Raw genomic sequence first — 59,998 nt, 5'->3', positions numbered from 1 at the left:
ATGAAGAACATAACCAAATGCTTTCATCTAAAGTTAATAAAAAAAAAATTATCTTTCAATCAGACTATTTCTCCTAGACTTTTGATATCTTATCTATTTTTCAATAGGTCTTTCTATTATCAAAAAACTCTTTTATTTAATCGAACCCTTCTATACTAAATTATAACTCACCCTTTTTTTTTTTTAATCATTTTTTTTCCAAATCAGGCTAAAGTGGTTTAAGGAGGAAGGAGGGGTTGATATATAGAGTTGTTAAGAAAAGTTATTGAATGTTGTGTTTTTGAAGTATAAGTGTGGACTTGCATTTTTCACATGTATTTTCACTCGATAATGAGAATTATTTTTATATGAAAAACTAATTTTTGAAAAAGTTGAAGTTACCATTTTTTTTTAATTTTTAAAAAGGAAAATAAAATAAAAAATAAAACTCTAAGTGACTCATTTGAAAGAAAAAGTGTATTTATAAAAACCAAGTCTAAGTTTAAGGGTTAAGTCACTTATTAGGAAGGAAGGTACCATAGGATGACATCCCTCTAAGTCCTAAGAAAGTCTTTATTAAAAAAAGTGAAGAGAACTAAAACAATTGATTAATAAACCAATGCACGCCAAGAGACAAAAACAAGAATATACAATAAGAAAACCTTTATTTATTTTTATGAGACAAAAAATTGGGCAACTTTTTACTATGCAATCAATATAGGTGTCTTCTAAACTTGAACCTATATATAGTATTGACAGTTTCCATTTGAGGATCCATAGCGACCTATGTCTTGAACTAGATCCCTAAACTAAACTTCTACATGTCACACACATAGTACTAATATAAGACTTAGCTTTAAGTGGGTTAGTACTATTAATAGTCACACATTAGTATCTTGATTTCTGAGAGTTAATAGGTAATAACCCTATCCCATAGTCATGACCTTACGACAACACTCGCTTAGGTGAGTTCTCCAAGGGTACATGTAACTTGTACCTCGCAACATTTTTTGTTTTGGGATCATTTAGGGTTAAACCTTTTTAACATCACATTGGTAGCACTTTCACATAGGGATGAGGAAGAGACTTTTTCCTCAAAGTTAATGCTATTATGAGTCATGCAGTGCAAATAGTTTTTATCAATTGAATCTTTTTCATGAGATCTCCAATCACAAAAGTTGGGTTACATTTGGAGGTGACTCCCTTATTATGGGCATTAGCCCATTAGCTTACTTACAAATCTCGAGATAACTATTCCTTAATAAACAACTATTTATTCAATACAAAATTATCTTCGTAAATCAATGTAAGGATGATCATAGTACACTCCTATTAAGTTAAGTTCAATAAATAAGTATACATGAGGAACCAAAAATGAAACATATTTTTCCCATTACTTTCTTAGAAAATGGGGAACTTTTAATTTTTTTTTTCCTTTCTTTTGTCTTTTATGCTTATTGTCAATCAATCACTAAAATATCTTTTTCTTACAAGAAAAGATATCTTTCTCTTACAAGAAAAGTCTTTTCCCTTCTAGGTTCTTCGGGGATGTACGCTAATGTTTTGACCGTTAATAATTCTTTTCCTTCTCTCATCATATCACAATCCCAAAAATATTTCTTTTATAATTATTTACTTATATGTATATATATTAATTGAAATTAATAACTTATATTTTATAAATTAAATTTGTAATAAAATATTAAAACTATAAAAATTTTATATAACTCTTCAAAATTTGAATTACATATTTTAATTCAATGGTTTTGTCCAATATTTATTATTATATATCATAATAATTATAAATGCAATAGAAAGATTTCTTAAATTTCCTTCTTTTTCATTTTTTTCTTAATTTATGGGTCAAGAAATAAAAATTTATGTAGAGTTTTCAATATAAAAAATTCATTTTCTTTTCTCTTATCAAATAAGATTATCACATCTTTACCTTTCAAATAACCTATCAAAATTTTATGACTATATATATATATATATATATATATAGAAGATAAGATAGATTGTGTATATGATACATATAATTTTCATCACAAAAATTCAATATGTTATTCTTTTATACCTTTATAATAGATTTTTTTTTTCAACAAAACAAATATAAAAGTAACATCATACATTTACTTTCTAATAATTTTAGAATAATCTTAGCAAAACAAATAAATAAACTATCTTGCATAATTTTAAAATTTCCAACAAGTATGTAACATAGGATTAATTTCTAGATTTTAGGAAAGTTTTCATTTTATTTTTCACACTTTGAGAAAACTTAAATCTAACAAAAAGTTGATTTGACTTAATGAGACATTGGAAAACACATTGTCCTAAAATCACTATTGCCTTCCAATATGTGGGTACCAATTGTTAATAATAATTTCAAGATATAACCTCAATTAACTCGTAACGGTATTTCTTTTATGGGTACATCCATAGGAATATGATAAAGAACTTGTGCACGACCAAGTTATTTAAGAAAATAATGAAGATTTAAGATAAAAAGATATAAAAGAAAAATTATGAGTTACAAAGAAGTGAAGAATAATATGCAAATATTTTAGTATAATTTGGACGATAAAAAAGAAGTTACCTTTATGTGTATAATGGATTAAAATAATATTATTCTGACTCTTCATTTCTCAACAACCCGGAAAATTTAAGGTTATTGAATTACACATGGAGATATGATATTCTAACATAAAAAATAATTATTGATTTTCAAATCAAGTAAAATATATTATAATTGTCACATTTTTAAATAATCAAACTTTGAAACTTTTTGCCCCGCTTTTTCCCCTAGCTGAATTGGGTCTATGTTTTCTACTTTGTCAGTGAAGTCATGCGTCGAATTTCTGACTGCATCGATCCCTGTCCTTTCACTAGTTCCTGTACTTTGTTGACTTACCATTCTGCTATATTTGCTGTCATGGCTTTCCCCTTGTTTTAATTCTTGCAAGTTCTTTAAGAAGGAACCATATTGATTAATGTGTAATATAATATGACTTTGTGCTATTCTGTTTGTGAAAGGGCCAGGGCCATCCCAGGTGGACTTGAGTCAAAGGTGACTGAGCCCAGCCCACTTTGCAGGGGCAGCGTGTTGGTGTTACAGACAAGACAAAACATAGCTGCTGATGCATCCCTCTCACATCACATGTCAATGTCCGAAAACGATCCCGAATAACGACGTCGTTTTTGGTTCCTCTAATATGCCAAAACCCCAAAAAGAAGCCAACCCCAATTCCCACGGGACTCATTCACCAATCACCCTCTACTAAACTCCAAAAGGACAAACCGCTCCTTCAACATCCCAGATGTTTTCTGCTGACGTGGCTTTCACCCGAATTAATTCATTAATATCTAAACAGTTGAACCAGAAGAGAAAGATGCAAAGAAAGAAAGGAAGAGACAGAAATAGAGAAAAATCCTCGCTGGCCTGCGTTTTCCTCCTTGATTTTCCAAGGTATCCATCGCAAACGCGCCGCACTCTCTCTTTGAATAGATTCTTTCTGTTCTTCAATCGACTGGTTTCTTCATTTTGAGCTTAACGACCTCTTATCCCTAAAAAATGGTCCACATTTGCCCAATTTCTTCCAAGTTTTCTCAATGCAGGTAATCTCAATCGCCATTGCTCTAATCTCTGCAAGTTCGGGTCTAAAGACGTTGAATTAATGTTTGTACATGCGAGAATCGAATAGTTTTGGGACATTCAAGCGGGTATCGATTCTAGGGTTTCTTTCAATTCTGGAGAAGTGGTCGGAGCTGTTTCAGAGCTGAATATTGATTAGCTGTGCTCGTGGTTATCACATTCTGAGCTCTCGTTTTGTGGCATTGTGAATTTTCTAGGGTTTCCAGCAGGGTTGCGCGAGCTGGAATTTGGCTTCTAGGGTTCATTTGTCATTATGGGTAAATGAAGAAACTGGATTTTGGTATTTCACTTCAGAAGTTGCAACGAGGTTTTATATGGGGGGAAGTTTGGTTTTGCTTTGTTCTGGTTTTCCATATCTTTCCAGTTGTTGCTCAAATGGGTTTTGGTTCTACACGTGGGCTGAACCTGATATTGCAACTTAAATGGCTGATCCGCAGAGAAACGGTCTAGCTGAAAGAGATGTAGAGCAGGTAATTCGCTTTCATTGCTTTTGGTATATGGCTGAAATGTTGTGTAACTTGTGTTAATATGATAGTTTAGCAGTGTCCAGAGGAATATAAGAGATGCCTTTATTTTGCTGGTTATGCTTTCTCGCTTGGGAACACTAAGTTCTAGATATTTTCTTCTGTTTAAAATCCTGAATTAAACGTTTACAATTGCTTTATTTCTACTAGGCAGCTTGATGTTAAGGCTGTTTTTGTTGGCAGACTGCTTATACACCTTATCAACTATATTGAAGCTCATTTATATATCAGACCACTATGGTTTTAGATATTGAAGCTTGTGATATTTGATATTTGGTGCTTTGGAGATAAGTAAGTCAGTAAGTGGTTTCTTGGATTCTTGTTCTAAATTTTTAGTAATTAACACGTGTAACTGTTCCCTTCTCATTGCACCTGTTTTCTTCCTTCAATTGTGATATTTGCATCTCCTTTTACTTTTGTAATTACACTGTACATCTTTACCCTGTTAAATTATGCATATTAAAGTAATCATGAAGCAATATTTTAGTATTGATAGTGGTGAATAAAAACCATTGGGTTCTTTGATGGATCATTTAATTTTTTATTTTATTTTATTTTTACTTTGATCTGCTTGTGCTCTTGCATAATCACCTTTAGCTCATGCAGTGGAACTCCTTTTATTTATTTTTAATTTGTAGGCCATTGTAGCTCTTAAGAAAGGTGCATATTTGCTGAAATATGGGCGCAGAGGGAAGCCAAAATTCTGTCCATTCCGACTTTCTAATGTAAGTTGTTAGTCCATATATATAGAATTTTATCCCACTTTTACTTCAAATTCCAAAATGCTCCAAATGGAATTACTGCAATTGTATGCTTATTCATACTGCAAAGCATCTTTAAATGAAAATGAAGCAACTTTTATTAGTGATATACTTCTTTCCAAGCTTTTGTTAAAACCGATCCTTCAATTTTCAAGTAAAAATAGGGCAATCTTTTTCGTGTTTCCATAAATTAAAAAAAAAATCCCCAACCATGAGTATATTCTAATTTAGCATTAAAAAAAAACCAAGTCTTTCTTTGTTTTGTTCTATGAAAATATAAAAGGAAAAAAAATAATAAAACTTTCCTGATTTTCATTTGAAGGTGCTTAGCAAGACGAAGAATCATCTTATGGTATAATTCATTTTTGGGGCATTTGGCTCATTTAAGCAAGAAAATGGTACTCTTGAAAAGGAAGGCATGCTAACTAGATCCTAATAGATTTTTCCTATCTGGATTAAATAAGATATTCTTTGTTCCCATATGTTTGTGTTCCTGGGTTTTCAGGACGAATCTATGTTGATATGGTACTCTGGCAAAGAAGAGAAACAGCTTAAACTAAACAATGTTTCAAGAATTATTCCTGGACAGCGTACTGTAAGTTTCTATAAATCAGAACCTGAGACAACTTTTAGACCATTCTTGAATTCAGACTTACATCCTGTTCTTATGTTTTCCATTCTGTTGTTTTAGTTCATCCAAATCTCACAGACATTTTGTTCGCTGTCTGACTAGAGAGATGATCTTCTAAATTGAGGATCCAGTTATCTTTAATGGAGACGAGGAATTTATCATATGAAGTATGTCAGCATCAATCCAGTCGTTTTAAAGGAGGGCTTAATCTTCAATTGATAAATGACGTGAAGATTTCTAATGGAGTCTAACATGACATTTTATAACTGTCACACCTTGAAATTTTGAAACCATGTCCCACCGCAAAACCAAACTCCAGCTTATAATTCCAAACTTCAATGAGTGAATAAGGAAAAGAGATAAGTATTCCTTTCTAATTAGGCTCCATGTCACCTTATAAGTTCATGTTAGACAGCCAACTATGTGTTGGCCATTAGTGTCATAGGTGAATCTAGAGCCATGTGCACTCTAAAAGTTAGATCTCAACTCACCAAGTTTCACATAATTTGGGTCCTAGTCCCTGGATAACAAACATATTTATACACCATAAATTTATTAAATTAGCATTATAATAGGCTTTAGTCAATAAAAGTTAGGCTCATAAATCAGCTGCAATGCTGGAAATTCTGTAGCCGAACTAGAGCAGTCTCTAATGTATGATTTTTCAAAATTTCAGTTTAGTTTGGATTTTTTACATAGGAGACGTTCCCAAAAACTAGGTTCAGATGGCTTTGGAAATAAAAATATAAATTAGAAATCTGGTAAGGGCAGGAGGTTAGAAAGAGTCTCAAAAAACAATGCATCCTCACGTTGAGATCTCCCCTTAAGGGCTACCCTGCCTCACGTTGAATCAAGATGGGGCCTGCTTTGTTTGAGAGTTAACCAAAATACATAATTTGTGTGCTTTCCACAAAACTCAAAAAACTCCACAAAATAATAGTATAATAGTGAAATAGTATAAGGTGTTACAATCCTTCAGCTTTATGTACAACACCATGTTCCACTCCTCGCACTCAAAATGCATCAAAAGAAAATTTGAATAAAGTTTTGTTTAATACAAGTAGTAAAAAAGTTGTACATTGGTGTGGAGTCGAACTCCCTTATAGGCTTCTTGGAGTGGTTAGCCTCCAATTAGGGGTTGGGGTGTTTTGTTCTTTTGGTTGGAAGGCCATAGTCGCCTCGTATACTCCCTGTATGCTTTGCGGCTTTTTTGCCTTCTGTTAATATATGTGCTTACTTATCAAAAAAAAAAGGGTAGGAAAAAAGTTCTGTCAAGCGTCATATCAAGCTCCTTACCCTTCTTCATCAGCAACCAAATCAGCTGAATCTAAAAAATTGGTTACTAGGGTTTGCTAACAAAGGTCAGTGGAGAACAATGTTATTATAAAGATCAAGTGAAAAAAAAAACATAGAGGTATTATTTTTGAAAACATATTAAACAATTCTACATGCTCTTCTCATAAACAGTTGAAATAAAGTTACATAGAGAGGGATTTGCATATTTCTAAAGCATCAATCAATCTCATCATGTACCAAAATTATCCAAGAGTGAACCATGAGTCATAAGTGTATATTTTGGGACTTCTATTCGCCGATGATATGTTGGTGTTTTGCGAGGCTTCCTAGGATCAGATGACTTTTTTGAGCTGGTTGCTTATGTGGTTTAAAGCCATCTCTGGATTGAGAATCAATTTGGATAAAAGTAAAATCTTGCTGGCGGGGGTGCTTCCTTCTACCTATTTGGGGCTGCCCTTGGGTGCACCGCACAAATCTGTGGCGGTTTGGGATGGTGTGGAGGAGAGATTGCGAAAGAGGCTAGCAATGTGGAAGAGGCAATTTATTTCTAAAGGAGGGAGAATTACCTTGATTCGAAGTACTTTGTCTAGCATGCCCATCTCCTTCATGTCTTTGTTGTGTATTCCAAGAGTGGTCAGATTGAGATTTGAGCAAATTCAAAGGGATTTTCTTTGGGGTGGGGGAGCTTTGGAGAGGAAGCCTCATCCAATAAAGTGGACAACAGTTTGTTCGGATAAAAGGGTGGGTGGTTTGGGTGTTAGAAGTCTTTCTACATTCAATAGGGCCCTCTTGTGCAAGTGGATTGGCGCTTTGCGGTAGAAAGGGAGTCTCTTTGGAAGCAAGTTATTAGAGGGAAGTTTGGGGAAGAAGGGGGTTGGAGTACTTGTGAAGTGAGGGAGGGGTTTGGTGTGGGGTTTTGGAAGGAAATAAAAAAGGAAGGGTTGTTATTTCAAAATAAAACAGTATTCTTTGTGGGGGATGGTAAAAGAGTGAAATTTTTGAAAGACAAATGGTGTGGGAACGATGCTCTTTGTGATTCTTTCCCCTTGTATGCTTTAGTGATTTCAAAGGAGGCTTGGGTAATGGAGTTGTGGAACTCAATGGGTGTGGAGCCCTAGGTTCTCTAGGCCTTTTAATGATTGGAAGGTGGAGGAGGGGTGAGGTTTCTTTTGACAATTCAGGGGAAGAGGATAGCTACTAACGTGGAGGATACAGTGCTTTGGAAAGAGACTAAGGACGGGATTTTTTTCTATTAAGTCCTTTTATAGTGCTCTTGAACCTAGAAGTGCAGTATTGTTCTTGAAGAGCATTATTTGGAGCCCTTGTGTTCCCATAAAAGTGGTTTTTTTTTTGGTTGGGAAGCTTGGTCGGGCAAGGTGCTTACCTTGGATCAACTGAAAAGGAGGGAATGGCACTTAGCCAATAGATGTTTCTTTTGTGGTGTTGAAGAGGAGTCTATTGACCATATTCTAATCCATTGCACTAAGGCAAGGGTTTTGTGGGAGTTATTATTTGTTCTTTTTAGAGTGTTGTGGTTCCTCCCGGTCTCGGTTAGAGATACTCTTCTTGGTTGGCATGGTTTTTTCGTGGGTAAGAAATGTAGAAAGGCTTGGATGACCACTCCTTTATGTCTCTTTTGGTCAGTATGGAAGGAAAGGAACATAATTTTTTTTGATAGGCCCAATCAAAATTATCTGGAAGGAAAGGAACATAATTGCTTTTCCAAATGCAGAGTTTTTGGTTCAAAGGATGAAAAATTCTTTTGTATGTAATTTTTGGTCTTGGACTAGGTCGATTATAGATGAAGGACCTTTACCTTTAATCTGTTTTTTTTATTGGGTTGGGTTCTAGTTGATGGCTGGTGTGTATTTTTTGTCCCCCCTCTTCTTTTTGTTCTTGTTTTTTGGCACCTCTTGTATACTCACTGTATGCTTGGGGTTGGCCTTCAGGCACCCTTTTCTTCTTTTCATATATATATATATAGATAGATAGATAGATAGATAGATATGTTTTTCTGTGTGTTTACCTATAAAAAAAAAGTGTATATTTTGGGATTTGCATCCAGGGACACAATGCCTTCTTCTTTTTAGGCTCTCACTCAAGGGTCATTGCCTATCATTGGTGAACAAGAGCATATACCAAAATAGATTGTGCGAAGGCTTTATGATTTGTACTATCATTATTATTATTACTATTGTTATTGTTATTATGATTCTCATTCTATTCTTATTTTTATTTTTGTTCTTTTTGTTCTTTTTCCAAATTTACAAGAAAGATATCATACTATTCGCTTTTTTCTGAGACCTCAGACTTGTGATAAATATGTTTATGGATCTATCTTTCAGCCAATATTTCAGCGGTATCCTAGGCCAGAAAAAGAATATCAATCATTTTCTTTGATATATGGTGATAGATCATTGGATTTGGTAAGTTTGTTTCGTTTTGGTCTTCTGTTTGGCACAAAAATTTTATTATGGAAGAATGCATGAATTAGTCACCAAAATTTTTTCTTCTTAAATGATTTATGGACAGATTTGTAAAGACAAGGATGAAGCTGAAGTGTGGTTCGTCGGTCTTAAGGGATTAATTTCACGTGGTAACTACCGAAAATGGAGAAGTGAAATAAGAGATGATAGTATATCATCAGAGAGTCCACATAGTCGTGCTCGAAGAATTTCTCCATCTCTTTCATCATCTGTCAGTAGCACTGTCTATTCCTTCTTTTGCCTTACGAAGTTCCAGTGATCCATTGAGAATTTTTAGTTTATTTTCTTTTTCTCTTTTCTTGCTTTTCCAAGCAGGATCCAGGAGATACTCAACAAACTCAGGTTACTTTTGAGAATATTCCACAGAGTGGGTTGGGAAAGGCATTCTCTGACGTAATATCATATACTGCATCAACCAAGAGCTTTACTCAAGCTGAATCAGTAGCCAGTTCTCTCAGCTCACTGTCATCTGGTGGTGTGGATAACTCAAATGGTCGAACTTCGGCATCTGAGAACTTTCGAGTTAGTTTATCTAGTGCCGTGAGCTCATCAAGTCAGGGTTCTGGTCATGATGATTTTGATGCCCTGGGTGATGTTTTCATGTGGGGGGAAGGCATTGGAGATGGGATTATGGGTGCTGGTGTGCATAGAGTTGGGAGTTCATCTAGTACCAAGATAGATGCCCTTCTGCCCAAGGCATTAGAGTCAACAGTGGTGCTTGATGTTCATAGTATTGCTTGCGGTGGTAAGCATGCTGTGTTAGTCACCAAAAAAGGCGAAGTTTTTAGTTGGGGGGAAGAGTGTGGAAGCAGGCTTGGGCATGGAGTAGAAGTGGATGTTTCCCACCCAAAGCTCATTGATGCCCTTTGTGGCATGAACATTGAACTAGTTGCATGTGGAGAGTATCACAGTTGTGCCGTTACACTTTCTGGGGATCTTTATACATGGGGAGATGGTACTCACAATTCTGGTCTTCTTGGGCATGGAAGTGAGGCTAGTCACTGGATCCCTAAAAAAGTAAGTGGGCCCATGGAGGGTATGCACGTATCATATGTTGCTTGTGGACCTTGGCATACTGCTGTTGTGACATCTGCAGGTCAGTTATTTACATTTGGCGATGGAACTTTTGGTGCCCTGGGCCATGGAGATCATAGTAGCATGAGTATTCCAAGAGAAGTGGAAGCTTTGAGAGGACAGCGTACGATGAGGGTTGCTTGTGGTGTTTGGCACACTGCTGCAGTTGTTGAATTAATGATTGCATCCTCTAGTTCTGAGTCTTCTGGTAGCTCTTCATCTGGAAAACTGTTCACCTGGGGTGATGGAGATAAAGGGCGACTTGGACATGGTGATAAAGAACCCAGACTAGTTCCCCAGTCTGTAACTGCGTTGATTAATGAAAGTTTTTGTCAAGTAGCATGTGGGCATAACCTCACAGTTGCTCTCACAACCTCAGGACGAGTATATACAATGGGGAGTGCTGTGTATGGACAGCTGGGAAGTCCTGTAGCTGATGGAAAGATTCCAACACTTGTTGAAGGTAAAATCGCAAACAGTTTCGTGGAAGAGGTTGCTTGTGGTTCTTATCATGTTGCAGTTTTGACTTCAAAAACAGAGGTTTATACTTGGGGAAAGGGTACAAATGGGCAATTAGGCCATGGAGACAATGATCACAGAAATACACCCACACTTGTTGATTTTCTAAAGGATAAGCAAGTGAAGAATGTAGTATGTGGTTTAAACTTTACTGCAGCCATTTCTCTTCATAAATGGGTGTCTTGTGCTGACCATTCTATATGCTCTGGTTGTCATAATCAATTTGGTTTCAGAAGAAAACGTCACAACTGTTATAACTGTGGGCTAGTTTTTTGCAACACATGCAGCAGTAGGAAATCTCTGAAAGCTTCTTTGGCTCCAAACATGAACAAGCCATATCGCGTGTGTGATGATTGCTTCACCAAGTTGAAGAAGGCCATGGAATCTGGATCTGTTCTGCGCATTCCTAAAGCAAGGAGTAGTAATATACTTCAGAAGTCCAACGAGATAGCAGAAAGAGACACAATGGGTCCTAGAGTACAGGGACAACTGTCCAGACTCTCATCAGTTGACTCATTCAGTCGAGCTGAAAGCAAACATTACAAGTGCGACACAAAGCTAGAATTTAATGATGGTCGTGTCTCTCCCCATCTGAATGGAAATGTTCAGCGGGGAAGCTTCCATTCATCGAAGTTGTCGAATTCTCTATTTGGAGGTTCAAGGAAGATTTTTTCAGCTTCTCGTCCTGGCTCCAGAATTGTTTCTCGGGCAACATCTCCTGTTTCAGGGAAGTCAAGTCCACCTCAGTCTGCAATGCTAGCAGCATCTCTTGCTGTTGTTAGATCTCCTGAAGCAATGGATGATGATCCAAAGCATACAAATGACAGTCTAAGTCGAGAAATCATAAATTTAAGGGCACAGGTAACTTGATTAAAAGTGCTAGACTAAGGGTGCTCTTTTTCCTTTTACTGAACATGCATACATCCTCCTCTTTATTTATTTGTTTTTTATTGTGTGTGTGTTAAATGTTGACACTGGCATTGTATATGGTGAATATTATGTCCTTTCCAGTGCTTCAATAATTAGGATGGTGTCTTCATGCCTTTATGCTGTTGCTTCTAGGAGCATGCCCATCTATTCTACAAGGAAAAATGCTCTGATAATAATGGGAAATATGGAAACATCTTAATGACTGGGCTCTCAAGCATTGTTTGGAGGGGTATATTCCCTATATAAAAAACATTTGCCTTACCCCATGAAGTAAAAGATGAAGCAATTTTCAGATGCGGTTTAAATTGACAGGTGCATAGATACCCTTGTGTTAGCCCGACATACATTGTGGGTCCAACTTCCTCATCTAGCATAGGGGCACACACAAGGGAGTGTGTTAGCTTCGTATTCATTTCCTCAAGTTTTTAGGTGTTGGTAGCTTAACACCTTTCTGGTAACAGCATAAGTGGCTTTTAGGTGTTAGTAGCTTAACACCTTTCAAGTAAACTTCCTATACCATCCTCTTTGTTTAGTCCCAAGAATTCTGGTCCTGTCACCCAGAAAATTCCATAGTTGTCCTATGGTGCTCCTTCTAGTTCTCCATCTGGTGCTATTGTTGGCAGTCCAAAATCTGTTAGAGATTTTCTTAAAGGACTAGCCCCCCATAAAATGGGAAGTGTGAATGCCCTCGTCTTATAGATATTAGCATTGTCAATTACACAATAAGGTTTCAATTCTTTTTGGCAGTAAAGTAAATAGACCTAGGACAAAGGACAAGGTATACCATGGGAGAAGAGGTAAATCGCCAAAGGAATGCAGTAGGCTTTTAGAGGGTGCTGCTTGAGGGTTTTGGGTGTTAGGTTTCTGGGCTATTAAGGTTTTAATGAAGATCATTCACTGGAATGTATGAGGCTTGAGGTCTCAAAAGAAAAGAGGGTGAAAGATCTTTTATGCAAAGTAGAACCAGATGTCGTTATGTTTCAAGAAACAAAAAGGGAAAGGTGGTGTAGGAACTTGAGAAGAAGCATTTGGTTGGCTAGGAATAGAGACTGGGTAGAACTACCGGCCTATGGGGCATCAAGTGGAATGGTGATAAGTTGGATACTGGGTCAGCTGTAAGGGGGTGAGTGTATCTTTCTTGTATTTCACGGCCGCTATTTTAGCGCCTCTTTTTAATACAATTACTCTTCTTTACTTGTAAAAAATAATTTGGATTTGGGATCTTTTCTTGTAGTGAAGTGGTGATGGGCTTTTTCAATTTCGATCATTTTTTTTTGTTAGTAATGGGTTGTTTTGGTTACCTCTGGGTTATGGCTCAAATAAAATTTCGCTTAGAAAGGATTTTTGGGATGAAATTTCAAATTGAATGGTCTAGCTTTCCCAAAATGGTGTGTTGGAGGCGATTTTAATGTGATGAGAAGAGTCTTAGAAAAGTTGGGTAGATACACCTTAAGTATGAGAGCATAGCAGACTTAGGGATTGTGAGCTAATTGGTCCTCTTAGAAATGCTACCTCCACTTGGTCAAACTTGCAATGGTCCTCTATATGCAAGGAGTTAGATAGGTTTCTATACTCTTTGGATTGGGATGTTGGTTTCTCTAACAGTCTTCAAAAGAGCTTACCTCGCCCCACCTCCAATCACTGCCAAATGGGTTTAGATACCAACCCTTCCAAGTGGGGACCAACCCCATTTAGGTTTGAAAGTAAGTAGTTACTTCACCCTGATTTCAAGGAATGTATTGGTAAATGGCGAAGAGAACTCCAAGTTGTAGGATGGGAAGGTTACAAAATTATGCAAAAATTGCAAGGCATGAAAGCAAAATTGAAATTGTGGAATAAGGACAACTTTGGGAACATTAAAGAACAGAAAGAAGCTATCATCAAGGACATTACTATGGTAGACTTTTATGAAGCAGAGGATGCACTTTGAAACGAACTAATAACCTTGAGGGCTATCAAGAAAGTGGAGTTGGAAGCACTTTTCTTTATAGGTAGAAAATTATTAAAGGCAAAAGTCTATAGTTAAATGGTCTAAGGAGGGGGATCGCAACTCTTGGTACTTCCACAAGATAGCTAATGGAAGAAGGAAAAAGATGCTTGTCAAATCATTAGTGAATAAGGAAAGAGTGACATTAGACAATCAAGAAAGTGTCTTAAAGGAGGTTTTAGGCTTCTTTCATAAATTATATAGTAGAGTGGGAGAGAATTTGTGGTGATTACAAGGCTTAGATTAGTCCCTTATTTTAGAGAAAAGTGCTAGGCTTTTGGATTGGACCCTTCTCAGGGAAATATGAGGAGTGGTCCTCACATGAACAAGGAAAAGGCACCAGGCCTAGATGGCTTCATAGTTACATTTTAGTAGGATTGTTAGGATATCATTTAAGTGGATTTGTTGAGGGTTTTCTATGAGTTTGATGAAATGGAGTCATCAATAAGAGTACAAATGCCATTTTCATTGCCTTAGTGCCTAAGAGGAGCTAAACAATAGAATATTTAACTTTAAACCAATTAGCTTGGTGATTAACCTTTACAAAATCATAAGGTGTTGTTTTGATGACTATGAGGGGTTTTGTATGAGACTGTTTTTTTTTTAATTTTATTTTTGATAGGTAAAATTGAATTAAATTGAAAATCCAAAAAAGGCAACGCTAAGTACACAAGAAGTATACACAAGTGAGCACCAAGTAGAAACAAGAAAACCCTCCCCTTATAGGCAGCTTAACCAATCGATGAAATCAATCATAGACAAGGAATCTACCTTGAGACCTCCTTTGGTCCAATTTAAAAAATTACACAAAAAAGAGAACTTTAACTCTTGATCTAAAAGCTCAATATTTTCGAAAGCCCTTTGTTAGGATTCACACTACACACTCACAACAAAATTCTATTAGCAATGGAGGAAAGAACCAACAATCAAGAAAATTGCATTGATAAAAAAAATTACAAAGATTGGGTAGCAGACATTTGGGAGGTCTACAAACTCTCCCCACAGTCCCACTTAGCAACTTTTTTCCTACCTCTTCTATTTTTCCTTTTTCTTTCTTTTTATTCTCAATCCTCACTAACTTAGCCCCAAAGATCCCAATGCAGTCTAACGGAACACAGCTCAACACAACTAACAAAAAGCAACCAAATTACACTAAAAAAGATAAAGGTTGTTCATTGATTATTTTTGGCTCGCCTAGCATATGTGAAACGCACTAGAGGTCTATCATTACCCCCCCCTCCCAAACAGCCACCTTGTTCGCAAGGTGGAACTCAGGAAATTGAGTCTAAATAGTAGCAAAACTTTCCCAAGTAGCCTCAAAATCTGGAAGATATTTCCATTGCACCAGAACTTCAGTAACAGAGGTTGATCCTGTATGGCACTGACACACTCCCAAAATAGCTATTGGTTCAACTAGTAACTCCATTTCTGCAGTTAATTGTGGTGGAAATGACGGAGACATAGGAACAGTGCCTACTGCCTTGCGAAGTTGTGAGATATGAAATACAAGATGGATGGTGGAGGATGGCGGAAGAATCAACCGATATGCCACTGTACCCACTCGAGCGTCAATTGGAAAAGGTCCATAATAATGTGGGCTCAATTTCTCATTACGACGCTTGGCAAGAGATTTCTGACAATAGGGTTGGAGCTTCAAATATACCAAGTCACCCACATCATAATGTTCCTCATGACATTTTCTATTGGCAGTAGCCGTCATTCGATCTTGGGCTTTGTGCAGATTGATTTTCAATTCCTCAAGTATAGCATCACGCTCCTCCAACATGTGTTCAACTGATGACACAGTAGTAGAACCATGTCCATAATGGACTAATGGCGGGGGATCTTGCCCATATAACAACCACAAAGGAGTGGACTGAGTGACTGTATGGTACGAGGTGTTATACCAATACTCAACCTAAGGAAGCCACTTAACCCATTGTTTTGGTTTGTCTGAAACAAAACAGCGCAGGTAGGTTTCAAGGCGCCTGTTAACGATCTTTGATTGCCCATCTGTTTGTGGGTGATAAGAAGAGCTCCTTTTTAGTATTGTGCCCTACAATTTAAACAGCTCTGACAAAAATTGGCTAAGGAACACCTTGTCATGGTAAAAAATAATAGAACACGGAACACCATGTAAGCGCACAATTTCTTTAATGAAAAGAACATCAATAGATTGCGCAATAAAGGGGTGTTTGAGTGGAATGAAATGCCCATACTTAACCTGTCAACAATCACGAAAATAGTGTCGAACCCCTCAGACCATGGTAGTCCTTCGATAAAATTCATGGTGATGTCATCCCACACCTTATTAGGGATCGGGAGAGGCTGGAATAAACCTGCTGGTGACATAGCCATGTATTTGTTTTGCTGACAAATTGTACACGAAGCCACAAGATCCTTAATATCGTGTTTCATCTTAGGCCAGTAAAATTCGGCTACTAGTCGTTGCATTGTTTTAAACAATCCTGAATGGCCACCCATTGACTGTTGTGAAATTCTTGTAGTAAGGAAGGAATTAGCTTGGAATGTCGCGGTAGAACAATCCTACCTTTGTATAAGAGTCGTCCTGGTACTACAACATAGCCAGAGTATTTGGGATTGCCCTCTAACACCTCCATTCTAATGTGATTCAATGCTTCGTCTATTTCTACCTCTTTCTGTATCTCCTCAAAATTCAGAATAAGGGATAAGGTGAGTGCAGTAAATTCAGGATATCGTGATAAAGTGTCTGCTACACTATTTTCCAGCCCAAGCGATATTGAATTTCGAAGGTATAGCCCAGAAGTTTTGTGAACCACTTCTGGTGCTCCTCGCTGAGTAACCTTTGTTCAAGAAGGTACTTGAGACTCCTTTGATCAATGTCGACAACAAATCGCCTTCCTAACAAATAAGGTTGCCACCTTTGAATAACAAAAACAATGGCCATCAACTCTCTTTCATACACCGACTTCAATCTGTTTCACTGAGGCAAAATATGGTTGTAGTATGCGATAGGGCATTGGTCCTGCATTAAGACAACTCCCACGCCGACCCTTGAAGCATCGGTCTCAATAACAAATGGTTTATTAAAAGTGTACTATGGCCAGCCTTCCTATTTACAATATGTCCCTTTTTCGAATGCCGAAGAGTGTTGTAAAGAGACTTGAAAAATTACAAAGAGACTTTCTTTGGGGAGGGGGTAGCTTGGAGAGGAAGGTCCATTTAATTAATTGGGAGGTGGTGTGCACTCGAAGGGAGAAGGGTGGCCTTGGCATTCGGAAGATTGACTCCCTGAACAAAGCTTTGTTGGGTAAATGGGTCTGGAGATTTGCCGTTGAAAAGGATAATCTCTGGAGGTTAATGATTGGGGTGAAATATGGTCAGGAAGAGTTTGGGTGGAGAACTAAAGAAGCCCGTGGTACTTATGGAGTGGGGGTTTGGAAGGAGATTATGAAGGAAGCTAAGTGGTGTTAGGAGAATACAAAGTTTAAGGTAGGGAAAGGGACTAGAGTAAAATTCTGGTCTGACCAGTGGTGTGGGAATGAGAGGCTGTCCCATTCTTTTCCCCAGCTTTATGAGATGGCGGTCAACAGGAATGCAACGGTTAATGAGATGTGGGATCATAGCAGTGGTCCAGGAGGTTGGAATCTTAGATTTCATAGAGACTCTAATGATTGGGAGCTGGACTTGATTAGAGGATTGCTTATTATGCTCAGGGACTTCAAGCTATCTTCAAAGGAGGACGTGGTGCTTTGGAAAGGGGGGGCCATGGGAAGTATGGGGTGAAGGATGCCTACAACGGGCTGGTTGTTATCAATGCTTGCGACTTTCCGTATAAAGGCATTTGGGTGGACAAGGTCCCAACCAAGCGGCTTTTTTTGCTTGGGAAGCCGCGTGGGGGAAGATTCTCACCCTGAATAGGCTTAAAAAATGGGGCTGGCAATTTCCTAACCGATGTTTTTTGTGTGGTTGTGAAGAGGAGAGTGTAAATCACATTCTTTTACATTGTATAGTGGTAAGGGCCTTATGGGAAATCGTTTTTGCCCTTGTGGGGGTTCAGTGGGTGTTCCTAGAGTTGGTGAAGGAGGCGTTATTCAGTTGGAGGGGCCCCTTTGTGGGGAAAAAGAGGAAAAAAATTTGGAATTCTATCCCGTTGTGTATTTTTTGGACGGTATGGAAGGAAAGGAATAGGTTAGCTTTCAAGGGAGGGGTGTTAAATATACAGAAACTCAAAAATTCTTTTGTTTGTACCTTGTGGAGTTAGGCTAGGGTGTATATTGGAGAGGAGTCCTCTTCACTCTTAGGTTTTTTGGAGGGGCTAGTGGCCACTTAAGGGAGGGTAAGGGTGCTTGTTTTTGTGCTCTCGTTTTGAGGCAGATTTGTATACGTCCTGTATGCTTGGTGGCCTTTGCCCTTTAATATATTTGTGATATTTATCAAAAAAATAAAAATAAAAAATGGTTTATTAAAATCTGGGAGAGCTAAAACTAGTATTGTTGTCATTGCATGTTTAAGCTGATTGAATGCATGTTCGACTTCATAAGTCCACCCAAAATTATCCTTTTTGAGTTGTTCTGTCAATGGGTATGCGATCTTACCATAACCTGCCACAAATTTCCGATAATAAGCGGTAAGACCAAGAAAACCCCTTAACTCTTTCAAATTTTGTGGTATGGGCCAGCATTGCATTGCTTCGATTTTGGAAGGATCTGCTACTACCCCGTCTGCTGAAATAATGTGACAAAGGTATTCCAATTTCAGCTGAGCAAAATGACATTTGCTCATGTTGGCATAAAGTTGTTGGTCGCAAAGAATGCTTAATACAACTTCCAAATGATGAACATGGGATTGTAAGTCCCTGCTATAAACGAGAATGTTGTCGAAGAAGACTAAAACAAATTTCCGAAGATGCTTGCAGAAAATGTCATTCATGAGCGCTTGAAATGTGGATGGTGCATTCATGAGTCTAAACGGCATTATGAGAAACTCATAATGTCCATCGTGGGTTCTGAAAGCTGTTTTGTGAACATCTTACTGCTTCACTCTTATTTGATGATAACCAAATTTAAGGTCCAGTTTGGAGAATATTCGTTCACCGTTCAGTTCATCAAGTAACTCATCCATGGTTGGGATGGGAAATTTATCTGGCACCATGACCCTATTCAAAGCACGATAATCTACATAAAAACGCCAACTGTCGTCCTTTTTCTTAACTAGCAATATAGGACTGGAGAATGGGCTAGAACTCGATTGAATCACACCAACCACCAACATTTCGTTCACCAACCGTTCAATCTCAACCTTTTGGATTTGTGAATAACAGTAGGGTCGGACACTCACAGGTGCTGCCCCTTCCTTCAAGACAATTACGTGTTCAAACCCCAAACTAGGTGGTAACCCACTTGGCATATCAAACACGGAATGAAATTGTTGTAAGACACCTTGTACTACCTCTTGAATTGAAACAAATTTTGTCTTTGGTGATAACTATGTGTTAATGAACTCAACTAGAACCCCTTGCTCCCTTCTTTTCACTACTCGCATCAAAGCTTTCATATTAACTTGAGTCTTGTGCAACCCTGGGTCTCCTTACAAAGTCACGGTTGATTCACCCATCTTGGACCACATTGTCTAGGTTTTGCAATTGAACTTAATTATTCCTAAAGTTTCCAACCATTGCATCCCCAAAATAAAATCGGAACCACTCAAATCGAGAGGCAAAAAATCCTCTACAATTGTAACTCCTTGCAGTAACAATTGGACTCCTCGACACACTCCTTCTTTAATTGGCACTCCGGTTCCAAGCAACACTCCATGACCTCCTGTTTCATCTAATCGTATCTCAAGTTGCTTCACTAATGCCCAAGAGATAAAATTATGGGTTGCGCCGAGATTAATGAATACCGCTACTTCCTTCTCACGAACCTTCCCTTTCAATTTTATCGTCTTTGGCGAAGTAAGCCCTACCACCGTATTCATCGACAGTTCCACTAGTGTGGCCCATGGGCTTCCTGATCTTCCTCATTACTTTCTAATAATTCTTCCTCTCCTTGATATACCATGACTTGGAGTTCTTTTAGTCGACAACGATGCCCCGATGAGAATTTCTCATCATAGCGATAACATGGACCCTTCTCAAGTTTCACTTGAAGTTCGGCATCTGAAAGCTTCCTAAACAGAACCTCTGACTTTGTTGCACTCATCTTCTTCGACAAAGTTGTTCTGCGATGGTTATTTGTCCATGGCGTCTTTGGTGCTCCCCCCATCAGAGACATTTGTAAATTTATTTCCTCCAGAATTAGGGCATCTATATTGTTTTAGGGTCTAGTTTTTTTTTCTCTCCAGTTTTTGGGCCATTAACATAATGCGGCCCAAGCCTATAGGCCTATGTGCCTTCAACTCGGCTCGAATGCCAGGGTGAAGCCAATTAATGAATTGGCCTTCCAAGAGACATTCTGGAATGTTGTCCATGGTGGAAGCAACCCGTTCGAAGTCCCTGCGATACTCACGAACAGCACCCTCCTACCAGAGAGAGAAAAACCTTTCAGGCATCTCCTCTTTGTCTCTTGGACCAAAGCTCTCCAACAACCCCTTTAAGTCCTCCCAACTCCGAAAAGATCGACGCGTATCCTCCCATTGATGCCATGCGAAGGCTTCGTCCTCCATAGACATTGCTGCAGTCGCTAATTTCTCGGCATCGCTCATCCGATTCAGTTAGAAGAATCACTCTGCTTGATAGAGCCATTTTTCAGAGTCTTCGCCATAAAAAGTTGGCATCTCCACACATTTGGTACGAATTTCTCCTTTATTTCCGGTGTCATGCACTTCCCTAGCACTATTTCCCTCTGCTGCCAATGGCGGCTCCAACGAACCCATTACGAAATCGTTATTAGAATCCTTTGGTTTTCATCTCTCATTTGGTGACAATCACTCTGAATTCTCTTGTATTTCTGTAGCCATCGCATCCAATCACTCCATTATCGCAGTCATGCTCTTTTCCAAGAATGGAATCTTCATCATGCTCTCCTTGACTATGCCAATATCCTCCTGAACAGAGTGCATCGGTTCTTCCATTAGAGTGATACATCCATGCCCCTTTTTCCCAACCATCCCAAAATTGTAGGCTCTAATACCAAAATGTTAGGATTCACACCACACACTCACAACAGAATTCTATTAGTAATGGAGGAAAGAACCAACAATTAAGAAAATTGCATTGATAAAAAATTACAAAGATTGGGTAGCAGACATTCGAGAGGTTTACAAACTCTCCCCACAGTCCCACTTAGCAACTTTTTTCCTACCTCTTCTATTTTTCCTTTTTCTTTCTTTTTATTCTCAATCCTCACTAACTTAGCCCCAAAGATCCCAATGTAGTCTAACAGGATCCAGCTCAGTACAACTAACAAAAAGCAACCAAATTACACTAAAAAGGATAAAGGTTGTTCATTGATTATTTTTGGCTTGCCTAGCATATGTGAAACGCACTAGAGGTTTATCACCCTTCTATTTCTCTCTTTCCAAACAGTCCAAAATAGGCAAAGAGGAGCAACATTCTATGCTTTCTTTCTCTTCTTTCCAACAAAACGGCCATGCCAACCTAAGAGCATTTCTTTGACTGAGGAATGCACCAACCAAACCACTCCAAACAAGGAGAATACCAACTGCCATAACAAACTTGCCTTGGAGCAATGAAGAAGAATATCATCACAAGATTCCTCATCACATTCGCAAAGAAAACATCTATTCACCAACAACCACCCTCTCCTCTTCAACTTATCCAAAGTAAGAATCCCTCTCCAAGTTGCTTCCCAAACAAAAAAACTTACTCTTGTCGGAGCCTAAGAATTCCAAATCAGCCTTGTCGAGAACGAATCTGAACCCCTCTAAGCCATCCCATGATAGAAAGACTTCATTGAAAATTTGCCACTCTTTATGGCCTTCCACATTGCCCTGTCCTCTACCTTCCTTTTGATTGATTTGCCTTGCAAGCGTAAAAGAAGGGCTCCCTATATGAGATTGTTCATATTTCTCAAGGAGCCTTTATTGAGGGTAGACAAATTTTGGATATAGTTTTGGTGGCAAATGAAGTGATGGATGAAAAAAGACATTCTAGAGAGGATAGAGTTGCCTTTAAGATCGATTTCGAAAAATCTTATGATCATGTGAAATGAGGTTTTTTGGATCATGCATTAGAAAAAATGGGTTTTAGGCAAAGATGGAATCATGGATTTGTGGGTGCATTTTATCAATCAGTTTTGTCATACTAATAAATAGGTGTGCCAAAGGATGGATTGAGGCATCTAAAGGCTTAATGTAAGGTGATCCTCTCTTCCCTTTTCTTTTTGCCATTATTGCAGATGTGGAGTATATTGATGTTGAGAGTAGAGGAGAGGGAATCTTAAAGGTCGAAATAGGACAAGAGTGATGCATTTACGAGTCATTGATGATAAAATATTCTCCTCAAGAACTAGAGAGGAGGACATGTACAACCTTAAGTTAATCTTGTTGGTTGTTGGATACATTTCTAGGCTTATGGTAAATTTAGATAAAAGTACCTTATTGAGTATCAATATTAGTTAGACTAGAGTCCTTGGGTTGGCTAATTTTTGAGGTTATAGGATGTAAGATTTGTCCCTCTCTGAGTTGGGTTTGCCTTTAGAAGAGAATCGCATAGTAGTAACTTTATGAGACTTGGTTATAAAGAGGATTTCCTGTCGTTTAGATGGTTGGAAGAAAGCCTACTTGTTCTTTGGTGGTAGAACCATTCTTATGTAGTCGTATTTATCCCTTATCCCCTTGTATTTTCTATCTTTGTTCAAAGCTCTAGTTATAGTAGCTGCCAAGACTGAGAATGTTGGGTAAGGGAAGAGAGAACACCTTGTGGGTTAGAACCAAATGTGTAATTCTAAGGGGGAAGGGTGTTTAGGCATTAGGAGAATATTCTTGAGGAATAAAGCCCTTCTAGGGAAGTGGTTGTGGAGGTTTCTTAGGGAGATTGATGCTTTTAAACCCTAATGGATGGCATGCCAACTGTGTTGTTAGGTGGTCACATAAATGCCCTTTGAAAGTTATTACACAAACCTCCTCGGACCTTTTTCATTTCACTTGTTATTCTATGGGTGATGATATAGAAACTCACTTTTGAGAAGATCTTTGGTTGCGTGATAATTCTCTTAGTGAGCAGTACCTAAACATTCATAAAGTAGTGAGGTTGAGAAAAACAGTTATTTCCTCAATGCCAGTTTCCTCCTCCCTGTCTATATCTTGGAACTTCAATTTTCGTCATAACCTCTTTGATTAAGAAATTGAGGAACTAGCTTGTCTAATGGTTGCTTTTGCCTATGTCTATTTGTCACTCACTTTTCCTGATGTGAGATTTGGTCTTGAGATCCTTGGGATCGTTCTTGGTTAGCTTCTTCTTTAATTTTGTCTCTACTTTGACCAATTCAGTTCCTTTTATTCTTGTAAATTTCATTTGGAAACCCAAAGCTCCTTCAAAAGTGGAGGCCTTTTTGTGGCTTGTGGCAAATAAGAAGGTCAATACTAATGACTTGTTTTAACAAAGAAGACCATGGAAAATGCTTAGTACAGAATGGTGTGTCATGTGCAGGGGGGATTGGGGAGTCTATAAATCATGTTATTTTTATTTTTACGTTGCCCTGCAGTATTAACATTATAGTGTAAATTATTTCGACTTCTAAGGATTGATTAGGTTCCACCTAGAAGGGTGAAGGCAATGTTGTCATGGTATTCCAATCTTTAGATGTATTGATGAGGAAGACAGTGGGTCTGGGTGGTCTTAGGATCATCTTGAACTGCAGTGTAACTAGTAAATGAGTGCTTAATGATTTTATTTCTTCATTTTATATACTATAATTTCTTTTTATTTGTTTGGAATGAAGAATACTAAGTAAAAATTGACTGACACACTTCTCAGGTAGAAAACCTTACTGGAAAATCGCAAATTCTTGAAGCTGAACTTGAAAGATCATCTAGGAAATTGAAAGAGGTCACTGCTGTAGCGGAAGGTGAAGCTGAAAAATGCAAAGCTGCAAAGGAAGTTATCAAGTCTCTAACTGCACAGGTTAGTTATTTTCACCTCTCCAGATTTGCTGTATTGAATGTGCATTTTACTGGATGAGATCTGCCATCTTTTTTTAGCTTTACCTTATAAAAAGCATCATTTTTTAATTTGAAGAAAGTATCCTTAAAACTACATGGTCATAATCATGTAAATTTGTCCAATCAAAAAAAAAAAAAAGTAATCATGTAAATTTGAGATGGTAAGAATGTTACAAGTTTGTTCAATCTCTGTATATTGTAGGAGTGAAGAAGCAATAAGATAAATAACAAAAGAAGTAGCTATCAAGTTTGTGAAAAACAATCTGCATGCATGCAATTTCCACGTTTAATATGGATACACAGCTGATTCTTTATAAGGAAACAATTGCCTAAATCTACAGGGGCAGTACTTACTGGAAATTCCCAAGTTTTTTTAAAATATCATTTTTTTCCCTTGTTAAATTTAGCCCCTCAAATTATTGACTCCTAAAATTTATGATTAGTCCCCACATAATTTATTAAAATATAAACTTTCCCCTTTTCATAATGTTGGCTTCATAAGCTTCGTATTTGTCCCTTTCAAAAACTATTAAAATACAATTTTTTATTTTATTTTTTTATTTTTTTTAGAACTCATGATTACATTACAATCACAACCATTTCTCCTTTAGATAAAAATTCATTCTTAGATTTGTCTCCTGTGATTATTATCCTGCATTGTATATAAAACAAAAATATTTCTCAAAAAATAAAACTTTTCTTTTATCTCTTTTCTTTTATGTTCATTCTATCTCTTTAATCTCTCTGAGAATACTTCTGAGAGATTGTTTTGATAGCGGAAATGAAAGTCATTTGCCTTTTTTGAGGGGAGGAAAAAAGGTTTGATAAAATGTTTTCAGAACTACCTCTGAAAACATTTTTAAAAATTGGTCATTTTTAGAAAATGTTGAAGTACTCTTTTTCAAATTTTCAAAAAAGTCATGTGCTTTAATAATTTTCATATTTGAAAATGGAAATAATTTTTAAAAATTCGTTTTAATTTTTATTATTAATTAAACCACCCCTAAAACTTTTTCTGTCTCACTTAAGGTTTCATTTCAGGTTTTTCTCCAACAAAATTGAAGAAAAAAAATTAATTGAAGTAAAATCTTAAACATTTTCTCTTTTTCCTAGGCCAATAGATTCTGATTAAAGGCGCCAAAGAAAAAGGGCATGCACAGGGTACACCAAGGGTATGGAAGAGGCAGCAAAAAAACAAGAAAACCTAACTCCACATGAAAAAAATAAAAAATAAGCAAAGATCAATCTAGCTATCTACAAACTTAAACTATTAATGAACTCAATCAATAGACAATTTTACAAATCCAAGAGTACACTAGACCATTGCCTAAGGGATTTAATGAAAATCGCCTTCAGATTTTGATCTCAATGCTCTTCTTCGTTAAAAACATGATCATTATATTCTCTCCTGATGCACCAAAACAAGCAAAGGAGAGCCAAATGCCAAACCTTCTTATGCTGTTTATCTAGCCTCCAAAATTTATTGTTGACTGAAGTAAGAAGACCCATTGCATCCTAAAAATAGCCATATACCATGATTGTCTTGCTATGCACAGTGAATCTGGATGTGATAAAACATTTTCTGTTGTTTCAAAAATGTCAAATATTCTTTTCCAAATAATCTCCATCTCTATTTCTGAATTTTCTTTCAATTCTTTAGTGAAATATTGAAAACATTTGTATTTAATTTTTTTTGGTTCTAAAATTTCTTATTGAAAATTAAAATTTTAATGAAATATTTTCTAAATCTTTTTTAAAACATCAACAATTTTAGTAAAAAATGATGGTGACATTGCTGATGAACTAAAATGTCAATAATTGTAGAAAAATAATTGGGAAATTTTTATGGGGAAAAATCAATCAGTTATATTAATAAAAGAATAATTTATTTAGCAAATTAAATGTGATGCACATAATTATAATTTTCTACATTTTTGTGTTCGTGTTTCTTCTTTGTCCCTCACTCGAGTTCAATGTTCTCCGCTGTATATTCTTGAAACTGTTCATACTAACACCACCAAAATAAAACATGCTTGCAGTGCATATGTTTTAGTTTGAATAAGGATATCCCACTTGCATAGCAGGATTAGATTTAACTATGCCTTTGCTGCCTATGTTCTGACCCATTATATGAATAGTCTCAACTGGGAATAACCATCTATATCACTTTGTTATCATGTGAAAATAAAGTAATAAATCATTCATAAAAGACATGGAGCAGATGGTTATATGATTAATATCATGTAATATGTGTTTCTTGGAGGAGATTTCAACTTGTGGGCATGTGGGGAGAAAATGAGTCTGATACGAGGTTTAATAGACATATTGGACACTTGAAGATGCAAATACAATTATTTGCTTGCAATGTATATGGAGGATTCTTCATCCCATCTCTTTCTCAGACAAATTTATCTTCCATCAGAATGCATGTATATATATTTATTTAATAATTCTTGACAATAGCATTTGCAATTAAATTTATTTATTTTTTGATAAGAGAATGTATTAAAAGTGCAAAAAATGCACAAGAGAACACTAAAAGTATACAATGAGCAAAAGATGCCAAAAAAAAAGGGAAAACAAGACTATACTCCCTCTCTTAACCAGAGCACATCCAATCTACACAATCAATTAAGTACATAGATCTCGATATAGGAAACTAGGGAGATGGAGGAGAGAGAAAGACCTAGAGAGAGAGTGGGTGAGAGAGACGGGAAAGCGAGATGGGGCCAGGATGGGATCGGGGACGCAACGGGCTTCATTCATTCAGGGGTTCTTAGAAGGAGTTTTGGGGTAGAATCGAAGACCTTTGAGGTCGAAACAGAGAGAAAGAAGGGTAGGACTCAAATCTTCATAGTGGAAAGAAAGAGAGGTGTCTCCTCGTGGATCAAGTTGGGGCCGGCGAGCTTAGGGCCGCTCGTGGAAGGCCTGGTCTTCTGCGTCAAGGATACGAGGACTAGACATTAGGAGAAATGTTGGCAGGAGAATGGGAGGAAGTTTAGAGAGGAAAGCTCACTTAATTAATTGGAAGGTGGTTTGTAGCCCTAAGGAGGAGGGAGGATTAGGCATCCGAAAGATTGATTTTTTGAATAAAGCATTGCTGGGCAAATGGGTGTGGAGATATGCCTACGAGAAAGAGACCTTTGGAAAATGGTGATAGGGGTAAAGTATGGCCAAGAGGGATGTGGGTGGAGGACTAAGGATGTTTGTGGGCCTTATGGAGTGGGATTGTGGAAGGAGATAATGAAGGAAGCTGATTGGTGTTGGGAGAGCATTGATTTTAAGGTAGGGAAGGGGACCAAAGTGCTTTTCTGGATGGATAAGTGGTGTGGTAATGAGGCGCTTGCTCACTCTTTCCCACAGTTGTTTACCTTGGCAGGGCATAGGAATGCCAAAGTAAGTGAAGTGTGGGACTCTAGCATGGGTCAAGGAGGTTGGAATCTTAGATTGGCTAGAGATCTCAACGATTGGGAGCTGGACCAGATAGGAAATATGCTGAATCTGCTGAGGGATTTTAGGACTTCTACTGAGGAGGATGCTGTGAGATGGAAAAGGGAAGGCAATGGTATTTTTGGGGTTAAGGGGGCTTACAAAATGCTGGTGGGGTCCTCAGCCTGTGTCTTCCCGAACAGACGCATTTGGATGGAAAAGGTTCCAACAAAAGTGTCTTTTTTTGCTTGGGAAGCTTCGTGGGGGAAGATCCTCACCTTGGATAAGCTTCAAAGAAGGGGGTGGCAGCTCCCTAATCGGTGTTTTTTGTGTGGCTGTGAAGAGGAAAATGCGAATCATATTCTAGTTCATTGTACAGTGGTTAAGACTTTTTGGGAGATTGCCCTCTCCATTTTTGGAGTCCAGTGGGTGTTCCCAAATTCAGTTATGGAAGTGCTACTTAGCTGGAGGGGCTCTTTTGTGGGGAAAAAAAGAAAAAGTACCTGGAATTCCATTCCGTTGTGCATATTTTGGACGGTGTGGAAGGAAAGGAATAGGTTAGCTTTTAGGGGAGGATCTTTGGATATTCAAAAATTAAAGAATTTTTTTGTATGTAACTTGTGGAGTTGGGCTAGGGTGTACATTGGTGAGGATACCTATTCTCTTTTAGGCTTTTTGGAGTGGCTAGCGGCCACTTGAGGGTGTGTGAGGTTTTTTCCCTCTTTTTTTCTTGTATGTTCTTCTTTTTGGGCTTTTGTGTATACTCCCTGTATACATGAGGCTTTTCAGCCTTTTCTAATATATGCTGATGTTTATCTATCAAAAAAAAAAAAAAAAATTAAGTACATAGATCTCCCATTCATGTACACCCAAATCCACATAGCAAGATTGTCAAGGAATGAACTTTTAATCCTTTGATATGACATCTCCTCATCTTCAAATACTTTTTGATTTCTTTTTTTCCAAATAGTCCAAAAAATGCATAATGGAGCTGCTCTCCAAGCCTTCCGACGCTTCCTTCTCACAAAAGAACCTTGCCACTCTAGTAGGGTGCTCCTTACAAAACCAAAAATAACCTAAGGGATGTCAAATAAAGAGAACACCAATAGCCATAAGATCCTTGCCTTAGCACAATGAAGAAGAATGTGGTCAATAGATTCCACCTCTTCTTTGCAAAGAGTATACCTATTGACTAATGACCAACCTCTTCTTTGGAGCTGGTCCGTCAACACCTTCCACCAATAAGCTTCCTAAGCAAAAAAAACTCACTTTAGAAGGAATCGGGGAGTTCCAAATAATTTCTAAGGCCATGTTTGATTAGTCGGATATAACATGAGATAGGATAAAAGAGAGAATATTATATCCTATTCCATGTTTGGTTGATGATGGGATAGGATAAGTTATTCCATCACTTATCATATCTTATGCTTTACCAAATATGGGATAGGATAAGTTGTGAGACATATTCTCCATCTTCATTTTTTTTTATATCCCTTTTACATGGGATACATTAATCCGAAACTAAGATATAAGATATGCATATTCCATGAATCATACATTTATTTATTTTTAACAAATTTTATTTCTTTTATATTACTTATTTTGCAAAATAAATTTTTTATTATAAAATTAAATTTGTGGTTAAAAAAGAACTAAAAAACATATTTATAAAATATATTGTAAAATAATATATCTTTATAGATATTATGTTTACATATTGAATAACATAATATAAAAAAGTTTTATTTATAAAGTTAAATATTTACTCATGAATATTGTTAAATGTAAAAGAAATTTCATTTTTTTTTAAATAGAAAATATTAGAATGTAATATAATTTTTATTTTAAACATTGAAAAATAACATAGATTTCATTTTTTTTTATTCATGTCAATAACTAAATATAAGCATAACATAATATATCCTATTGGATATGCTACCTTAGGATATCATTTTCATTAGATATCATATCTTAGGATATGCATTTCTTATTCAATGGGATATGATATCCTAGGATGTACATATCCTATCCTATCCTATCACACCAACCAAACATAGCCTAAAGGAAAAGGGATGACATTTTGTTATGTAGTTCATTGAACACACTATAAAAACGAAATCCCCAAGTGATGAAAAGGTAGAAATGCAGTCCATTTATTGAAATGTTAAAATCTTAGATAAGATATCCCCTGGTATCATTGATGCAGATGGTGTCTCATATAATATGCTCATTGTTAGTTATATGTATTTACATAGGTTTGTAATTAAGCAACTAACTATAGTCAATTCAAAACTTAGTGAAACTATATTTGGTTATGTTTTTATAAAAGTCTGAGTTCCTATCTGCTGATGAAATGCTAACATTCACTCTGATTATGATGAAAAACAGAGAGCGAATACTGAAGTTAATTTACTAACCAATTGAAAAGAAAAATTATGAAAACATGGAACAATTATCATTATCCATTTTTCCCGCTTGACCTAACTCATTAAAAAAAAAAAATCTATTTTCTCTTTATTTTGGGTGTAAGGTAGGGTGTTGATTCTTACTCAATGTTCTGATCCTGTAATTGGTCCAATGTTCTGCAGTTGAAGGAGATGGCTGAAAGAGTGCCAGAAGAACATATTTCCATTAGTAAATCAGGTTCTAGTGCCAGACAAACTCCTAATATTGTAGATATGTTCTCTAATGAGAACCATTCAACAAGCCTAACCTCTCCTGAGAGCGAGTCCAATGGCAGTTCAGTAAATCCTATCCTGTCCAGTGGAACCAAGGCACAAACTGAAAAGTCAGAATGGGTAGTGCAAGATGAACCAGGCGTGTACCTAACTCTTTCGTCCTTGGCAGGGGGTGGTAATGAACTCAGACGGGTTCGTTTCAGGTATTTGTACAGCATCATCTTTTATTTTGAAAAGTGAAAGGCTAATATATTCAACTCAATTCAACCTACAATATAAAAGTATATTTCTGTTAAGTCAAGGGACTTCTCTTTTTTCCTAACCTTATTAACATTCTTTTTTGCCTTTCTTATAGTGCCTTCAACTAGAATTGTGTCACTCACTTATTAATGATGCAATAATCATTATTCATTGCACATGATCAAAGCATTCTAGTAGACAATGGTTCAATCTTATTCCAAATTGATGCTAGTTCTATAGAAGTCACTCATTTTTAATGCTATCCAGAATTTATATTGAACCCAAGTGATTTATAACTTCATCTACAGAGTCCAATCTCACAGCAAAACACCTACATGCTTTGAGTGTGATCCTTGTGTTGTGTCAAAATAAACTCTCACTGCTTTAATGGTCCAAGTATGTGCTTTTATCAGATATTAGACCTGAAAACGTCAAACATATGATATTCATATATTTTAGTAAGGAATTTCTGTGCTTGTTATATGAAAAAATTTCATCATGATTCTTGCACACACCCTTTTTCAGTGTAATGTCTTGGTTACTTTAAAGATTGTGTCATGTATTTCTTTCAAATGGTGCTCCAATTGATTATTTGGTTGACCTGCATTTGCTTTGCTAAAACAATACCAACTCCTCAACTCAAACCATTTGCTTCAGAGGTCTTTTAACTGCTTTTCCCTCTACAGGAAAATTATTAACTCTTGATAGGATAAACTAGGACCACCTTTCAATTATAGGCTCTTAGATGCATCCAAAAGTGTAAAGATCCAATGCAGTGTTTGTAGAAGGACCACGCAGGAAAGTGACTTGTAAAGTTGTGGTATGGATAGAGTTCCTGATGCGATATCATTCTCAGTTACAAATGATGGCCTCCAATATTATAGAAAGATGGATGCACCGTCATACTGCATGAAGCAGTTCTATGCATCAGTTTTAACTCCTGATGAGAGGGATAAAAGAAACCTGCACGCTCAACCACCTTCTAGGACCAAGCAAAACTCAGTAAGAGAGGAGGTACAATCTCACACTAAAAGTGATCTTAGGACACCTCATTCAACTTCAGAATTGGAAGCTCCTCTCTTTTAATCGTGCACCTATTTCTTTCCTTCCAAATGCACTAGATTACAACAAAGACATCACCTTCCCCAACTTTCTGCTTCTATTCTCAAGATGGCTCTTTCATCTCAAGCTTTTCAATTGACCTTAGGCATTGATGTACACCACCTCAAAAACCATGAGAAAAAGAACTAAGCACCAAACAAACACCACCTTGAAAACCAAGAACACCTAAGCCCATAAGTCCCTGGCACTGCAACGAAGGTATGGCACTTTTTGTTAACTACCTGCTGCGGCAGCTGCTACTGCTATTACTACTATGATTGTCATAATCATTCCTACAAAGTAGTGAGGCTTGTCATGATCAGGTGCCTGCATCATTAACCTTTTCCAGCCTGCATTTTGAACCAAGTATTTGAGTTGCCTTGGCTGAAACGGATATTTATTGTATCTAATGCTTAAGAAAATCAGAAACTAAGTAATGAATATTTGATAATTTGTAGCTTGATGGTGGTGTGCTTTTATGGATAGTACTGTTAAATTACCTATTAGTTTCTATATCTTTTTACCTTGTTGATTGGATTTGTTCTTCTAGTGAGCAATTGGATGTTTTTTCTACAGTCGGAAACGCTTCACTGAGGAACAGGCAGAGGTTTGGTGGGCTGAAAATGGGTCCAAAGTATGTGAGCGGCACGACATAAGAAGTGTGGAGTAATACGTAACTGGCACGAACACAATGGGTGAAGGAAAGCCTAACTGACGTAACTGTTCTCCATGACCCTCTCCCCCTCTACTGAAAACTGTATATTTTTTGTTTCAGTCATTCAGTGGAGTTGAAAATCAAAGATCCCGTGTCTCTCCCTTACCATCATGACTTTGTTCACAGTTCCAAACATGCAGTCTCAGTTCTCATCTGGGAAAGGATCAAACAAGAGACATAGCCCTATAGAAAGCTAAGCCACTATGTGGATTGGCTTTATCCTGCCTTGGCTTCAAACAACCTGATTCAATGTGCTTTGAGAGCCCATCTGGTGGTGGTCTGCTACCTTTCAAGCTTGGAAAGAAGCTGCCTGAGCCCTAACCATGTTTGGTCGCACGTTGGCAGTCAGAGCTATGTATATCAAGATGTAAGAGAGGTACGAATGTAGGAAGAAAGTAAGTGCCAAGGGAAAAATGAAAATGATATTTTGAGCACTGTTGAGTTTGTGCAGCAGTAATTTTTTCTTCTTTACGAGTCAAGAAAATCTGATGCTTTTCCGTCCAAGGTTCTCATCCTGTTTTTCTTTTCTTCCCGTGGTTCCTGAATATGAGGATACTAAAAAAGAAAATTTTGGATCCTGTGCATTAGGATATCTTTTGATTCAAAATTTGAGGACTATTTGATAGCGTTTTTGTAAACAGCTATGGTTCTCAATTATTTTTAGGAGCTCAAATATAAAAAGTACTTTTTTTTTTTTTTTTTTTTGGAGTTGAATATTTTTTTTAAGAAAAACTATACTTTAAGGTATGCCAAATTTGTTTTCGAAATTAGTATAAATTTTTAATAACTTATTTTTAGTCAAAAATGTTTATTACGTGAAATTCTGAGTAATAATGTCCATGGTATAACCTCAGATTCCTTTTTCTTTCCCTGCCTGCCCCCTCGACTTTAGGAGGTGGAGGGTACAATGGAACGGTGAGCACTTCATTTCCACATCAAGTAGTACTCCATGTTATGAAAATATATTTTCTTATATAGAGAATGCCACAGCATCATAGAGAAACAGACCAACCCACAAGCTAGCCATATTTTCCAGATGATTTTAGGGTTGTAACCCTCATCCAAGGAAACCCTTTTCAACGTGCAACAACAAAAGAATGAATTCAAGGATGACCCTAACCGAAGTTAATAATATATATATATATATATATTTGGAGCCACTCACGTGAAGGAGATGCAAACCCTGAATTTCGTCCGAGCCTGATCCATCATCTCTGACTTGGTCACTTTTTTATTTCGCATGGAAGAGCCAAAGCATGCATGTTTCAGAATGATATTCAGCTGCACAACTGCTAGAATTTGGAGGGCCTTCAAACTCAGGGTGAGTCTGTGTTTGTTATCAATTAGTTGAAGATCGGTGCTGAAACTCAAAAAAAAATAAAAAATAAAAAATCGAAGTTTATTGATATCATGAGTAAGCAAGGTAAGTGTTGAAAGAATTGACTGGGGATTAAGCATTCGCATGAGGGGGTCCCTTGCTTGAGCTCCCATATTCCCTAATATGCTCCCACCCATGGCTATCCATCTCAATTGCACTACATCCAGCTTCCTTCATCATCTTTTCTTCCTTAATCTCCTGCATTCTTGTATAATCAGGCAACCTTCCTGCAATAGCGTATGTGCTAGAAAGAAGGATGGAATCAGTGGGGTGTTCATCAAAGATTTCCAACAGCACTCTCTTCACGCGTTCTCCCAAGTCAACATTTCCATACACCCTGCAAGCTGCGAGCAATGCACGCCACCCGGTAGCATCGCCCTCAATGGGCAAACTCTTGATTAGGTTATGTGCTTCTTCCAGCAACCCTGCACGGCCCAAGAGATCAATCATACATCCATAGTGTTCAACCTTTGGGGAAAAGCCATATTGTCGAACCATTTTCTCTAAGAAACTTATCCCCTCTACCACCATACCTCCATGGCTACAAGCATTCAAAACTGCTAAGAAAGTGACTTCATTAGGCCTATAGCCCTCCACCTCCATTCTATGAAAGATCATAATGGCATTTTTTGCCTGCCCGTGCACCCCATAACCTGAAATCATGGCTGTCCAAGATTTCACGTCTTTGATTTCCATCCTTTCAAAAACATCAATAGCCTTCTCGAGGAACCCACATTTACAGTACATATCAACCAGAGCGGTGCCGAGAACTGCATCCAATGCTATTTGCTCCTCCTCCACATAGTTGCTGATACATAGGCCTACACCCGATGCTCCGGCAGCAGCACAAGCCGAAAGCAACCCTACCAATGTAGATGAATTGGGTTTCACTTGTTCACGTTTCATCAGTTGCAGTAGAGCCAATGATTCTTGTAACAGGCCACTTCTTGCATACCCATCTATCAAACAATTCCATAAGACAACATCCTTTTTGGGGACTTGATAAAAAATTTTATGCCCTAAATCAATAAACCCAGCATTTGCGTACATATCAATCAAAGCAGTAGCCACATTTAAATCTGAACAAAAGCCAACCTTAATGCAATGCCCATGAAGAGATACTCCACCAAGAATGTTTCCCAAATCACCCACAGCACACAACACACTGGAAATTGTTGTGGTGCTAAATTTTAGACCTTTCCTACACATTTCTCCGAACAAGCAAGTGACCATAGTGGGGTGGGGCACCTGGAGATATCCACCCAACAAAGTGTTCCATGAAACCAAATCAATTTTCGGAGGAATCTCATCAAACAACTGATGGGCATCTCCAATTCTCCCACAAACACAATAAAAATGCAAAAGTGCATTCTTCACGTTGGTAAACAGTCCATGCCCAGACCTCACAACAACCCCATGAATCCCTTGGCCAGTTTCGTAAGCCAATTCGCGAGCACAAGCTTTGAGGGTTGGGATGAAGGAAAACTGGTCGAGTATCATTTGTTGAGCCCTCAAAACCTTGAAGACAACAAAAGCTTGTTTTGGATGGTGACTAATTGAATAGCCTCTAAGCATAGTATTGAACATAAAGAGATTTGGATTTGGAATCTGGTTGAAAATTGAGGCTGCATAGTCAGTGTCTTGTATGGAAGATGCAAGAAGCTTGCTCAAAGTGAAGGGGACATTGACAAGGCCAGTTTTGACCATGGAGCCATGGACTTGACAGATTTCAGAGGTCTGAGTGCAAGATTGCAGTAGGGAAATGAGGCTTTGATCTTCTGGGGCTGTGGAGTAGTATTTAGGGAAGTGATGCAATGACCAAGATTGGAACTTTTGCCTCACCCATGAAGCACTACCAAAGATCATCGGCGATACAAAATTTTGAATTGAGGCAAGATTCTCCAAAGCAACATAAGCCTACCGCTGCTTCAATTTTGATTATTGTATTTGGTAAAATAATAATTTATAATTTTCATGTTTTTTACTAATGAAAAAATATGACACGGAAATCTTTGAATTTTAGTCTTGATTTTGGCAAGTCGTTTGGGTTCATTGTTTGCTTGGTTCAATGTCTGTATTTTTATCGGTGAGAGAAGTCCATCGTTGAAAAAAAGAAAAAAAAAAAATTTGGTTAAAAGGGTTGCAATAGCACCCATATTTTAGCGACAACGAAAACTCATTAAGAAGGAAACCAACCAATTGAAAAAACCTATGCCTAGGGTAACACCCTGAAGTAGGAGGATTGAATGAGTATTTTTAAAGATTACAACATACATGTTGAATAAATTTACCCAAATTAAAAACAAGAGATATTAGGGATATTCAAAGTAATAAAATTTCAAGGGACAAAGAAAATTTTTCATGGAAGATTCTACATGAGGCTATATTTCTTTAATGTTCCATGTGAGAGTTTTGTCAGTCATGCCACTTAAATATTTTTGGAAGTGATTAGCATGATTTGTAAATTATGGTATTTTTATTTTATTTTTCTCTCCTTCATTGCTAAGGGACTAGCAATATGTCAGTTGGGGGGAGTGATTACTACTCAAAAAGTGCTATTTGATAGCTTGTAATTAATCATTTTAAACATTTTTGAGTAGTAGTTATTGCCTTTTAACCCAATTAACATGTTAAAACCCCTTTCAATCAATTCTAATCAAATTGCCTTAAGTTTTGGTGTTTTGATAGCTTTTTGATCACCAAAGCAATATGAGATTGAGGAGAGTTGTTTGGAATCCTTGGCAAAGCAATGGGAAGCTTAGAGGTATGAAGAACCAAAGCTTTGAAGCCCTTTTGCCATAAGCAAAGTGGAAATGCAAGGAGGGGAAGCAAAGAGAATCCAATCCTGAGGCATTCTTGATGACAGTCATTTCAGCCACTTTTGGAGCACTTCCTGGAGTCCAAATTATGCATGCTATATGTCATTTGAAAGCTTAGGAAGTCAACAATCCAATGCTTCAAACCGTATTCGATTTGGAGATGAAATGAGGAAGTTACAGCCTTTGGAAGACAACTGCTCCAAGTTGAAGGAAGGCTTCAGAAAAGTGCTGCGAAATCACCATTTTGTTGCGGAATGATTTCGCAGCCTTTTTGTACAGTACCATGGATTTCCCCTGAAGCTTCACGACGCGATGGAAGCCAAACACCACAAGATGAAAGCCAACTTTGCAGCAGTGCGAAATCAGCTGGTTGCTATGAAGAAATTTCGCAGCCCTTATGGTTCATCTGCGAAATTTCGCAGACCTCATTTTTCTCCTGCGAAATGGTGCTTAGTGCTTCCTGATATTTGTAACCGACACTTGGAGATATTTTTCATTAGATTTTTGTTGCCTAAATCCCCAAATTCTCCTTGTAAGCCACCAATTATAGGATTCCTTAGCTTTTAAGTTAGGAATTTGGCAAAATATCCATGTAATAGCCATCAATGTAATTTTGGTATAAATATAGCCCGAAGAGCCTGTTCTAAGGGTGTTGAACCTTTTGTAAAAGTTTCAAAGGAAGTAAAATACGCAGCTTGAGCTCTGCTTTACCTTCTCACTTTGATTGTGTTTTTTATTTTATTTACTAAGTTATGCACTCTCTGAGGAGTTTTCCCCAGAGAATGAGTAACTAAACCTTTTAGTTCCTTGGAGTTAAGGTTGTCGGGAAAGGTTTCAAGTGCAAGAATCAGAAGCTTTGTGGTTTCAGCTATGAATGAATAGAAAGTGTGTCCCATGAATGGTTTCTACGTTTTTAGTTAACTTAAAACGCCTTGGAGTCACCTGGGCCAACACTTGGTAAGGCAAGTGATCTCTAACCATGGAGATGCACTAGTTTACCCCTTGCGAGCCTCTGGTAGGTGACTTAAAGGTAGGATTTTCTAGAATTGCCAACACTTGGTAAGCTTTTGGACTCTAAGGAGACATCCATTAGTTATCTCTTGCGAGCTTGTGAAAGGAAGTCCAAGGTTAAAGATCACCTTGAATGGTAAAGGCTAGTGAGAGGCTCAAACCATTGCAAGTTGCATCAGTGAGAGAATTAAAGCTGAAATCCAATTGAGGGATGCATTTGTGCAGCACCTGTTAGAGAATTGACTTTATGTTAATTCTCTAATGTGAGGAATTGAACCAACTGACCGGAGCTATGCTATTGCATGAGGAACCTCCCCTGTATACCTGAATCTCCAAGGAATGCTTTTCTTCTTAAGTAATTTTCATCACTTGCTGTGTTGTTAATCTCAGTCCAAACCTTTTTCAACCAAAGTTTGTGTTTTATTTCTTAAGCTATTCTTGAAATGAAACAAAACCAATTCACTTTGAATTGGTATCATTTTTAGTTTGAGTACCCTTCCCAGTGAACGATCCTAGAGCCACTATGCTATAATAGCTTTTTCTTTGCTACCCTAGTTCATGGTGTTGTAGGTTATAAATTTTGTTGATTACTCCCACCATCAAGGAGCACCAGCTGGACACGAATCAGCTGAGACACCAATTAGGCATGAATCAACACATAAAAGTGAACCTAGAGCTAATTTGTTCCAATAAGGTACATGAGCTCGAATGGGGACGACTAAGATCCATAAGAGTATTAGCTCCCTCAAAACCCAATTCTAAACTTGATTCAACATCTCACTACAAAGAATCAACTAGACTCTAGTATCCTATATAAATAACAACGAGACATCATATGCTTGAGTTCATGATTTGCTATCCATTGCGTTTAGTCTCCCTATGAACTGGTATTCGTAGTCTAATAAGGTGAAAACTATCATCCTTTCAAAATTACCTTTACTATCCTTGAATTACAGACCCTCCTATTATGTGTTCAACTAATATATCTTAGTTCTCCAAGAGCTAATGTCAAGTTCCACTTAAAGAACTACTAATGACCATAGTTTTCCTAGACACTCATCCTTAGAATCACCCAATGAGACACTTTATCTCAATCCTATAAGATATCATGGTGCTTCTATTGAGAATATTTATTACTATCGGCTTCCATCAATAGTGACCCAATTTATAGGGAATGATCAACTTACAATTTCACTCATAGGTCGAAGTCATTACTAATTTTAGTATAAACTCAATACTCTCTTCAAATTGAGAGACAACACAATGAAGCAACTTGGTGAGGTCATGACTACTTGATAGTCTTAAGTCATGACCCATCATTGGTCCTGTCCAATATGTAATCATACACACTAGTGCACTCCCTATGGGAAACCCATCCCGATAGCCAAAATCAATCATCCCTCTAATTAGGAGGTGGTGTACTACAACCTCTAATGGGTTTCCTAAATTCATGAACTAGATGAATAAGTCATCTATTTATAAGGAACCCGTGACTTAGATCTTTAATGCAACTTTTAATACACCTAAATCATATACAATGTAAAAGATAGTAGGCAAGAATGCTCATAAAGTGTAATGCATGGAACAAGAATAGATAAAAGTGATATTAGAATATCATTAAATAATGAATTTCAAATTTGTTACTTCATGTCATATTTTTAAGGACTCTATCCTAACAAACTTCTCTAAGAACCAATACCAATCCAAATAGTTTTAAGAACTTATAAAATTCAAAAGTCATAGAAAACATACCATCATCTTCATCATATGTTATGATAGAAAAAAAAAACCCTCTTGTACGAATCCTTGTAGGAATCAATGACAAATTGAATATGACATTCATCATGAATCCTTGAATTGAAAACCCATATGCAACAAACAATTGCAAAACATGCTCATCCGAACAAGTATATTTTGTAATGGTTCCAAGGTTAACTTGTTGAAGCTTGTGGCACAACCAATGCAATATCTTGTAGTAGTCTTTTAAAGCATCATAGAGATGCTTCTTTGCTATCATAGAGATGCTCATTTGCTTTTTCTTTAAACCTCCAAGCTTAGTTATAAGTTAACTAAATTTGGTGTTCTCTTGCAAAATCTTCAGATATTTGATGAGGAAGATAACTTAGAGTTGACCTCAAAAATTTCTCAATAGCAATGACACCTTTCTTAGAACTAAAGCCTATTTGTGAAGAATACTCATCTTGGACTGAGTAATTGTGTTGGACATTGTAAATGTGGACTCGCAATATTTCATTCCCAACAATAAAATGAGCTATTATTTTCCAAAAACATTTATCAATTGAGCGTTTAACTGACATACGCTTGGGGGAATTCTTCTCATATTTGTGTCAAAACTTTCCCTCCTAATGACATCAAGCAGATTGCATTGTGAAACTTTTCCACAATTTTGATAGTATAACCCGAACCTAATACCACATTATAATACCGTTTAGATTCCAAAGACATGTTTTTATATTTTGCAATTGAGTTGCAAAACCTTTGGATTGCATTGAACTATGACATATTGCATCACAAGAAGCAATAGACGTACAACCCATGTTCCTAATGCAACTACATAGTACAAAAAAAATAGAGATGTTAAGCGTAGATAATGAAGTGGTAATATGGTAAATGGTTTTCCCAAAAACAAAATAGCAATACCAAATTGTTTTTTCTTTGTGTGAGAAATGTTTGATTGACCCCATTTATTGATAGGTGCATAATGTATACATGGTCAATTTCATCATCATGTATGACTAACTCATCCATATTTAAATCGTCTTTCAATTCTTGAAACATTTTATAATTATATTTAAGGGTGTGGTAAAATTTGATCATTTCTCTACTTATTTTCCACCTATCATATGCATTAATAACAAATTTCTTATATGACATTCCATCATGGATCTTCACACTTTATTGAGGCCATCTATATACGTTGGTTATCAATTGTTATCTTTTCCAATTTCACCACTTTAAGAATGTAGCAAAAAATTTCTTTTTTCCCTTCCATTGACCTATTACATGTCAAACTAGTCAATAACACTTTTAAACAAATAAACAGGAACTTGACAAAACAAAAGTGATTATTAACGCTTCAAAACTATGACATAACTTGCACTATATTACATTGTTTCACAAATGATACCATTGTACACCCCTTGTATAGTGAGATAAATGAACATATATAGATAAGTAAAATCCTTATACACATGGTGAAAAATCTTGATATGATCATGTTAATACCCTATTAGTCTTAATGGAAGACGTAATATAAGAAAAACAAAGTAACGAGTTGTTGAAAGTGGAAAATCCCTTAAATTGCTTCACAAAGGATAACATTGCACACTTCTTGTACAATTAGAAAAATGGACTTGTATAGTTGGGATAGAAACCTTGTACACTTGGTGTATATTGTTAGTGCAATGATGATAATTCCTTATTAGTATACATGAAGGGTTTAAGTTAAGGGAAATGAGTAAGAGATTTGTTCAAAGGGGAAAACTCATGAAATTACTTCACAAAAGATACCATTGTATACTTCTTGTACAATCAGTCAAATGGACTTATATAATTAGGGTAGAAGCCTTGCACACCTGGTGTATATTATTAGCGCAATGATGGTAATATCCTATTAGTCCATATGGAAGACTTAAGTTGAGAAAATGTGTAAGAGAATTAGACAAAGGGGAAAGACCATTAAATTGTTTTACAAAGAATACCATTGTACACCTCTTATACAATTAGGAAAATTGACTCGTATAGTTAGGGTAAAAACGTTGCACACCCAATATATATTATTAGTGCAATGATGATAATTTCTTGTTAATCCATATAAGAAATATAAGCATTTGTTATAATTAGAAGGTTACCATTAACAACCATTATCATTGTATCCCTTAAAAGTTAAATGGAAAGGACCTTGAATTTACTAGTGAGATTAACTTGGAAAAAAAATTTAACAAACTCAACAAAAGGATTTTATCTGAAGCTTTGCAGCCTTTAATATCAAACTAGGAAATAAGAAACAACAATGGAATTAATTGAATTGCATTGATAATACCAATGATAGGTTATAAATAGATTACAAGATTGAACAAATAAGGAAACAAGTACCAAAGATGTAAACTCTAACATACCCTCAATGCAATAAATCTTAAAAAAAAAAAAAACAACACCTTGATATTCTATTGATAATTTATGAATCCAATCTAACTACATACCAATCCATGTCAAATGATATGGTCAATTCAAACTACGCTAGCAAACTAAATCATAATGCCATTACCAAGATATGATATTTGACTTAAGGATATACCCATTTTGATGTATATTCATTACATGCATGAAATGACCAATATGGATAAATGGTTAACTTAGTAGGAATTAAATTTATCGTGGATATACATACTATTTTATCCAAATGCATATTTTTACACGTAATGTATACATTTGACCAAAATATGTACTTAACATAACTAGCACCATGGGTTAAGCCCTCTAAGACAAACTTCAAATTTCACTTCTAGCAAAACCAATAATACATCATTTTTTTCTAAAGTAAATGACATTGATTAATGGATCACTATCACTAGTTTTTTAGGAGCAACCAAATTTGAAAACTCAAATTCATTTCCTTCAAAATTAAAGTGTTGATAAAAGGTGATCTCTGTTATTTTGAATTGGAATAGTGAGTTTTTTGGAATTAAGTTGGGTAGAAACCCATATCTAAGAAGTTTTCACTTTTAACTCAAAATTTAGTCTTTTTTTTTTTTTGTTTTTCGTATAAAATCCATATATTCTAAGTTGGAAGATTGAACAAACATGGAAACAAGTACCAAAGATGTAAACTCTAACATACCCACAATGCAATACATCTTAAAAAAACAACACCATGATATTCTATTGACAATTCAAATGAATCCAATCTGACTACGTATTAGTCCATGTCAAATGTGTTAGCCCAAGGGTTCTCCTAATCAGGTTTTGATGATAACAAACCATGGTTAAGTGGCTAATTGTTTTAAACTGTTAAGAATCTCAGGCTTAATCTCAAAAATTCATCAAGGACCAAACGAATACGGGATCGAGATCATTTGGAAGACTTGTAATCATAGGAAATGAATGTAAGATGATAGCATGAGTGCACTTAGGATGTTCATACCTTTTCATGCATCTTAGAAAACTCGGTTTATTCTCTAAAACTTGATTTTCTTTAAAACCCGAGTTTCATCAAATATACCTTAGGCAAACTAATTCAAAATTGGCATATTAACTCACCTAAAGACCTTGCCTAAGTATTGGAAAAGAAAGAAATAAAAAAGGATAGGTTTTCGGGGCCAAAAGGCTCAACCGGTCGAGGCTATGGCCAACCGGCTCAACCGGTTGGGGAACCGGTCGACCGGTTACCCTTGTCCGGTCGAGGTCCGGTTGAGGGAGCAGAAAAATCTTCTCTCTCTCCCAGTAGCTTGTTCTTCCCGGTCGAGCCTCACCCTCGTCCAGTCGAGGTCCGGTCGAGGTCCAGTCGAGGCAACGGTAACCTGCCATGCATTAATTGCACCAACGGCTAGTGATCCGGTCGACCCTTTGCTCGTTCGGTCGAGGCTACTTTTCTGCTGTTTTTGTCTCCCGAGCTTAGAAACCTATAAATGAGAGCTCCTCTTCATTTATGACTAAGAGAACTATTGCATTCAAAGCCTACCTACCTGTTCTTGATCAAAAAGCTCTCCATTTCTTTCTAAGTGCATCAAACCATCAATTGCATATTCTTAGTGCACTCTTACAATTCATCCTAGCTTTCTCTTGTAACTTGAGCCATCCTTAAGCTAGGTTGAGAGTTTCATCCTTGTATAAACTAAGTGTGAAAGCCTTCAAGTGGTTCAAATCTTGAAGTGATTGTGTAAGAGCCTATTGGAGCCGGAATCCAAGTGTAAGACGATTGAAAGCTTGATTGAAGCATCAAGTTAGTGGAACCCTCACTCGGTTAGGAGGTTGAGGAGAGTGGACGTAGGCAAGGAAGGGCCGAACCACTATAAACCCGAGTTTGAATTCTCTAACCTTATCTCTTTCCTTTATTTGTTTTGTGCATATATTATTGTGTGGAAAAAGATTTTGAAAAACCCAATTCACCCTCCCTTTTGGGTATTTTCCTTAATTAATTCATAGCCTTTGTTTTAACAATTGGTATCAGAGCAAGGCTTCTTGTTAAGACTTAACCGTCTAAGAAGTAATGGTTATTCCATCAAGCTCATCCAAAATTGAAAGTTTTTCAACTACCCTACCTCCACTTTTCACGGGAACCGACTATCCCTATTGGAAAAATAAAATGACTTGGTTTATCCAATCTACTAGTCTTGATTTATGGGATGTCATTGAAGATGGTCCCCACATTCCTTCAAAATTAGAAAATGGAGTGATGGTTCCAAAACTTAAGCATGAATGGGATCAACTTGATAGAAAGAAAATTCAATTAAATGCCAAAGCCGTTTTTATCTTACATTGTGCTATTGATAGAAATGAATTTAATCGTATTTGGCATTGTAAGTCGGCTAAAGAAATTTGGAAACTATTAGAAGTCACTTATGAGGGAAATGACCAAGTTAAAGAGTCTAAAATCAATATCCTTATGCATGATTATGAATTATTTTTTATAAAGGATTTTGAATCTATTGTTGAGATGTTTTCTAGGTTTCTTGTGATTGTGAATGAACTTGAAGCCTTGGGAAAGACCTACACCGAAGTAGAGAAAGTCATGAAGATCTTAAGGTCTCTACCAAAGAAATGGGAAACAAAAGTGATGGCTATTCAAGAAGCGAAGGATCTCACCAAGCTCTCACTTGAAGAACTCATTGGGTCACTCATGACTTATGAGATAGAGTTGTACAATCATCAAAGAGTTGAAGAAAATGAGAAAAGTATAGCCTTTATGGCTATAACAAATGATGATGAAGAGGAAGAGAGTGAAAGTGAAAGTGATGAGGTAAACTCCAACTCTAACCATTTTGATTTTCAAGATGAGCTTCAAAAATTATATTTTAATCTTGAAAAACTTGGTTCCAAAAATATCCCTCTTAAGAAAAAGATTTCTTGTCTTCTAAATGAGCTCAATGAGGATAATGAAAATTTTGAAAATTTTGAGAAGGCAAAAATTTCTTTTGAAAAGGAAAATGAGGAGTTAAAAATTCTTAAATGGCCAAAAGACTTTTGATATGTTTTTTTAGCAAATCAAAAGTACATTTAAAAAAAAAAAAAAAAAAAAAAAGGGCTAAAATACAAGCATTTCAAAAATCAATTTTTTTTTAAAGGAAGCCTCTAGTTTTTCACCTTCAACTATTTGCAATCTTTATGGAAAAAGAGGTCACATTAGTGATTTTTGTCCCTTATGAAAATCCCCTCATACTTTTCAAAACTCTAAATTATTTTGGATTCTAAAGGGAAGAAAGACTAACCCTCTAGGACCCAAAAGATATGGGTACCAAAGGTTACTTAATTTGTTTTGTAGGGATCCATGCAAAAAGGAGGATATGCTTACCTTGGAAAGAATGCATTGACAATATTGGTAATGGTATCCCTTCTAAAGCTTAATTTGCAATTGGTATCCCTTTGCTAACACTTGGTATATCTTTTGATAATATAACTTTTGGTATCACTTTGATAAAATTGGCATATTTGTTAAACCAAGGTTTTGGTTTTAAAAAGAAGATTTTTTATATACCTATATAAAATTAAATGATCATATGCTTGTATGCTTTAAATAGTGTTATTCAATGCATATTATATATCTTTTTAAATGCATATGTTCTCTCACATATTTTTTCCAAATCATGCTTTAAATTGGAAATGCTCTAAGGTTGAGCATATTTTATTTGGAAAATGTTCTCAAATGAAAAAGGGGGAGATCCATATTCATGAGAAATGATATGATGCTTAATGTTTATTTTTAACTCTTGATATCATGTGATTCCCCTTATATACTTTATTGAAACTTTTTGTTGATGACAAAAAGGGGGAGAAGTAATGGTAGGTTGCTAACTTGAGAAGATATTTCAATATTGTTTTAGCAATCCTATTCATATTGATGCTATGTGCTTTATTGGTTATATTTGTATGCATCATTTTTAATGTCTTGCCAAATTGCTAAATGCTCTTTATGCTATTTATGTTTGATTATATCTTTTTGAGCATCCTTAATATACTCCTTGAAGTTTCTAAACTTGAAAATTTTCTCAATTCAAAGGAGCATATATTGAGGGGGAGCTTTTTAGCAACCTTGGTTTTGTCATCATCAAAAAGGGGGAGATTGTGAAACCAAGGTTTGGTTAATCTTGATTTTGATGATAACAAAACAAGGTTTAGAACTAATGATTATATTTTAAGTGTGATTAGGCAAGATGATTTCCAAAGTGGCAATTACAAAGACATATCAAGCCAAAGAGAAATCATGAAGAAGAAGACCACCTCAAAGAGAAGTGCTTTTCAAGACCTAAGCTTCATAAGATCTCCTTGTAAGGTTGTTGGTGCACTAGGTTTTTTCATGCATTACATTATTTACTTATGCACCAAAATCATCCAAGAATTAATTCATTTTAAATCCTTTTAAAATTGGATGATTTCATGTTTTCAATTAAAACCTTGTGTCAAATATTTTCCAAACTTGTTTTAAAGGTTTTAAATTGAAAAAGTTGGGTGTTGAGCCAAAAATGGCTCAACCGATTGAACCGGATGAACAGTAACCGGTTGACCCACAGCTCAACCGGTTGAGGTTATGAATAGTAACCGGTTGACCCTCAGCTCAACCGGTATGAACAGTAACCGGTCGACCGTTCGAAAATGCAAAAATTTTCTCTTTCTTCCAGAACGGTTGTTCAACCGGTCAAGGTTGAACCTCGTCCGGTCGAGGTCCGGTTGAGGTCCGGTCGAGGCCCGGTCGAGGCCCAACGGTCATCTGCCAAGCATTAAATGCTAACGGCTAGTCAACCGGTCGACCCCCAGCTCGACCGGACGAACCCCAAACGGCTAGTTTGGCTTTTTTCTTCTATAAAAAGGCTCCAATCTTCATTGTTTCAAGAGCTTAACCTTCCTAAATCATTCTTGAATATATTTGAGCCTTAGAAGAGTGTTTTTGAGTGCACCATTGTTCCAAAACTTGCATATCTTTAGTGCACCATTCAATCCTAGTTTCTTGTATCATTTGAGCTTAAAGCTTTTGTACTAGGATTTTGTGAGATCTTTATTTGTATATCCTTGAGAGGAAGTTTTCCAAGAGTGTGGTATCTCTTGAGAAGTGTAAAGGGTGCTTGGAGCCAAAAGTCCAAGAGGGTGGATTGGAACCATAATCCAATTGTATTGCTTGAAGGCTTGGTTTGGAAGCCTTGAATTAGTGGAACCTCAAGCTTGGGATTGAAGCTAGAGGAGAGTGGATGTAGGCCGGGTTGCGCCGAACCACTATAAATCTTGTGTTTGCACTCTCTCTTCCCTTACTCTTTTAAATTATATGCAATTGTGTTTATTTTGTTTATTATATATTTGCATATAATTGTCTCTTATTTTTACATAGTTTAAATTTGGGAAAAAGAGACCATCACCCTATTTACCCCCCCTATAGGGTGATTACCATAGTTTGGATTAGCCTAAAATTCCTAACAAAATGATATGGTTAATTCAAACTACGTTAGCACACTAAATCATAATGTCATTACCAAGATATGATACAAATCATATTGACTTAAGGATATACCTATTTTGATGTATATTCATTACATGCATGCAATGACCAATATAGATAAGTGATTAATTTAGTAGAAATTAAATTTGTCGTGGATATACATACTATTTTATCCAAATGCATATTTTTACACAGAATGTATATATTTGACCAAAGTATGTACTTAACATAACTAGCACCATGGGTTAAATCCTCTAAAACAAACTTCAAATTTCACCTTTAACAAAACCAATGCAACATCCCTTGGTCAACTCATTTTTTGTTTTTTTATTTTTTATTTTAAGTAAATGACATTGGTTAACGGATCACTATCGCTAGTTTTTGAGGAGCAATCGGATTTGAAAACTCAAATTCATTTCCTTCAAATTTAAAGTGTTGATAAAAGGTTATCTCCATTATTTTGAGTTGGAATAGTGGGTTTTTTGGAATTAATAGGTAGAAACCCATATCTAAGAAGCTTTCACTTTTAACTCTAGATTTAGTCTTATTTTTTTCCCTATAAAATCTGTATCTTCTAAAATCTACCATTTATAAAGGAATTGAAAAGTTACAAATTTTTCTACCAAATTACTTGAAATTCTTTCTTTCCCTTTATAAAATCCATAGTTAGATATTTCTTCTTAGATCATATTAAACACCTCAAACATAAATTGCATTACTATTCACTAAGAAATGTGAGCTAGCACCTCATCAAAGAAGTGTAGATGAAAAAAAAAAAAAAAGGCAATGGTTCAACTCAAACATCTAGCTAAAATACAACTCAATAAAAACATGTTTATGAAAAATCTATATGCAATTATATTTGTAGCCTTGTCTCTCCAATCAAGGTTCAAAACCAACATTGTAATTCAAATATAAAATACTCCAAACAAACACATACAATTTGAATCTAGAAAGGTTGGTTACAGTCTTAAATTATGTCAATCTTGTTTGCCACGTCCAAAGCATCATAATTTGGTATCAACCTAACATAGACTTTCTTTGTCCCATCAAACCTGAAACAATCATAATGCAAATTACATTGCCACACCCTACTTCTAAGGCTATAAGGAGCACAAAATTTTCATCAAGGTAACAAGCAAGATGTAATCCTATAAGTGCCCCAAATAGGGAGGCACCTTTTCATGAGCAACTCAAACAACATATATTATTAATAATGTACAAAATATTCTTAATTAAAAATGATATAACCTAGAACTAACTTGTCATTAAAAAAAAAAATTAAAAATCAACATTTTTCCAATGCTAAAATAGATTGAAACATTTGATTTCAAAATAGGAAAAATACTAAGAAGTAAATTAAAATTGTGTTAGAATAAATTGAAAGTTGAGGAGCAATGGAATGGGCAAAAAAAAAGTCCCAATTGAAGATGAATATGGTGAGACCAGGCTTTCCATGTTACAACTTTCTCGACAACTTTTAGGAACAATAATAATAATAATAATAATAATAATAATAATAATAATAATAATAATAATAAAAAGGACTTAGATCATTGTCCCACATAGTTGAATAACATATCTTACTGTTTTTCTTACTTTTCCAAGCAAACTTGCAAATATTTTAACATCATCAACACTCCACTTGTGTCTGCCTCTACCTTACAAAGCGAAATGGGATATTGATGTTTTCTTGCCAACGTTAAAACCCCCACTCCTCTCCACACCGATTCAACATAACTTTTCTCCAAATACGAGTATATCAATTTAAATATCATGATGAAAGAAATACCAAACACCGAATATAAGAATTTCAAAATAATTATTTTCCTTTTGGTCAGAATCTCTTCATTCCAAATACAATGTAAATAAAAAAAAATAATTAATTAAAGTTAGAGTACAAAGAAATAAAATTAAAATAAAAAATTTATATCAAAATAATATAGATTGGTAAATGAGAAAAATTGATTTACTCAACTAGGAATCCTTCCTCAAGTTCAAGGATTCTATTTTCATGGATTTGGATTTTATGCCCACTAGTATGTGGGGATATTATGTTCTTCAATAAACAACAAATGAAATGAAAGCAAATATTAAAATATGGTAAATAGTTAAACTCTAACAAAAAGATGTGGTATTTAAAAAAATTCACAACCCTTTTGCTCTCATGTTCCCTCTAATTTTCTCGAGAACCATACAGAGAACTGAAATTAGGGATTTTACCTAGTTCAATACCACCTCAGATATAATTCCCATGCGCCATGAAAACCAACAAACCAAAGCTCCTAAAAGTCGACAGTTCTGTGACAGAGTTTAGGGATGCTGGTTGGATTTTGAGAAGATTTAGAGTTTGAAAGTGTACGCATAAATTTCATAAAATTTTATCCTGCGAAATTAGCAAAATAGAATAGGAAAAATAGTGTGAACAAATGATTTATTAAATTTAAGAATATCGCGAGTACAATCTCAAAAAAAATAATAAGAATATTTTTCCCAACAAAGAATATTTTCCCTCTAATTCTTTTGCCTTGATCGCACTTTGGAAGACGACGATGACGTTTTATTGATTTCAAAGGTCAATCGAGGGCCACAAGTGGCTTATTCTCGAATGACCTTTGAAATCAATAAAACGTCATCGTCGTCTTCCAAAGTGCGATCAAGGCAAAAGAATCAGGAGGAAAATATTCTTTGTTGGGAAGAATATTATTATTATTTTTTTTGAGATTGTACCCACGATATTATTAAATTTAATAAATCATTTGTTCACACTATTTTTCCTATTTTATTTTGCTAATTTCGCAGGATAAAATTTTACGAAATTTGTGTGTACAAATTTCTGGCACACTCGATGGGACATTTCTGCCTCTCATCTCTTTTGTTAGAAGATTGATCTCTACTACGTCGATGGCACCCAAAAGAAATCAAGTTGTGCATGTCAACAAGGGTAATGACAAGATTTTCATTGCACAATCGACACATAACACCGCTACGGGCCCCATGACTTGTAGCAAAGCAAAATCAACATCTTCAATCTCAACAAAACAAACGAGTCTGCTTGTTTGCTAAAACAGGTAAGAACATGTGATGAGCACCAACCACTCATCACTTTGGTTTCTTTGGGGGCAAAGAGTCATAGTCCTCGTAGCAGGGGAAAACTCCCTTCAACACTACAGGACTTTAAGGATAAATCTCCTTGCTCTATGACCGATGCCAACTCTAGCATCGGCTCACACTCCGGGTCGCCAACTAGAATGTCAAAGGAGGAAAACTACTCCAATCATTTCAACTTTTTTACTTCTCCCTTCTCAATGACCATGTCGGTAATGGTAACGGGCACTACGTCTGTAGAGGAGCAATTGGAAGAGATGGCCCGTGTCATCGCCAAACTCACCAAGATGGTCAAGGAGAAGGATATGCAGATAGCCTCCCTCATAAACAAGGTTGAGGCACAAGAACAAAATACGAGTGAGTCAAGTCACGGACTCAACCACCCTTCGAATGTTGCATCTTTTCTCGATGATGCAACACATATGTATAGGACAATGCAAGGTGAAAGACAAACGATAGAATCTGCCTCAGTGGCATCATTATCTATCCAACAACTTCAGGACATGATAACTAACACTATTAAGGCACAGTACGGTGGACCCTCACAGAGTACACTCATGTACTCTAAACCTTACACTAAGAGGATTGATAACCTATGTATGCCTATGGGTTATCAACCTCCAAAATTTCAATCATTTGACGGAAAAGGCAATCCAAAACAACATGTTGCCCATTTCGTTGAAACTTATAAAAATGCAGGTACAGATGGTGACTTATTAGTTAAACAATTCGTCCATTTTCTTCGAGGGAATGCTCTCTATTGGTACATAGACCTTGCACCAGAGTGTATTGATAGTTGGAACCAAATGGAATGTGAATTCCTCAACTGTTTCTATAGCACCCGACAAACTATAAGTATGATGGCACTAATCAATGAAAAGATGAATCGATTGTAAACTATATCAACCGTTGGCGTTCCTTAAGCCTCGACTGCAAAGATAGATTATCGGAGGTATCAGCCGTGGAGATGTGCATACAAGGAATGCATTGGGGTGTCCTATACATTCTCCAAGGGATACGACCCCATACCTTTAAAGAATTAGTTACCTGAGCACATGACATGGAGCTCAACATAGCCAACCATGATGCTAAAAATGACATTATCATTAACCAGCAAAGAGAAAGACACAATGGGAAAACAAGTGATAATATTTCAATAAAACCCATCCAGGAGTCAATGACGGTAAATGTGACTCTTGCGTAAGATAAAAAGAAAGAAGGAAAAGAGGCTAGACCAACCCAAGAAAATGAGAGGTGTCGGTTCACCTTGAAGGAATTAGAGGAGAAGAGGTATCCTTTTCCTGACTCTTATGTGCCTAGCATGTTAGAAGACCTGCTCCAGAAAAAAGTTATTGAGCTACTTGAGTGCAAGCGTCCAAAAGAAAGGGGTCGTCTTAATGATCTGAACTATTGTCATTACCATCGAATCGTCAGTCACCCGGTGGAGAAATGTTTCATCTTAAAAGATCTTATAATGAAACTTACAAAACAAGGAAGAATTCATCTGGATCTAGATGAAGTAGTAGAGTCAAATCAAGCTACAGTCACATTTGGGTCCCTCGATCCTGTTTTGTTACATGTTCTACCTAAGACACTGGAGGCATACGCCGATACTATCCAATGCGAGTCACCGAAACCAAAGCAAACGCAAGTGTCATGTCAAGACACCATTCGTCACTTCTATTTTGATAATGAATCTATGTCATATAACGAAGAAGGTTGGACATTGGTGATGCGAAGAAGACCTCACAAAAAGCAAGAATCTCATCCTTACCCAAATCTTCCTAGGAAAGAACAACGTAAGCAAAATATTCATCGATATACGAAGAAAAAAGAAGAAAAGAAACCTAAAAGAAAACAAGCGATTGTACAAGTTGATGACCTCTTGGTACTAAAGTTCATCACCCCTATCACCTTAGAAGAATACTTCCCTCTGGAGTTCTTCAATAGAGGGATGGTGACATCAACTCATATGATCTCTTCTCATGAAATTTTGAAAGAAGATGAGTCAGGTAAAGATGAAGAAAACGCTTTCGATGTAGAGCTAAGAAAAACCAAGGAAGATGATGAGGTACTTAAGAATCCATCACTCCATGCCACAAAAATAAATGGGGCAAAACGAATTAAGGACAAAGGCCACAATTGTGCAACATGTGCAAACATCACCTACAAGCGGCGATGAAAAGAGCATGACATCAAAGTTTACCACAATTGTTTTCAAACCTCGGCATTCTAGTGATGCTCCTTAAAGCCTGAGCCTAAACTGCATATTGCTCCTATCCTACAAGAGCTTAAACTGTAATAAAATAAATAAATAAATAAATCATTCTTGGCAAACTTCTTAAACCAAGGAACAAACTCTTTGTATTAAAGAAGTCAAATTTGGAGATTCCAAACTAAAATCTCTAACTTCTTTGCATACAAGTGTTCTTTTCTTTCAGCATGAAGCGTTCTCAAAAGGGTGATGCAACCCAGAAGCTAAATCTAAAAATGAAGCTTCAAAAGTAAAAATCAAACTCCAAATATTCTTCAACAAGCTTGTGGAAGAATATCAAACACAAACAAAAATGTCATTCATTCACCTTCAAAGCTAAAGAAGACAAGGTTGGGTTTTTCAAAACACTTGAGGAAATTGTTTATAAGTTTACTTGAGATCAAGTCATCATTGACCCTCAATTAAATTTTGCTCCAAGAACACGTGGTTACCACCCTTGGATTAAAATCAAGTCCAAGCTTGACACATTCTTCAACAAGCTCGTGAAAGAATATCAAACACAATACAAAAGTGTCATTCATCCACTTTTAAGACTGAAGAAAATCAAGACAAAGGACTTCTTTTGTTCTCCAAAATGCTTAAGAAAAGTCTTCATAAGTTTGGTTGAGAATAAGTCATCTTTGACCCTCAATTAAACTTTATTCCAAGGACATGAATTTATCATCCTTCGATCAAACTCAAGACAAGTGATGCTACTAGCCCGCATGAGCAAAACTGCATACGACGCACAAAAAAAAAAAAAAAAAGTTTGCTAAGTCAAAAACTTGAAAATGTGACTTAGGCAAAAGTTAGGACATATGCTAGCAAGATTAAATCTTTCTTTTAGTCTTGGCAAAAGTTAAGAGCAAAAAAAAATAAAAATAAAAAATAAAAAAAAAATCTTTCTTTTAGTCTTGGAAAAAGTTAGGACATATGCTCGCAAGATTAAATCTTTTTTTTAGTCTTGGCAAAAGTTAGAGCGTTAAAAAAAAAAAAAAAGGTCTGCTAAGTTGAAAACCTGAAAATGCGACTTAGGCAAAAGTTAAGACATATGCTCGCAAGATTAAATCTTTATTTTAGTCTTGGCAAAAGTTAAGAGCGAAAAAAAAATGGAACTACGTTTGACTTGATCCTCTCTCTTTGAAGGGTATGTAGGCAACTCGGGGAAACCACTCGAATTCAGTCACTATCACAAAAATTAAAAAAAATAAAAATAAATAAAAATAAAAATAAATTATTATTATTATTACTTCAAGACTCATCCCATCCACATGACAATGCATGTACGTGATGCGTCTTGAAGTGGGGGCATTTGTAGATAAATTACCATTAATTTGGTTTTCTAAAAAAAAAAAGGATAAGTCTCTCATCTTATGGATAAGTCTCTCTCATCTCCAACTATAAAAAGGATAATAATAAGAAAATTGTTATTATTATTATTATCTTGTTGGTAAAACCTCCCGGAAAAAAAAAATGCTAAAATTAAGGAACTAAATCCCTTAAATTAAGCAATTAAAATTAGGGAATTTAAAATTCAAATTCCCTATTTTCACCTATAAATAAAGGTGTCTTCCATCAAGAATGAAGAGGGGGAGAAAATTCAGAAATCAGAGAAAAACTCCATAAACTTTGTACGGGAAAAGGAGATTCACAACAAAAGAAAGAGCTTCATCAAATCTCCCTACAAGTTCGGTAAGCGGCAAAAGAACTAATACACTCGTTCTTTGCCACTCAACAAGGTCATTCGGGAATAAGCCACTTATGGCCCTCGATTGACCTTTGAAATCAAGAAAACGTCATCGTCGTCTTCCAAAGTGCGATCAAGGCAAAAGAATCAGAGGGAAAATATTCTTTATTGGGAAGAATATTATTATTATTATTTTTTAGATTGTACCCGCGATATTCTTAAATTTAATAAATCATTTGTTCACACTATTTTTCCTATTTTATTTTGCTAATTTCGCACAAATTTGTACGCACAAATTTCATAAAATTTTATCCTGCGAAATTAGCAAAATAAAATAGGAAAAATAGTGTGAACAAATGATTTATTAAATTTAAGAATATCGCGGGTACAATCTAAAAAATAATAATAATAATATTCTTCCCAATAAAGAATATTTTCCCTCTGATTCTTTTGCCTTGATCGCACTTTGGAAGACGACGATGACGTTTTCTTGATTTCAAAGGTCAATCGAGGGCCATAAGTGGCTTATTCCCGAATGACTTTGTTGAGTGGCAAAGAACGAGTGTATTAGTTCTTTTACCGATTACCGAACTTGTAGGGAGATTTGATGAAGCTCTTTCTTTTGTTGTGAAGCCCCTTTTCCCGTACGAAGTTTCTGGAGTTTTTCTCTAATTTATGAATTTTCTTCCCCCTCTTCCTTCTTGATGGAAGACATCTCTATTTATAGGTGAAGATAGGGAATTTGAATTTCAAATTCCCCAATTTTAGTTGCTTAATTCAAGGGATTTAGTTCCTTAATTTTAGCAATTTTTTTTTCCTGGAGGTTTTATCAACAAGATAATAATAATAATAACAATTTTCTTATTATTATCCTTTTTATAGTTGGAGATGAGAGAGACTTATCCATAAGATGAGAGGCTTATCTTTTTTTTTTTTTTTTTAGAAGACCAAATTAATGGTTATTTATTTATGTCTATAGAAAGCTTGAGAGATTTTTGGTAGATCGATAGGGATTTGGGACTTTCATGGATTTTAGGAATGTCAATTCAATTTTGAGAAGATTTGAAACTTGAAAGATTTTAGGACGTCCGAGAAAAGGACTATGAGAGAGTTTAGGGTTTTCAAAGTCATGCAAACTTTGGGATTTTCAAAGTAACATTTACTAATGCTATGTTAGGACTCCACCTCATTTTTTAAAGACTAGGCTCTTAAGGATATTTTCACTATTTATAGCTAAGAAATTACTCTCATATCTGTCAAACAAATTTCATAAGTTTCTCTAGCTTTTTACACTAATTATGTAAAGTTTAACCCCTTTACACTAATGGTTAGTCTCAATAACCCCTTGAGCATAATTGTCCCTTTTATTTTCTTGGTATTATAATGATATAGTTGACTTAAACAAGCATCGTAGGGGAGGAGGGACCAATTACTTTAGGGTTAGGTTTAGATTTAACTCAAAATTAGGAGTTTTGGATTGTTGCAAAACAAATTGTGAGGCAAAAGGGGCACGACCACCTAGTTGTTGCGTTTTTATGTGTATATGCATCATGTTGAAAAGACCTTACTTCCATTTTTTAAAAAGTTTTATTTCTGAAATTTTAATTATATATTAAAATTTATATAATTTCATTACCCTTTTTTTTAATGCTTTTTTAAAATGTTTAAAATCTTAAATTTTTTACTGATTAAATTAAATTTTAAATTATATTTTATAAAATTAATATCCATCTTTAAGTCATGTTTTACTTTACTCAGATGCATCATACACATAAGCCATAGGAGACCTTTGCGCCTCAAGGTGCGCTTTACGCCATTTAAAACTATGATTGTCCTGTGCCGGTGGAACATGCAAACCCACTTCAAACATGGCAAGTTGCTGCCTTAAAATCAGGGGCAAAATACTAAATGGGAGGGAGGATAGGGTAGCCAAGGAGAACTGCTGGCTCTTGTTAAGCAGCCAAATATTAGATCCAATCAAACACAACCTAGTTTTCACAGCAACGTCAACCCATCCTCATAAACTTTACATTACAGAAAAAGGTTCTAGCGTATTAATACTAAAGTCACTGCGTTAACTCATGGCTGCTACATCTCAAACTGCCTGCCTCTTCACGGTGATGAGGCACCATTTGTCCGGTTCAGTCATTGGTCATAAGTCATCAGTCATCAGTCATGCACATCCAAGGCATCAGCATCAGCATCATCACCAGATTTGGTTATGATTTCCTGAGCTTCACCAAGAGCTGATACTTTGGCATCCACGGCGTACAGGATCTTCTTTATTGCCATGGACATCTGCAGGGAAAAAGGAAATGAAGTATAGCATTCATGCGTCAGAGAAAGGTGGCCAACGGGGTACCCTCACTGTGCTTACTTCCAACTCCCCCTTTGATCCAAACATTCCCCTTTCTAATATAAGCAAATAAACAAAGTCCAGACTATAAGCTTTAGAAATGCATTTTGAGTTTTTAAACAGATCCCTTCAACAAGGATAACACAACATCAAACAGGCACAACCCAGTACCCCAGTGAAAACTACTATATGGATGTCCCACCAAAGTGTAAAAATTATTTTAATAAATTTGAAAATAAAATACCATGACAACTATTTAGAATCTTAGATAAGTTACAGTAAACAGATGTATAATACAAAGTGTGCATATAGATCGTAATAAAGTGATGGAAACACAATAAAATTTCTTGTGGTAAAGAATTATTACCGGAAGATCCTCCACCTCAGGAGTTTGACAAAGGATTTCGATGTCACGTAATTTTCCAAAATAGAAATCTCGTTCTTTCTCCAGATCATCTACTGAGAGCTTGAGGTCCGCAATCTAATCAAATACAAGTATTGAGAAATTTATTTGACATCATGCACAAATATATAAGAACAAGATCAAGTATGAAACAATTTGGCTCCATATTTTTAGTCTACAAACTGAAACAATTTAACACTTGAAAGTAGAAAAGCTATCTGTAAGTGCATGAAAATATCTAGTTTTGTACCTTTGCAAAGAGCTGGAAAAGACAACACTGCATCCAAACTAAGGGGGTCTAAGATAAAACTGAAACTTAAAAACTAAAAATGATAGTGCTGAATCATACAAGTATTGGAGGCTTATCATCTGATATTTTAAGAGTTGGATTCAATTAAATTGTTCAATAAGTGATAAATAAAAAATGAGATCCATATATTCTACAAATTCACAAATACACCTTGTTATGACATTCTTAAAATAAAATGCAATAATCAAAACCCAGGAAGACTATTTTCCTGATGCAGATTGCACCGAGTTTCTCAAGATGAGACATAATGGGCTCTTATTCTTTTTTCATCCTAACAATTACTATAATTGCATGGGTAGAAATGTGACTTAAAATGTTACCTGCACTTTTATGTCATGACTAATTAAAGAAACTACTCTCCATGAGAATAGAACAAAAATAAAATTTAATAAAATTAGTCCCTATTTAACATTAGACAAAGTACCTGATTTAATAAGTGTTCTAATTTTCAATAATATATATTTCTATTACCAAATCATATGGCATTGTAAATTCCAAGAACGGATAGCTCTTCCCTCTTCTTTTCAGTAACCAATAAACCCTCATGTATGCTTTACCACCTTTCCCAGACAAGACTATTTAAATCCTCTCTAATAAAAATTCACATCCAGGGAAACCCCTGTACTAATCCATCCATCTCTTCCTGAAATAGCCATTTGACCGCTGTTTACCTGCAGATGCACTTTATTCATGGTCTCCTTTTATTGATAGGCAGCCTGGTTCAGGTGGCAAAGGATTGGGGTGAGGATGGAGAAGGTTCTAGCTTTGTTTCCATGTAATAGAAACTAAATAAATTAGTGAAAGAAACAAGTATCTATAGAAGAAACAGGCAAAAACAATTTCATTGAAAGAAACAAAAAAAATCAAAAATCAAAAAAAGGGATGAAGTCCTCAAGATTATATTCTCCCTTGGTTCATCGTCTACTGCTCAAACATTCATTATCATTCCTAATCAATAGTTTAATGAATCTACTAGACCCTAAAATAATCTTGAACAAATGGTAAAGAACCATTCTAATGCACCATATAATCAGTGAACCATTTTTTATGACTTACCTAACAGCACAATAAGGTCCATTTTAGATACCTTACTAGGCCCCCCATTCCAGAGTATCATCCAACTAAAAGTAATAAAAAAAACTATAAGCCTAACAGCTCATATCTGACATTGTTGTTCTCAGATTATTTAAGCCTAATTGGACACTCTTGTTGGTTCAGATTTAAATAAAACAGAAATCCAGAACTTCCCCACGGTCATACCTCCTGGCGCAATCCTTGAATCTCACCAACAGAATTAGCTCCACCTGACATCTCACTTTTATGCCTTCCTTTGGGTCCTATATGAAAAGAAAGCAACAAAAGAATGGTAGGAAAACAGACAAACAAATTATAATAATCAGAGCAGACTCTTGAATGCATAAACTAACCAGAACTCTCGTCAATGCAAATCCCATTGTCAGAGACATTAGATAAGTTATTTGCTTGCAATGATTTTGAAGACTTGTAAGAACCCTTTATGTTCCTTTCTTTACCACCTTTGCATCTTCGCTCCACAGGGTTATAATTCCTGAGAGGGAAAAGTTAATCAGAAATTGAACATAGAAATAGATAAGATCAGCATGAACAAAACTACCCGAAGAAGAAAGAACAAAAACTGCATACTCATTCATTATGCCACCATTCATGGAATCACAATATCGTTTCAGCCATTGTAAAAACTCCAAGTTGTCCAAAGGCCGTCCTTTAACAAGTTTGTTGACCTCGATATGCTGTCACAATGACAATTACACTTGAAATTGCAAATATATTTATGCATCATCTTACTAGCACAAGGCAAATCAAGATTCAACAATTTAACCCATGCACAAAGAATGATATTACACAATACCATAAAGCATCTATTTAGGCCAAATTTCAGAGCCAAGCAAACAATGTTTAGTCTATGCACCTGATCACTTAAAGGGACATCTTCCAGACATTTAGAAAAGAATGTGAGACTCAAGGATGTCCAAGATTAATAACTTAACTCTGGCCAAGGAGATCACATACTAAATAACATAAAGCAATAGATTCTAATATTCTCCATGCATAACGTGTAAATACACCACAACATATTATAATGGACTGTTCTCTTTTTCTTTGTTGAAGAAACAAGAAAACATCTTCAGCTCTGCAGATGAAAATGTAGGAAGTATAGGTGGCATAATAAGCAATAAATAGTAGTAATGAAAATGAAGCTTCTCACCACCAAAACAATCAGGAGTTTGTAAAATATAAGATCCTTGATAAGGATATCGCATGTCAAACCATATAAAGCAATTGGTTTCTGTCACATAAATCTTGTCCAATCTTTTAACTAAGCAGCAACTGCACTATGAGGGAGGACCACGTCTCTTAAAGATTAAGTGTCTATGTACTGCTCTCTGTGTGCTTATATCCTATTCACCACTGATATTCAAACACTAACATTTCAATTCTGCATGCCAAAGTTCTGACCAAAATATACAAACACCATGTGCAAGTTTCCAACATGAAGCAACCCAAGTGAAACTTTATCTTTGGTCCAAAAGTAATGAGCTATGCTACAGGGGTGACTATCCTCATAATTACCATAAATCCCCTCAACTTGTTGAAGGCAGGAATTGATCCTAGGTTTTACTAGAAAATTAGTTGGCACCTTCAACCCAAATAAAACTTCATGCAACCAACATTTTGACAACCCGTGATATTTGTGCTTCATGAAAAACCAATGAAATGAATCGTCATAATTTGTACAGAAACGGCAGAAAATAATAATTAATGATGATGAAGCAGAGGTAAAAAGTTATGTGGCTACTTCGTCCATGACAAAGAAAGCCAAGGAATAGTTTATCAAAAAAAAAGAAAGCCAAGGAAT

At 36.1% G+C, this 59,998-nt stretch overlaps 3 protein-coding genes across 9 annotated transcripts in view; 1 reads left to right on the top strand and 2 right to left on the bottom strand.

Moving 5' to 3' along the window:
- Positions 1–3,340: 3,340 nt before the first annotated feature.
- Positions 3,341–32,808, top strand: LOC117917042 (PH, RCC1 and FYVE domains-containing protein 1-like). Of its 5 annotated transcripts, none has more exons than XM_034833284.1 (10): positions 3,341–3,448; positions 3,598–4,104; positions 4,797–4,883; positions 5,425–5,514; positions 9,192–9,272; positions 9,379–9,543; positions 9,648–11,786; positions 23,765–23,911; positions 29,967–30,259; positions 31,974–32,808. In XM_034833284.1, exons 2-10 carry the CDS (start codon positions 4,057–4,059, stop codon positions 32,065–32,067), a joined length of 3,144 nt encoding a protein of 1,047 aa, XP_034689175.1. In that variant the 5' UTR covers positions 3,341–3,448; positions 3,598–4,056; the 3' UTR covers positions 32,068–32,808. The 5 variants fall into 5 exon arrangements, with proteins under 5 accessions (XP_034689175.1, XP_034689168.1, XP_034689180.1 ...); XM_034833277.1 differs by having other exon boundaries at positions 3,584–4,104; XM_034833289.1 differs by lacking the exon at positions 3,341–3,448 and having other exon boundaries at positions 3,455–4,104; positions 31,974–32,113; positions 32,239–32,808.
- Positions 32,809–33,064: 256 nt separating this feature from the next.
- On the bottom strand, positions 33,065–35,462 carry LOC117911562 (pentatricopeptide repeat-containing protein At1g26900, mitochondrial). The gene has a single exon (XM_034825974.1). It carries the CDS (start codon positions 35,354–35,356, stop codon positions 33,563–33,565), a length of 1,794 nt encoding a protein of 597 aa, XP_034681865.1. The 5' UTR covers positions 35,357–35,462; the 3' UTR covers positions 33,065–33,562.
- A 20,482-nt stretch (positions 35,463–55,944) lies between these two features.
- LOC117925350 (microtubule-associated protein RP/EB family member 1B-like) overlaps positions 55,945–59,998 on the bottom strand; it is a 13,627-nt gene continuing 9,573 nt past the window's right edge. For all 3 annotated transcript variants that reach the window (XM_034844363.1, XM_034844352.1, XM_034844358.1), the window contains 5 exons: positions 58,765–58,871; positions 58,530–58,669; positions 58,363–58,439; positions 56,757–56,870; positions 55,945–56,331 (listed from right to left, as the gene is read on the bottom strand). In XM_034844363.1, the coding sequence (XP_034700254.1) occupies positions 56,203–56,331; positions 56,757–56,870; positions 58,363–58,439; positions 58,530–58,669; positions 58,765–58,871 (567 nt within the window). In that variant the 3' untranslated portion in view covers positions 55,945–56,202. The remainder of the gene's footprint in view (positions 56,332–56,756; positions 56,871–58,362; positions 58,440–58,529; positions 58,670–58,764; positions 58,872–59,998) is intronic.

The sequence above is a fragment of the Vitis riparia genome, chromosome 1 (assembly GCF_004353265.1).
Source record: "Vitis riparia cultivar Riparia Gloire de Montpellier isolate 1030 chromosome 1, EGFV_Vit.rip_1.0, whole genome shotgun sequence".
Classification (NCBI taxonomy): domain Eukaryota; kingdom Viridiplantae; phylum Streptophyta; class Magnoliopsida; order Vitales; family Vitaceae; genus Vitis; species Vitis riparia.
This window is presented reverse-complemented; position numbering and strand designations above follow the sequence as displayed.

Excerpts from the sequence above, each read along its gene's own strand:
- LOC117917042 (XM_034833284.1), top strand. The coding sequence starts at position 4,057 with ATGGCTGATCCGCAGAGAAACGGTCTAGCTGAAAGAGATGTAGAGCAG. Across the intron at positions 9,273-9,378 it reads GTGATAGATCATTGGATTTG|ATTTGTAAAGACAAGGATGA; the intron begins GTAAGTTTGTTT and ends ATTTATGGACAG. Across the intron at positions 9,544-9,647 it reads CTCCATCTCTTTCATCATCT|GATCCAGGAGATACTCAACA; the intron begins GTCAGTAGCACT and ends TTTTCCAAGCAG.
- LOC117911562 (XM_034825974.1), bottom strand. The coding sequence starts at position 35,356 with ATGATCTTTGGTAGTGCTTCATGGGTGAGGCAAAAGTTCCAATCTTGG.